The sequence below is a fragment of the Lottia gigantea genome (assembly GCF_000327385.1).
Source record: "Lottia gigantea unplaced genomic scaffold LOTGIsca_69, whole genome shotgun sequence".
NCBI lineage: Eukaryota > Metazoa > Mollusca > Gastropoda > Lottiidae > Lottia > Lottia gigantea.
In genome coordinates, this window is record NW_008710347.1 from 611,579 (window position 1) to 675,049 (window position 63,471).

Sequence of the window (63,471 nt, forward strand, 5' to 3'; positions counted from 1 at the left end):
AATCAAAATTTTTGAAGATTTATTTTAAATAGGTCTACCATATTCTATTCAAATCATAATTTAAGGAAAATATAGAGGCAGTATGCAAAATCTTCATTATCAAAAACGTAATACCCGATAATAGTTTTAAAATATATGTTATTTACATCCACTTAGTAGGCAACATGATCAAACTGAATTTGTTTAAAAAGGGATAACTGCGCTAATTGTTAAGTAATTTTAAGCAGCTTATACCAGTTTGGATGTTGGGCCCTGATCCCACGCCCCTAATTCAATTTTTTATCATTTAACATAGTACAAGAATATACTTATTATTATCACGATTATAAGGTTAAAATATGGCGATATCGAAAAAAAAAACATTTGTAATGTATTAGTAAATATGACAAACATTGAAACATTATTCTGATTGTGTTTCGGACTATAGATATACAAGGGAGAGCACTCGATGTAAAAGCAGTAACAAAGAAAGCAACATGGCCGCGATTGAAATGGAACCGACAGTTTTACCAATTAAAAGGTAATTTTCTTACAAATAATGATTTTGAATAAATTGAATGTTATCTTAGCATTACAGTTTAGGCACTTTTAAAACAAAAGGCGAATGATATGCTGACTAGGATGCTGGGATGACATCTATTTAAAATTTTCTGATGCCGGTCATTTTGTTTTTGTGTCATATCGTAATCCGAAATACTCTGTTGGTGGGTATTAGGCTCAACTACCATGTTAAAAATATCAAATGTTGAGATATTCCTATTTTTTTCTTAAGAGCTAATCAAGTAATTTGATAAACTGCTACTCTGCCAGGTCATCATATTCCATATGATATATCCTTTTGTCCAAACTCAGACATGGCATCACTTTATATTATTAGTTATAGCTAGTCGAAATTAATTTTTTTTACCTGAATTGTTTTATTTTCAGCATTGGTAGTGAACAGTTGTATAAAGAGGCAATTGAACAAACAGCCAGCTGTAACACGAGACTGTCAATGGAAAGAAAAATGAGAATGCCCTTTTTAGATTCACAAACTGGAGTTGCTCAAAACCATACAAGTTTATGGCATCCATATATTCACAGAATGCCTGGTATGTATCTTTTTTAATCCATGATTATTTAGGTACTAGTAATTCTTGTATTTACAATATCAAATTGATTATTAAATTGATATTAAATTGTGTGTTATTGCAAAGTAATTTTGTTTGATGTTAAATTTATAGGTCAAAAACATGGTCAGTTATACTCTTATCCTTCTAAAAGATGGAAGAAGAAAAAACATTCCTTCTTTTCTCAGCTTACTTCAGGAAAGGTTGGAAATGTAGATGTAGCAGAATCAGGTTAGTGTTAATTTCTTTAATCAGGTGAGTGTTCATTTGTGATCAGGTTGGTGAAAATTCTGTAATCAGGTTAGTGTTAATGCTGTAATCAGGTAAAAGTAAATACTGTTATCACTTTAATGTCAAATCTGTAAAAATGTATCAAATTAGAACCAAAATTGACTATTGTTTATTTTCTCTTGCAGATGTCCAAAATACTGTAGAAGAAGAGAGCTTACATTCCCATACTGATATAATAAGAAATGAATCACAAGATAGATGGTATTATGAAGATTATGATGTTATAAGTGATCCACCAGATGCTGGTGAAATGGTAGATGATAATTCAGATATTAGTGATTATGAGGATACTATAAAGAAGAAGAAGAAAAAGGTATATTGTCGAATCTTAATTTTATATTAGCAGAAACTTTCTGAAACCACACGTTATTACTAGAGCAATACACAGAGCCCATTGTGCTTAGTATAGTTTAAACTACATAAGATGATCTGTCTAATACATAGCAGAATAAATGTATTAAATTGAACATTTCATTGATTTAGAAACTATCAATTCAGTTGAATTTATGAAATGAAATGATGGTTATTGTTTTACTTTTTATCCACAGGGTCCTGGCAGAGGGAGAGGAAGAAGAAATGTTCACCAGGATTCTTTAACTGATGATAAAGATAAACCGTATTCTTGTGAAGGTAACAAAAATTGCTGTCAATTTCCCCCCCCCCCATTACAGACAGAATGATGTTGCTATCTCCTTATCCTGATATCCAACACCAATACATTTCAGATATTCTACTTATATGATAATAATAAGACAGACATAATTTTATGTATTTTACTCTTTCTGCTGAAAATCATTAACAGATAATCTCATAATGTGAAAACAAAAGAAGTTGTATAACATTTGTGTTAATATTTTACAGCTTGTGGTGCCCGATATAAAACGCGACCTGGATTAGCATACCATTATACACATTTCCATAATAGTATGGCTGATGATGATGTTACTCCTTCACCTAAAGCAACTAGACAATCAAAAGGTTTGTATCTATTTACTTTTTTTAGCCACTTTTAAAGTCGTCTTTATTGGGCAATAATATTTTGTTGTCTGCACTCAGCATAACACAAATACATTTATAGTAGCAATATCAAATTAAAATTCAATTGTTAAGTAAACTATGTTATTTTATTTAATGTGTGTTTTAGCTCGTGCTCCAGTTGTTGTGGTCCCTCCACCACCAGAACCTGTCATAGAACCATCAAAGCCCTCACCTAATAATTATTGTGACTTCTGTCTGGGTGATCAAGGTGAAAATAAAAAGACAAATCAAGCTGAAGATTTAGTTTCATGTAGTGATTGTGGTAGATCTGGTAAGCTTATTAACTGAACTATGAGAATTGATCCCTTCAAATCAAGCCAGCTCAATTTACACAATATACAGAAATATATTAGAATCTCTGAGGATATGAGCAAATCAAATTTGGTGTTGAAAGGTTTTAAAAAGGCCTCAGGAATACCGAAATACCAGACTGCTAATACATTAAAAGTGAAACAGGTTTCCTTCAAGTCTTTGTTAGAATTTTTCTAATCTTACAGATTTGTTGTTATTTAATCAATTGTACTCTATACTGTTTTTGATTTAATTTTCAGGTCATCCATCTTGTTTACAGTTTACTGATAATATGATAGTATCAGTAAAGAAATATCCATGGCAGTGTATAGAATGTAAATCATGCGGATTGTGTGGTACTTCAGATAATGATGTAAGTGGTAAAAATATATTGATAATAATATAACCTTCTTATTTCTTTGTACTCTTATTTCAGCATGTTTCAATATATAGATAGCAGCTAACGAACTCTTTATATGAGGAAGTATATCTATCATAAATGAAGGAGAATTTCTATCATAAATGAGGAAGTATATCTATTATAAATGAGGAAGAATTTCATAATAAAAAGTGGTATCAACTATAATATAAGATTTTAGAAACCTTTGGTGGCGACTGAACTTATTATTGTGATATCAACATTTGTAGTTAAATGTTCACAATCTTATGTGTTATCTCATCATTGGTTGGTGCTCTGCAAATAACCATTACTTTTTTCTCTCTTAGAATATGTCTTGTTATTGTTTAGTTTATATATTGATTATCTGAAATGAATTATTATACAGGATCAGTTATTATTTTGTGATGATTGTGATAGAGGCTATCATATGTATTGTTTAAATCCACCATTACAAGAACCGCCTGAAGGTTAGTTTATTAGCAATCTTATATATCAACCACATACTGTAATAGTACATATATGTACCGAAAAATAATAGGTTACATACTTAAGTTTTAAGAAAAAACAAAGAAAAAAGAACAGATTTTCTAACAGTGATAACAACCAGGAGAACACTGCTCTTTTCATTCCCCATTTAGCCTGGAGCACATGAACATGGATCACTAGATATGTAGTGATTGGAAATAAAACAAACTATCAAACTGGAGTAAAAACTTTGTTTTGATTGTGATCTCAAGTGGTTCGTTATGAGTGAATGTCAAAAGACCATGAAAATGAATTTTACTTTACAATTGTGAAGTAAACTTTATCTTTGTGAATTTGAAAAGCAATTGCCTTTGTCCCTTGGTGAATGTTCCTTTAAATTTTCTGTCTGTGAAAATGTTTGATTAATTTAAGATAAATAATTGGAAATTCAACAATTTTTGTGTTTAACTGTGGATATGTTCTATTCTAGGGAATTGGAGCTGTCATTTATGTATTGAAGAATTTCATGGTGGAAAGAAGCCACACGGAATGCAGTAAATGTCACAGATTGTACATAATCAAAGAAATTGTCTACATGTTGTTAAAGAAGGAATTTTCAGTGCTCACTACGTTTCCCCTCATCAGTTCTTGATTATTATCACGAACCTTTCAAGCTGATTGGTCTTGATTCCAACATTCTAGAATTGATATTCTGATGGAAATCTGGTTTTTTGTGCATGCTAAATTGTTGACTGAACACAAAAGATAACGAACCTCAATATAGATTTATAATATCACATGTCATAACTCTAGTTTATAGAAGTGTATAGGACTACCTTATAAGTTCTAACCAACCATCTGAACTACATAGCATTTAATTGATTTCGTTAACCTTGATCAACTTGAAATGAAAATTATAAATTTGTAATATATGTGTTTATGTAATTTTCATGTAATATGTAAGCTATTATGTAATCATTGTTTCATTTAAAATATATCATTTACACTACTGATTTCTGTATTTTCCTTTTTGTAAAGGGCATGTTGGGTCTCCTTCCTCATCTGTAGGTATTCTTTCTACCTCTTAAACTGAAAATTAAGTTTCCCAAACTTGGCCAATAAGAGCATATATTAAGTATTTTGGAAATTATGCACAGATTTTGTTGTATAGTTATGGCACTAGAATGTCCACTTGTGAATCTTAGTTCATTCTAAGAGGTAGAATACCTTTGACTTTATCTACCTATGAATAGAAGAAAAGCCTTATTTGTCTTACAACCGTTTGATGTTACATTGACATGGTAACAACATTGGCCCCTTCCCTTTCATCTGGGTGGCAGTTAAAACTAGTTTCTGGTGGCACAGATCTCATACCATGGTCTGTATTTCAAGTTTTAAAATGTTTGAATGAGAAGCCATTATGGATTGTTCTATGGGGGGTTAACTAATGATTAGGAATACCCATAAGCTCTATTTATAAGTCAATGGGAACACTTTATCAAGTCTTGAAAAATTGTTTTGGTCTGCATAAAGTAGATCTTAATAGAGCCTTGAGGCACAATCCTTATTTGGAAATGAAATTGGACTATTATTTTTTTTAAATGTTTGAAGGTAAAAAAAAATGCTAAAATAGGACAAATTCTTTTTGTAGTCTCCATCACATGATTTTTCGTACTTCATACGTCTTCGTGCTATAAAAAATTTATATTCGCCCCAAGGCAAATGCTACTGTCAGTGTTACGTAAAAAAGCATTCTATCGCATCAGGGACGTCGCTTCAATGGTGTTCCAAGCCTTGTACTTCTTGTCGCAATTCCTAAATATAAAAGTAATATAGTTGATAATCGAGTCTACAAGTTTCATAATTTTATCCAATGAAGAGTTGTAAAAATCGTTCACCGTCACAGTGACTATAAACAAGTCATATGTCCCGTGACTATTTATTCATCAGGAAATAAAAAGATCTTTAGCAGTAATTTTACACCCAGTTTGACTGGCAAGAAGAAATCATGAAGTTGTTAATTCTACTGGCTATTTTGGGAATTGGTAAGTCGCTTACTGTCAGATATAAGTGTTGTAATGGCACTAATAATGGATTGTTTCTTCTACTTCCAGGCCTACTACTGTCTGACCAAATTTAATCACAATGTTTACAAAATCGCAATTTCGTCTATTAACTTAATTTAGATATCATAAATTATTATCAACTCCAAAGAGTTCTGGGGCCGAGGGGTTTAGTTGGGTACCACGTGATTGATGAAAATATTACTGTATTATTTGAAAAAATATAACTCTGAGTTATTATATTAGTTGGGCTGATGGACTGATGCAGTGTAAAAATCACCTGACTTAAGCTAGTCATGGACTGAAAACTCATCTCGGAAGTAAGACACAAAAGGTCATATTTTATGGGAGTTGCTCCAATCCAATTTCAGATAGCTTGTTTTTGCAAATTTTCACCATGACTAAAGCAAAATTTGGCATAATTTTTGGAATCTAAAGAAAGCCGAACCATATAAGTCCATCAGGACACTACCGGTACCAGATATTCTAAAATGTCCCTGTTTCAAATACAGTGTGAAGGGGTAGGCTAGTATTTTCTCTTCCTAGTAAGTTAAGCCTACCGTGGACTGTATTGTTAGGACATTTAAGAATATCAATATATAATAACGTTACAAAATGAAAAAAAAACACTTTCCAAATTTTTAATTCCATGGGATTATTTGTGTCATTGAAGTGTTAAAATACGAATATAATTCATCTGTTGTCATACGAGACAAGCTATTAATCTATTGTGTCTTTATTTTTAATGAAAATGATCCAATTGGTTGTTTTTTTTCTACAATAGGCCTTCATTTGTGCTTTACTTGAGTCATATTCTAATTTTATTATTCACGGATATGGTTAAGTACACTTTTGTTTACTTTAGTTAAACTTGAGCACATAATTTTTTTTTCTCATTTTACAAATATTTAAATTTTTGAAATATTTCTATGTATAGAAATATATACCTTGTGAAAGTAACACATTTCCTTCACTAAAATTTCACTTTGAAATGACTCGGCTTTTCTGATTTCTCCGCAGTCAAATTATTTTTTCCAAATTACAATTTTTTATGATTACCATTTTCATTAACCCAGAGAGAATCAAAGACTCTAAAAACCATTTTAAAGTTGATAGTTCAATTCGAGGGGAAAGGATTGGCATAATACGATTTCTGAAAACATAGTGCTTGGACAGTAAAAGCTTTTCTTCTCCTTCATTTCATTGTAGAGGATCTTGATTTTAGATGTTTCCTATCTAATGAAATTTGTTTACAGTGTGTGCAGATGAATATCTGGATGATAATCATTGTGAAAAAGGACCAACATTTTGGTGTACCAATCTCCATTATGCCAAGAAATGTGGAGCTGTTAAACACTGTATGGATACTGTATGGACCAAACAAATGGCTGTCGGAGTAAATGCTGTAAGCGATCTTTTGTATTTACTTGAACAAAATTCTTTTCGAATTTGGCACTTACACAGTCTGTCTTGGATTGAGACCTTAGGCTTAACGTATTCATTATCAGGCTGGGTCAATTGGAATAATAAGGAAAGAAAACATCTTCACCAGAATCGGTGACCCTACTAACTGAATTCACAAGCATCCGAAGCAAACAGTTAATTTGACTGTAATGAATTGAATGAAATTATATAAACTTATCTATAAAACCATTAGGCTATTTTTCCATGTATTGAAAATCTTCCTAAAAATTTAATCTAAGAATATATTTTCAGGAAGCATCATGTACTGTTTGTCAGTTAATGGTCGACAATGTTAGACAATTAGTCAAGAATAAAGCTACTGATGTAAGTTATTTTACTTTTTTCTGTAGTACTGTAATATGTTAAAATCCTAATTAAAAACTGTCTCAATCTTTAGACTGAAATAGAGTTAATCACACTGATTTTTCCTCTAGTTTTCGACTATGTTCAAGTTAATTTTGACTTTAAGTGATATGCAGATGTCTTGTGCAAAGCAGACCATGCTTACTCTTTTCGAAACACCTGATGGTATTTCTCTTTGGAGGAGTCAACTACTATGCTTCACTCCTGATTTTGCCATTCTTTGGAAGAGGTGTTTGATTGAATTGTCTTGCCTGTACGGATTTAGTATTTTTTATTACAGAATGAAATGTCTAATTTGATTGCCAAAGCCTGTCATATCATGCCATCTCATGTAAAAGGGGCTCAAGTGAGTAATTTTGTAACATTGATATTGATAATCTTATCAGAATAAAATTACTTAATAAATTAGTTAGAAGCAGGCCACTTATTAGGTTACATATAAACATGAAATTGGGTTATCTATCATAAACATCTGAAGATGTCATGTCAAATTTACATTTACGGTTACTTATGACTCTTTCCTAAGAATTTATCTGTTACTTCTGTTATTTACAGAAATAGCAATTTGCGAGATATGTTACCAAAAAATTTAGATATAAAACAAACAGGCTTTATTTACACTTCTTAAAAGCTTATTTATTAACTCTTGTTACAGTGTAAAGATGCAGTCAAGAATAATATAGATGATATTTTAACCTTAATCAAAAATGAAAAAATGGTAAGTTTTTAAGATTTTTTTTGTGGACATTTGCCTTTTGATTAAACTATATATTTTTATAAATATGAAAATCTTGCCACCATTGATTTAAAATTCTGTTGTATTATTGTAGACCAGTCAGATGGTATGTCAATTGATTGGATTATGTATTGGTACTGAACACCCACAACAAATATCTGTAAGTATGACCTAGTTCTACTTACAGCTTTTGTATTTGATTAAAGCAAACAGCACAGTTCTAGTCTCTGATACACATGGTTAATTTAAAATTGTTAAAATTGCAATAACTTTTTACGATTTTGTGTATGAAAAGGTCAATGGATAGCTGGAATTGATCTGCACCAGTCACTACAGCAAATATTTAGATAATTATATCTCCTAAACTTACATTTTATATGATGAACTCTTGTACAAACATTGATTAACTATTGTATACACATTGTATATGCTAAGCTGTATTTTTGTAGAAGGAATTTGCTGTAGATGTAGTTAAACAGACACCAGCTGATGATAAACTTTGTGATGATTGTAAAACTTTCTTTAATGATTTACGTGATAAGATACTCTCAAACAAAACAGAGGTAAGTCACAATCAAATCAGCTTCATGTTTTCAAGTTACTTTGTGAAGACTCAAAATCTCCGGGAATCTATGAAGTCAAAGCTAGTAATCTAGCAAGTAGCACTGTTTTCTGATAAAATTCTGCTATTTTGGATAAAAATGTTTAAAATGAAATCAAAATATTCCACATTGAAATGCTTGAAATGGAAGTAAAAATTGTCTGTAACTTAACAGTCTGTTAATTCCGAACTGCATGCAATCATTATTTCAGGAGGAATTTGTTGAAACATTTTATGAGGTTTGTGCTAAATTAGGTGGATTTGAAGGAGTGGTAAGTTCATGTTATTAGTTCTAGAACAACAATTCAAGGGTTTTTTATTTCAAATGTAACATCCAAGTGGTGTTTTTCCTTTCACAGATTTAAGAATTTGAAAATTGTGTTAGATAGCCCATAAAAGTGAAAAAAAAAAGGACATTAAAGTCATCCAAGGCAGATTTGTGTGGTGTAGTTATATCACATGAAAACCAGAATACTAAATACTGCTGAAAAAATAGGAAGGCCAGCAATGTTTCACTAATAATTCTATACCTTAATCTTTGATGATACCTTACATAAAGAATGAACAATTTTTGGTGCACTTCTTCTGTTGTGTATTTGTGCTATTTCAATTTGATAATGTAATTGTTATAATTTTCCAGTGCAAGGTTCTGGTTGATCAATTTGCACCAATTGCATTCAAGTACTTAGCTAATGAATTTGTAAGTGTTTGTTTTAGTATTATTGAAACCTTGAAATCTAACAGTTTTATTCCTGCAATCTAACAGTTCAGTTATACTTCATACTAAAAATAGAAATCGTGAAATTTGTAAAACCTTGATTACTTAACATTATCCATAAAATGTTGACCTTAATCACACTTATCACTTGAGAGGCTCAACGGCTTGGTAATTTGACCTTTCAACACAAAATTATAGAAACGAGAACAACTTTCTCCTCTTTTCCAAACTTAGATTTTTGTTCCAATGTTTGATTGAATTTTGTAACAATTAAAATGTAATTTATAGGGAGATGTTTGTCAAGCCTTGTATTTATGTTCAAATCAAGCTCATGAAAATATCTTGGTCCATCTTCAACAATATGTAAATCAGGTAATTTTTCTACATAATTTTAGAATATGAACATCAGTTTGATCAGAATAATGATCATCTGAACATAAGTGTGATCATCTGAACATAAATAAAATACTCTGCCATTAACAATAGTGTTTCTCTCGAAGAGTTTGCAAACTCGCATAACTAAGTTAGAAATTCGGGCAACCTCAGATATCTCGCCCCCGCTGGGACGTAAACCTGGCTCTGCCACTGTACAGTTGTCTTTATTTGGAAATTTTAGATAGCTTTACATTATCATTTAATCATTAACCAGGCAGTGTCCAAATTTGTTGTGAAATGGGTATACTACATGTAATTGAAATTTGTATGTTAATCAAATGATAGCCATTGCAGTACTTTCAGCATTTGTCCTGCTATTTGTAACTGCTGTGAAATTCATTATGTTTTGGAAGGAAGGAAGCTTAATCAAACCTGTATACAAAATGTATTAAAAACTCCATTTTTTTTTTAAGGCCTCAGTTTCAGGTGAATATTGTGATGTATGTAAAACTGCTGTAACTGAAGTCCGAGATTTAGACAGGAACCCTCAAGTCCAGGTAATTGTTCATATGAAAACTTTTTAAAGGGACAATTTCATGTACCTGATTGTAGATATATAATTTACAGTCATTTCATTCAACTTTTTAAAATGTTTTGGGTCAGAAAAAGTTAATGGGTTTTCATATGAGAAAATAAAAACTTTGAATACATATATTTGTATTTATACTTTATTTCAGAGTGTAGTTGTGAACTTTTTAAATGATGATGTATGTTCATTCCTTGGTCAGTCAGCAGATCTGGTACGTCTAATTTTAGATCTTTGTTTATTAAACAGAAATGTCATACATTTAACAACAGTATTTAGATGTAATCAATGTGTTGCAGAAGAAAAAATAATTAAGAGTACACTTCAAGATGCTTTCTAAAGTCTCAAAAGTGAAGCCTTTAATGAGTACAGTCTCTGCTGGTATAAGTGTCTGTTTTGAATAACCACAATTTTAACCACAAACATTAAGTATAGGTCAGCCCAAGTTTTGCATTGCTTTAACATTTCATTTAATTGTCTTTCAAAAATCTGTATATCAACATTATTGTCTGTTTTAGTGTAAACAATATGTAAAAGCCTATGCTCCAATTTTATTTCAACTGATATCTTCTGAATTGGTAAGTGTTGTACAATGTTATTCACATTTTGATATTTGAATACTACATGTGTTATATTGAAAGCTATTGAAAATTACATTGCAAATCCATCACAATAGTATATAATACAGACAGGAGATTAAGCTGTAAACATGTAGATGGTCAACTTGTGTGATGAAAATGATTGATTTTACTTGCAGACAGTTTTAAATCCATAGAAAAACTTATATTGTTATAAAGAGTAATTACAATTGGCCCATCCTTATCTAAAGTATTAATCTACCTGTGTAAGTTCATACAGACGGGGTGACGTTTTTAAATCTAGGTAGATGAGAATGACTTTTACCTCAGTATGAAGAACCTGCCTTGTTTTTAAAGGAAATTTCAAACATCAAAGAGGTTTGCCACCGGTTTATAATATTGTATACTGCTTAAATGTAAATTTCTATTTGACTACACCGTCTTCATTAGCTCACAAGGTGCAGAAGAGTTGGACGTAAAACTCCATTCATTTCATTTCTATTTGTCTACAGGATCCAGTAAAAGTATGTACTGAGATAGGATTATGTCCAGGCAAACAGGCTGTAGAATTAAAGACACCAGTCAAACAGGCCGTAGTGTTAAAGACACCAGTTGATGTACAACCTCAATCACCAATGTATCGTATATTTGAATCTAAACCCATCCAAGAAGTAAAAGATGTCAGTGCCTCTGTAGAATGTGTTGTATGTGAATTTGTTATGCGTGAACTGGTGAAAGAATTGGGAAATAATGCATCTGCGGTAAGATCAGGATCAGAATGATTTTTAACACCTTTTAACCTTAATGTATATGTTAATTTTGATGTGTTTCATCAACTTTAAAGGGCAATTTGCATATATCTAATGAAATTTTTCCTTCTGCAATCTGTAAGGTAATTAGAGCCCCCATCAAACCCAGAGCAAAACGTGTAATTTAAATGTGTTTTTTTTTATTTATAGACTGAAATCAAGGCATTTTTAGATAAAATCTGTGGTGTTTTACCATCAACTATCAGTACTGAATGTGTTCAGTTTGTTGATCAGTATGCTCAAGTTATCATCTCATTATTGGAACAAGAAATTGATCCTAAAGTAATCTGTACCAAAATTGGATTATGTACCCAAACTAAGCATAAAGAAACACCAAAGAAAGGTAACTATTTTCTTAATCTATGGAAGGAAATTATTTGTTGGTTGTAGAAAATAATAATCCAGTTCCTTGTATATAATTGTTTGTATTCTTGTTTGTTTTTAACTTTATTTGTGTAATTGGAAAGCATCAACCTAACTGAGCCATCTTGCTCCCTTCTGTAATTGGAAGTAGAATTAGTGTGCTCAAAATGACTTCCAATTTAAGTACTTCACTTCAGCTCAATATTAACATTTTTAATGACCTATTGACATCTGTATAAATAATATTATTATATTTGTATTGATAGTTGTTGATGATAGACAAGTTATCATACATAAAGTCAGTGATGCACCATTATGTGATGTTTGTCAAGAAGTAGTCACCTATATTGACGAAGCCTTGAAATCTAATGCCTCAGAACAAGATATTGAAATGATCTTAGAAAGAGTGTGCAATGTTTTACCACAAACTTACAGAAAACAGGTAAAATAGATTTTTTTAAAAATATATTAATGATTAATAATCTACTATGGCATTCTACTCCCCATATGTTAAATAACAGACTATTTAAATTTGCATAGAGATTACCCATACGTTATTCTTGACTATGGTGCATTGAAGCTTATATTATGAAATCCAGTCAAGTGTGATTAGATTTGGTTAAATTTTTGTTTGTTATATTTTTTTGTGTAATTGCTCACAAAATCTATTTATTCATGATTTCTTTCAGTGTGACACCATTGTTGAATCTTATTCACCCTACATTCTACAGTTATTATCTGAATTGGTTGATCCTAAACAAATCTGTGAGGTATGTCGTCTGCTAATCATTAGATTGTTGACCTGTTATAGCTTTTCATTTTACCTCTGCCAGATGAGATATGTGATAAATGAAAATGTTCCATCAGGTTTACGTCCGAGGAGGAGCGAAATATCTGAGATTGCCTGAATTTCTAACCTAGTTATGATATTTTTACCTTCGGGGCTGCGAGAGGGGGCTCAGCTCCGCCACTGTTTTCCATGAAAGTTCAAACTATTTTCACTTTAAGAACATTATTGAAGAATAAGTTGATCGTAGAGGTGTAACTCAAAATACTCTTTTAGTTGTTGATAAAATTAATGCAATTAATAATATGACTATGATTAATTTTTCAGAGATTGAGTTTATGTCCAAAACCAAGCCGAAAGAATAGCCCACTAAGGTTCAAGCCTCATTTAGTAGGAGAAAGGAAGTGTACATTTGGTCCAGCATATTGGTGTGCTTCAAAAGATAATGCTAAGGAATGTGGAGTAAGTAATCCTTAGAATTTGTTTTTACGACTTTTTTCCCTTGATTGCAAAATCATAAGGACATAAATAAACCATGAATAAGGCCATACAGTTTTAAGATGGACTATCAGATGCTGCAATAGTCCTAATAGTAGTCCGAAACATCTGCCTCTATTCCAGCCTTTGATGGATATTTTGACAGTTGTAGGCTAGAGTGTAGTCAGAAGAAAAAGAGATTCTCCACACCTAACATAATATTAAATTACCTTTACAATGACTCCAAATAAGTGATGGGCATTACAGTAACTTTTGTTTTGTTAGTATCACCTGACTCTTTGACCTTTGACATTTTGGCTGTGCACGCAATTTTGATGAGAGATAAGTTTTATTAAAAAAACTTTGGAAGTGGAGACGTGACATAAATGTTGGAGGGAGAAAATGATGGTATGACTGAACTACAAATATATGAGTCTTTCCAAAAATGTCTTGGTTTTGCAGATTTGAGGTAACTAAATAGGTTGAAAACCACAGCACCTGCAGAGATGCGGAATGTCCCCAATTAACAGGGCTTATTTTTTCTTGTCTCTACACCAGCCGACATCTGTCCAAATAGCTATCAGAGACTGGAATAGAGACAGATGTTTCGATCTATCCAATAAGCTGAAGGGGATCTTTTTGAAGAAATCTACATAGCTAACCCTATGTACAAAACTTTTTATCAAAATTGTCTGACAAATTGAGGAGAGTTTTATTTGTACTAATTTTGTGGGTTTTATTTTAGACTACTGCACATTGTGAGAAGCATGTCTGGAATAATTAAAAGAGTTGTAAGAAGCAAATCAAGAACAGTGTCCATATTATTCTTTATAAACTCAACTAACTTTACTTTTATAATACTAACAAACTCTGGTGGTGCAGAATGACAACTTTTTGTATTTTTGTCAAAGTGGTACACTTCTGGCTTAAAAGAAATAAAATGTATATAAGTTTTGAATTCAATGATTTTCTTATTTTTTGTGCCTGGTAGACTCATCTTTGAAAATTTAGCTCAGAATTTTGTGTTATCTCAATATATTTATTATTTAGAAGTTTGTAAATAGTGTTAGATTAGCGTTTATATATTTTCTTTCCCTCCACATTTCAAATTCTTCTTAACTGGCCTCAGTATAAATTGTATTTTCTATTTTGGAAAGAATGGCTTTTAGTATAATCAAATTTATCATATTGTAAATTACTGATTTTTTTTGTCACAACTTCTGATAATAAACATTCCACTTTTATGATGTATTGCTTTTTTCAATTCACGAATTAATGTGGTGCTATTTGTAGTTCTAGTCTGTCATGATCTGTAAATTGAAATATTGTTGAATAAATTGAAAGTTTGGGTTCACCTTTCTATGTCTTTGACAATCTCAAAAGATGTAAATGTATATTAAAAAGTTCGGTTTTTATATGCCCACTTGAAAATTTTGACATACATTATTGTCATCCCTCAAACTGACCCTCCATCACTGTGTCAAGTCTCGAGTTTTCTTCCCATAGTGATGATGTCTCAAACAAGTTCTAAATTGATATAGGACTCACTCCACTAAAACATTTTATGCAAATGATTGCAAAGGAATGTAGTCCAGGCTATTTTTAGAAATCTTCTTTCTCTCTCCCTTTTGGGGTTTTTGCCTGCCTATTTTTGGGTAAAATTTGGTCTAAATTTGGAATTTGATGTCTGAAATTGCATTATCTTTCAGACTTGGTGAGATGATGAGAGACTTAAAGGCGGAAGGCTAATTCTAAAAATATTCGTTTTATGAAGTGCCAAACTCTAGTGGATGAGTATAACCGGTAGTAGTCTACTTTCAATTTTAGTAGCTCAAAATTTTCATGGTCATCATATAATGAATTTTTTAGGAGACATTGAGAATTGGTCAGGCTTTCATTCGACATGTTGGAAAGCTTTCAACGAGATTTCTGGAAAAGTTATATAAGGTTGAATTTCGTGTTTTAACATGGGAAGAGATGGCAAATGAATTAGTGGAGTGAGTCCATATTTTGATTTTTAGTTACCGGTACTCCCCCTTTACTTAGTTGGCGGGGGCGTCGGTGGCTCCTATCAGTGACGCAGTTAAAAGGGGCGGACATGGAATGGGACAATAAACCGAGGCCCCGTGTTCTACAGCCTGTGCTGTGTTGCGACAGTTGGACATTGAAAAAGATGCCGCTGTTCTGGCATTACCCGTCTTATTTAGCCCACATTGTGCAGAAAAGTACCTAGTGGTCGTATGTTATCCTTTACGACATAGATTTCCTGTTGTACAATTGTAACATTCAAATCAGTACTACCAGTATATCGTTATAGTTTGGCTACTATAGGTCTAGTATATGTATCGGGGACACTGATAGCATCAATTTTAAATCAGACGTCTGTGGTTTGTGCATTTCCATTTGGATTAAATATTTTATGCCGTCACTAATCAGGAAATCCTTATGTGATACAGCATATTTTGCGATTAGTGTCATCAGATGCTAAACTTAAGTGGAATTGCAAGAACCCTAGATGACTGAATGAAAATTGCAAATTGGTGCTATAAGTGACCAGTATATACTTAAAGTTCTCCCCCAAAACCCCGTGGTAATAAAATTAAGTTAAAATGAGTTAAATTTGCAGGGAAATAAAATGATGAAATCGGATGCGGACAATAATAAGTAAAACCCGTACTCATACCAGAAGGAAATTATTAAATGAAATTTAGATTAACGTCATGCTTTTCTGCACTTAGGCCTACCTTGTAGTGTGCAAGATGACCTTTGTCAGGGTATCCACACAGGGAAGTAAATTATAAGGTTTTCCCTATAATATAAATGAAATGAAGGCCTTTTCTTTGAACTGGAGTCATGTCAGTAGCCAGCCAAGTATTTGTTAATTTAGGTACCCCCCTCCCCTCATAGAGGACGCCCATTGGGAGCCTGGAGACACGATTTTCTGTAGTCTGAGGACACTCTTCAAGAAAATTTTAGAGAATTTGACTACCTGAAACGCGATTTCCTGACATTTTCTGGCGAATTTAAGGTTTATTTGTATAGGGTCTGAGTTGTGTCGCTTAGAAAATTTTGAGAATTAGACGCTAGGAAACGCGATTTTCTGACATTTCCCGACGAAATTAAGGTTCAAGATTATTTGTATAGGGTCTGAAGTGTTTCGCTTAGAAAATGTTGAGAATCAGACGCCCGGAAACGCCATTTCCTGACATTTCCTGTAAAATTTAAGGCTCTGAATTTTTTTTTTGTCTCATAACAAAGAAGCCCCCTGACTCAGTAAAATGAATTAATATATTTAATAATAACAATTGACATTTTTTAGGGGGGCAAAGTTGCCATTTACCTGACCGTGTAGAATCTGTGACCAGCGGCGGAGCCAGGTTTACGAGATTGCCCGAATTTTTAACCTAGATTTTTGCCCGAAATACATGCTTTTGTGGACATATTTTCTTGTAGTATTTCAGTTAAGTTGGGAACAGTGTCAGTGTTCCTAAAGAAAATAGACGAGCCTACCGGAGAGCCCACTTGACAATTCGGGAACCCATACCTGGTCACCACAACCTCAAATGAATGAATGAGTGAATCATGGAAAAAACAATTCTTGGAAAGGTTTTTTTTTCTTTTAAGTAAATCCTTCCGACACTCTTTGTAACAAACATATACTTTAAAAATCGTGATAAGGAAATTAAAACTAAAACTACGTTCAAGCTATATTTAAGGCCGCGCACCTCATTTCATTATTAGTTGGTGATGAGAACTCTTTCCTAGTTTGTCAATGTAAAGTTCTGTCATATCTCATGATGAAGGTGTTCGTGCTACTTGCTGCTGTTGCCTGTGGTGAGTTATCCCTTTTTTATGAGATTTAATTTGAAAATGTATTGGAGCGATGCTGCCGAAAATCCCAGCGATTAACTCTCGCGACAATTTGCTTGCGATATTTTCATGGTTGCGGACGAAATTCGCTGCAAAACGGACTTATCCATTCAGAGAGGGATTGATCAATACGTTTTCTAACAGATAATGATGTCTCCGCCCCCGAAATTGATCATATGTGACCCGAATTAGAAGACAACGTGTATGCTTTTCGCTATATCCACGCTCTTTGTGCGTGTTTTGTGGCAGTGCGATATATCGCGTTAGCCGTAAACAAATTCAGAATGATTCAAAAGATACATTAGCATGTTTTTTTAGAAATATATTCATGTATTATTTACCCCGTTTTTTGATAATAAACAATTAACATACTGCCCCTTGAAACTCCGCGAATCCTGACCACACGTAATGCTTTCCCTATGTAACACGATAACAAATTTGAGATTGGAAAGGGGAGGGGGGCCAAAGCTTGGCCAGCTTCGCTGCTGCGTTTTCCCTAAGAACGCCACTGATCCATTTACCGATCATAGCTAGGCCCAATTATACTGAGCGCGAACGTGACCGCGACCATTACGACTTTTCGCGCAACTTTCCGCACAGATCATCTTTCGTATTGAAAGCGGCGTTTTGCGCGTAAATTCGCTGATGAAACGAGCGCAGAGTGAACTGGCAGACAGGTATGAACTTTGACCTGATTGGCTCATGTAAATAGTTCGCGCGGCCTTTTCCCAAAAATTCGCTCTGGAGGCAATCTCCGTGGAACGCACCGGCAGCGTACCTTGTCTATTCGCGGGTTAATTCCTGTAATTATAATACGAGAAAAAGTTTTCCAAAACTTGCAACATTATTCATGGATCACTTTTCAGGCCCACTCATCGCGTATAGAGTCTATACTATAAACAAGGAAGTTAAATCCATTACCTACAATCTTTACAGAAAAATACTTCCTGATAGAAATATTTCCTTGGCGAATGTTCAAAACAGAAATTTTCCTTGTTACAACGATTAGAAATACTTTGTTACATAATATATTTATATATTGAATATTCAATCGATTTGATGTAGTTTTGGTGCCTCACGCTTTATACAGGACGTAAAACTCTATTCGTTTCATTTCACCCTTGTCACAGCAGACGACAGTCGTACAAACTCACACTTGTACACATTAATATCTTGTCTTGCTCGTTATGAAAGTTATTTGAAAGGGCTACAACCATTTTCTTTGTAGTTTATGGAATACCGAACGATGATGATAATAGACTAGGCCTAGCTGCTAGTGATACAGTAGATGTAAATTGTAAAGCTTGTCAAGATATTATTAAAGACCTCCGTACTATATTAAATTCTAACAAAACTCAGGTCAGACTATTCTTAGATCTAGAAGATCTCATGATTCTGTATTATTTTTCAATATATAAAACATACATTCCCTTCGTCTGCAATTGTAACCAATTTGTGTTAATCACAGTTAGTGTATAAGACCATATTAATTTTTGTTACAATGTTTTATTAAAACAGTTGCAAACTAAAAGAAATTCTATCTTTGCACACAAGGACGAACAATATGTAGATAGGCAATAAATTATTGAGAGATAAACATAACAATTATTCATGTCTTTATTGTAGACATTGATAGAGAATTTTCTAGAAGACAGAGTATGTTCCATGCTTGGCCAGTCAGCCGCTATGGTATGTTGCATTGTTATATTCATATTATTTACATTATACATGTATATTGCATGATAACTGTATCTAGGTCACAATAGCCCAAAAATTAAATTAAATTAAATATTAAATTAAATTAAATAAAACAAATAAAATAAATAAGTAAGTAAGTAAGTAAGTAAGTAAGTAAGTAAGTAAGTAAGTAAGTAAGTACGTAAGTAAGTAAATTAAATATAGTATTTAAAGATTTCAATTTATTTAGCAATTTATAATAATTTTACTTTTTTTTCAGTGCAAACAGTATGTACAATCCTATGCACCACTTCTATTTCAACTCATGGTGACAGAACTTGTAAGTACTGTAAAAGTCTATAAACTAAAATTTATCACTGTTAGCAAAGACTATATTTCTGATTTCTTACCATGGTGTAGGCCTATAATAAACATTTACAAGCAGAAAGAATTTAATCTTTGCAGAATACAAAGAATGGCAAAGAAGAATACTACCTCTTAGAATGGACATAACATTGAAAGTCTCAAAAATGGTCAACAAGTGTTTATATTCATCAGTTGGATTTACCAGGTGCCATGATTAAAGAATGGAATCTCTATATAACATGATATATCCATTAAACTAAGCATGTTTCAATAGTACTTAGTTTACTTATTACTTAGTTATATAGATTTATTAGATTATAGAGAGATTCTGTTGTATAGTTATGACACCAGGAAAGTCCAATGATCAACAAAGACTCATTTTAATCGAGTTTAAAAATTACAATTTTTAGTGGATAGTAGCAATGAACTCAATTGTGACTTATCACAAATCTGTTTTTTTTTTTGCACAGGATTCATTAAAGTTATGTAGTATAATTGGGCTATGTACAACCCAACAACAAATATTAAAGCAACCAGTTGATGAATCACCCATGTTACGTATTTTCGATTCTAAACCAGTAAATAACGATAAATCATTTGGTACATGTTTTATCTGTAAAATGGTGTTAAAGAAATTATATGAAGAATTAGGACAGCATGCAACTGAGGTAAGGCTTCAGTTGAAATATTTTGAAAAAATTATATATTTATTTGCAGCTTACAGGTGAAAACTTGTTGAAAATCATTTTCAAAACTATACAGAATTGTAGGACTCAAACCACTTAATCTCATGAGCTAGTGTGCTACAGGTTGTAGGCTTTAATGATCCCTTGACATCTGGAAATTGGAAAAGAGAATTCTTGAGGCACTCTCCTTGCCAAAATTCATTCTTTGCACACTGCTTGGCATTTCAAGCCCTAACAGGTACAAGTATCAAGTTGGACTCCATCATTTCATTTCAGTTCTTTACTTTGTTCTATTGTCTTATTTTAGGCAGAAATAGAGGCCTACTTGGATAAAGTGTGTAATTTCTTACCAAGTACCTTCAGATCAGAATGTGTTTCATTGATCAATGAGTTTACACCAACCATTATCAAATTAGTTCTCCAGAAAATGACTCCAGAACAAATCTGTGTACAGATTCATTTGTGTTCTAAGGCACAGTCTAATGATATACTTGGAAAGTGTAAGTATTAAAACATGACATAATTTCAAAAGACCTTGCAGTGCTCAGAGAAAAATTATTTTGTTTTATGTACCCTATTTGACTTTATATTTCATATTATTTCTAGCCTATGTACATATTTTGAACTTTTAAATGTGTGTATTATTTTTAGGAGGATGGAATATCGAATGATGATAAAATTTATATTTCAGTGTTCTACATATCACCAGTTAACTAAGAGATGTAAGAAAGGAAGAGCAAGATTTGTATTAGTTCATTTCCAATTTTTTGCGTCATATATCATATTCAAGGTTTACAATTTATCTCCAATATCAAAATCAAAATAAGATTAAATCATAATTATAAGAAATACTGTTATCTGATAGGTTAGAATTAATTTAACGATTCACTAATCAAATAACTAAAAGTTTTTATTGTAAATCTTCCAATCTTAGATAACATAGACAAATTTTTGTAGTTTAAATTTCTTTTTTTCAGTTTTGAACTGCCAATTTTTTGCATTTACATAACACTTTTATTACTATTAATCTGAATTTGTTATCATGCTTGATATTTAATGACTTATACACAATTATCGTGTTCAATCTGCGCATGACTAATGCACAACAAAATCGTGTTCGAACAAGCCATGTTTAATGTACAATAAAATTGATTTCAATCAAGCCATGTCTTATGTACAATAAAATTGATTTCAATCAAGCCATGTCTTATGTACAATAAAATTGATTTCAATCAAGCTATGACTGATGTACAATAAAATTGTGTTTCATCAAGCCATGAATGATGTACAATAAAATTGTGTTCAATCAAGCCATGACTGATGTACAATAAAATCGAGTTCAATCAAGCCATGACTGACGTTCAATAAAATTGTGTTCCATCAAGCCATGACTGATGTACAATAAAATTGTGTTTCATCAAGCCATGACTGATGTACAATAAAATCGAGTTCAATCAAGCAATGACTGATGTACAATAAAATTGTGTTCCATCAAGCCATGACTGATGTACAATAAAATTGTCTTACATTTACAAATTGCATACAACTGAAGATAATATCACTCTACCGTCATTGCCACTGATGAAGTAGTTAAAGATTTTGATTTAAAATGTTGTAACTGTTGAGAACCTGATTCTACCATTTTGGTTAATTTGGTCAATCTTGGTTCAATATACACACCAATAAATTCTTCTACAGTGCTCTCATAGAATACCTCTTTTAATGCTGTTATTAATTTCTTCTTAAAATCTTTTAAACATTGCGATAGCCTGTAAAGATAAATTTGCACTATTACCAAACATCACAACATTACTAGATTCTTTAAAGAAAAAATATTACTTACAAAGTATATTTTATTTGTTCTGATATTTTTATCTGCATAATAAGGAAATATCTTAATTTAATATTCAAATTTAATTGTTTAATAGAAAAGAGGGGAGAGTAGCTAGTCAACTTAATTTGGTCAGTACCTACAGATTTTTTCATCTGATTTTCCTTCATCAGGGGCAGACAAAGAAAATGATTTGTAGTTTGGGTGGTAATTTAATCTTTATGCTAGAATGGTCAACTTTCAACCAATAAAAGTGAAAAATGGGCATCGATGATACAATGAATAAAATGCAATGGCTAGATAATTGAATGTATAAAATCTTACCTTGTAGCCTCATTAATAATAGGTTGAATATGATTTGGATTAGTGAAATTTCTCTTTATATGATAATCATTCATCCATGTTAACACCCTGTCAATATAATTAATATTGAATATTAAACATTTTGTTGATTGAAGAAAAAAATTGCAGGAAATTACATTTAATTCTTTATAAAGCAGATTTTGTTTAAACAATATTACATTACATATTATGCTACACATAGAGATTAAACCTAAAGGAGTGATAGAAAATTTCATATGATAAATATACATAATATTGATATTGAATAAAGATATTGGGAGTCGCAGTGGTTCAGTGTGTTGGACGCTTGCTTGCTAACCTGAAGGTCGAGGGTTCAATGCTGGTATAGGTCAATACCTTCGAATTTTTCAATTTGGTTTCCCCCTGATGCAGATAAGAGGGATTGCCATGGTGTTTAGTTGTTCGGATGGTCTTGATTAGCCCACATGGTGCAGAAAATTAGGACGTAAAACTCCATTCATTTCATTTCAAAAACAGATATTACTAACTTACCCTGTACTGTTTAATAACATGTCTATCTCAGATGATAAATGATAAATATTAATGATATTCATATAGATATTACTTCCACTAAATTTACAGTCAAAACATTCACTTCCACTTCTATAATAGAAAATATCCAATTAAAAACTGTAAAGCCAGATATTATCATATCATTACATAAGCAAGTCATGTGTATTGTAAAACTTAGGCTTGCGGCAAGTCTCGCAAGCGAATACGCCCACCAGCAGCTTGATAAAGAGCTAAATGTGAACTGTAAAACAAACTCTATATCGTAGCCTGTAGAGTGAGCACGCGATATAAGAGTTTACAAGGATAATAACTATGGTTCTTATCTATCAGCTGATCCTCAACTATGTAGAATCTATACAGATTTGGAGAAAAGCTCCACTATGATAAGTAGATGTTTCCCGGTGCCCAGAACATATTCACCCTTCTGGTACACTTCATGCCACTCTGCCACTGGGATTGTCAACTTAACATTCTCTAGATGACTCAACATAGCTTTTCTGTCTCTAGTAAATAAGTACTTACATATGAAATGGTATTAATGGAAGCAGGGCAGTAAAATTTAACTCTTTGGAAACTTGAGAATGAATTTCTGGAGTAAAGGCACCTGAAAAATAATTATGTCAGGATTACCAAAGCCAGTCAGATGGTGCATTTTATATTCCATTTGTGTCAATAGTATGAGCTCAAGCCTTTTTTCTTATTTTCAAACTGGTTTAAGAAAAGATTTACAATTACAATTACAAATATTTTACCCTTCTGTATGATCTGTAAACACAATGCTAAACATGGCAATGCTTGTGGTAACAACTCACATAATATGGCATAATGATCATATCTGAAAATAAATATCACATATACCCAATAGAAAAACATGATAAAAATGGCTTGCATTCGTACCCAATTAATTTGACAAACATGTTGTGAATATAGATCTCCATTCTGATAAGGAAGATAAATAAATATATTTAACAAAAATTCTAAAATATAACACTAATGATGATCTGCTGTACAAATGCTTTACAGTTTTAACCCTTTCAACCCGGTTTACCGCCCAAACACTAACGCAATATCTACCCGAGTAGCCGCTATACCGGCCGTTGCTAAGTGACGTCATACAACGTTAATGTCATACACTTTTACTTTTATTACTTGGAGTTCAGGGTATATGATGTTATATTTCATTTACAGTCAGGGTTCAAAGGGTTAAAAATACAAGGGTTTCTATATGCAAAAATCTACAATATCACACATTGGCCACTCAATAATCTTTGTTGATCAATCCAATACATAGTTTATAGAAAGAGGCGTAACAAACCTTTGCCAACCTGTTAAAGCTATTCCTTGAATATTTTTAAACTTTGATCTCTCACATTCTATGACTTTAATCCATGCTAGATGGTTATCTATATGGTATGATATATTGGTAACTATCATTGATGATCCTGTAGCACCTTTATAGGCACTAGCAAACCATATATTAGAAAATACACTGGAGAGCTTGTCAAAGAGATCTACAATGTAAATGATTCCATATCAGGTAATCTCATTTTTTTGGCAAGCTAGTCACATCACATAAACACAATAAGCAGATGTTTACTAAAATATCTGGAAATTGTGTGTTATTGGGTCTTGTTCGAGAACTTTGGACCGAATGACTGGAGTGCAGTAGTGAATTTTTTTTTAATAAATTGTGGAAAATATGATAGCCAATTGCTTATTCTATTTATTAAAATGGTAAGTTAAAATAAAAGCCTTACCAGGAGGCAGCATAAATTTGGTTAAATAATGCCAAACCATTGGTTCTACTAAATCTGCCAGACCAGATCCTTTCTTAAACAAAATAAATAAATCACAATTAGTGAATTGTTTATCCATATGTGATCAAACATTCACCTCAGAAGAATTGTAGCCTTATCGAAATCATAGGAATATTATCTTTCTTACTTAATTTGAATCACTTATCTTAAAATTTAGCCACTTAGTATTATTGAAATATGACCTTGAGGCATGTTGAGCTTCCTTAACGATCAATGTAAAAAGGCTGTGACTATGAATACAGCTATAAATTCAGCATGAATGACTGTGCATTTAAAGGGACAGATGCCCCATTTTGGGGGGTTTGAGTCTTTAACATATGCAAATAGTTTTCAGAAGTTTTAGAAATATATGAAAATCACAGAATTATTATTAGATGTCTATTCTATATTTGGCAATGTCTCAAGAAAAGACAACAAATCTTTTTAACTTTGAAATGCGAATAATTCTGGACACACATAAATTTCAAGGCTAAAATTTCAAGGTGAGCTGTGAACATTATTGCATAAAACTTTAACCAGTGATTGTTATTCCATAAAGATGTGTCTATATATTATTGGCGTAGCTAAAATTCCCGTTGCTAAGACAAAGGTATGATTGGTAGAAAAATGGCACATCTGTCCCTTTAAGAAGAAAAATGGTATTACAGAATAAATTGAAATCTTACGTTTTAAAAGATTGACATCTGTGAAGCGAATCATATCATCCCATATAATAGGTGTTATATGATATTTATCTTTTATATATGTAGCTACACTATTTACATGAGAGAAAAATAACTGTTCAACGACTAATTTCTCTTTTTCCATAATCTTTTTACAATCATCACACAGTCCTAAATGATATACCTATAAAGAAAAGAAAAAGAAAATTCTAATAGATTAATACAAGAACACATGCTGAAAATGGATTAGAAATCATTGTGGTAAGGAAGTTAATATCATAGTTGAAGGTTTCAAAATATTGTACTGTCTTATTGATTTTAAGATCACTTTGAATATTGCATATTCATGAGAAGGGAAATTATTAATAATAAAGCAAGCTTTATTATGTTATTGCCTGTGCTTCAAAGTGTTACTAGTAATTACAAAAAATCAAGATAACATTGCCTGGATCTCAAAAATTTTAGATATCATTTCATGATAAAAAAACACTTTAACAAAATGTAACTACTTTCCGAAAAAATGCTTATACTTACTTCATCACATCCCATATGAAAATATTTTACATTTGGGTGTAGTTTCATCACTTGATCAACTAAAACTTGCACTGTAGATAAGGAATCTAAAATGTATATATTAGTTGGTTATAGGTGTTTTGGGAATGTCAATTTTAACTGAAATTGGAATGAAATTGAAATGAAATTGAAATGAAATTGAAATGAAATTGGAATGAAATTGGAATTTTCTGAAATACCTTAAAAGTTTTTAAATTGGTTTAACTTACCATACTTAGAGGGACACAGAGACATAGGATATTCAGATAATTCTCTTAAACTTGAAAACTCATTGTGTTTTAAAACAAACTGAAAATTAAATCACAAAAGCTACATTTTTTTACAAATTTGAAAATAATAAAAAATAAATATTTTCTCTAAAAATAAAGAATTAAATTGGCATTAATTCCGTCACTAGTATAGGTTTAGAACATAATACTGATAATAAATAAAATTGCTAATGAATAAAATTGTTTCTTTCTCTTTATTTAATCTTGAAAAACAATCTTACCTCAAAATGGCCGAAAGTTTGAATTAATGGTATAACTATCAAATTATTTTGTTCTGCTAATTGTAAGATCTTTTTTATTTCTTCAACACTAAAATCATCAAAATACAAAAAGTCCCTGTACAAACACGAAACATATAATTCAGCAAAATTGGGTAGAATTATTTTAACCTGGAACTGACTATTGGGAAATATTGTATTCCATGTATAGTTTACACACTAGCTTCATCTGGTTCATTTAGCTCTATTCAGAATATACTTGCTTTGCCTTAAAATACTTTCCAATGTGTATTATCAAAAATAAAAATGGAGATAACCCACCATAATAGAAGAGAAGGTTGCAGCAATAAATATAAACAAAGATATACCTGTAACAATCAGGAGACCTAAGAACTTGAAACTGATCAGTATAGGGAAACATATCTTCATATTCTATTAACAAACCAGTAGCACCCCAATCTCTCAGTTTTGGAAATATCTGCGAAAAAATCAACACACTCATTAACAGCAACATTGACAGTGACAAAACAATTATTAGTTATGATCCTGCAGAAATACCTACCTTCGATATTCAACCCATTTAGAAATTTTGTATGTATTGCTTCAACAAAAAAATCTTCGAGACTTTTATATTCACACCCTAATTGGAGTAAGATCACCAGTTGGAAAGAAGAATTATATACTATGTCAATGTCTTAAAAAGCCCAATAAAGCATTTAAATGAGCATACAATAGCATTCCTTACTCATCACGAGCAATCTATACTATTCCCTTACTCATCAAGAGCAATCTTTACTATTCCTTTACTCATCACGAGCAATCTATACTATTCTTTTACTCATCAAGAGCAATCTTCACTATTCCTTTACTCAGCAAGAACAATCTATACTCTTCATTTACTCATCAAGAACAATCTATACTCTTCATTTACTCATCAAGAGCAATCTATAATGTAAATATTACCTGTTTGAAGTAACTTATCTTAGGAGGAGCTCCTTTTAAATCCAAATGTACCAACCTGCAAATTCACAAATATTTTAAGATAATATGCATATTTTCTTGCATGATCTTCAAAAGCTACAACTACAGACTGATCATCCAATCTGCTACCCATTCAATTGTAACATCCAAATCAGACAAAAACAACAAAAAAGTCATATTTTACAAGAACAAGAAGTTCTGGGTTGTTTCCACCAGCTGTACCTTGGCCTAACATTATGGCCATAACCCTTTTCATTTACAGATGAGTTGGTTGAGATAATGAGACTTATTATACATGCCAGGTGTATCTTGCTGAACCATTTGTCATTTTCCTATGGAAGTGATGCAGGTTGGAGGGGCTGATGTTGACCGTATTCATTAAAAACGTAGGACATAAAGCTGCATTGATTTCATTTCATTTGTTATATACAGAACCTACCTATGTCCTGTGGAAGAATCCATTATTTTTACTTCACTACACATTATATACAATTATATTCTGAAATTTACAACAATATAAATTAGAATACCTTTATTCGTAGACCTATTTAGAATTGCTCACTTCCCTGAAATTTAAGTGACTATTAGCTATTGCAGGTAGTCATCAACATTAACCACTAAGTTTGGCTAAACTCTAAACTCGTCAATTTCTTTTTCATAATAGCAGTGAACAAGATGTTACATTTTCATTCTGAAAATTGATATGGGTATCTAATATTAAGTATGGGATGGAGCTCTGTCCTCAGTAGAAAGAACAGGCATTTCCACCCTTGTACGACATTTGGCTCACTCATTTTTACCATCTTGATTCTTGACGCAATCATAGAACATTAGTACACAGTAAATGACGCAATGATGAACTTGTGATTTATCTAATATGCCATAATTGGTCAAATTAATTCATTCAAGTTCAGGGCATCTGCCTGCTTTTCCATGTAGCCTAATGTTAGATTTTGTGCAACAATGTATCACTTTGCCATTCAAGTTGACACAACTGGTCAATATACCCTGTTGCAAGATAAATCATATTTTTATCGGAAAATCGCCATCCGCAGTGGTCTGAAAAATTAATTAACCTGGATCAATGAGTAAGTTTGTAGGCCAGTGTTTTCAGTTCTGCTGCAGTTTCACTTACTTTCTGACTGTCCTATTTATAATCCAATGAAAAAACACTTCCGATGGCTAAATTTATTCTTCGTATTTGAAGAGTTCAATGTTTATAAATAGTGGGACCATCTGACAGATGATAAACAAAAACAGATCATTATTTTGAATAATAAAACTAGCACGCAATACTAGAATATTAGGTGAGTTAAGTGTTGATATTCTAGGTTTATAAGGTGTAAATCAACAATAGATTTAATGATTATTGCATAAAAATATGGTTCATTTTTTGGGTGTGTTCTGTCATTTGTCAAATATTGGGATATTCCAGTGCAACATTGAAAAAAATTTATGCTATATTTAGCTGAAATACATGACTTGGCACAAAGATTTTCTTTGTTTCATACTTAAAACATTAATCTAATCTATGAGGCTATCTATAGGCCTATTGCTAAATGATCACCATAATGCAATAATTTTAGTCTTATTTAGGCTATGTTGAGCCTGAATATCTATGTGTAACCTTAACTTATTCATAGGGCCTATGCATATTCACTTTTAAAAACCATAGTGCAACCTTCACAGTGATCATTCGAGCCTATTGACAAGCTGTTACCTTAGTCACATGATTTAGTTTTTAGATATATAAATAGAGGACTATTTTTGAAAAGTTTTATATTGAAAAAAATGCGAAAAAATTACTTACCATCCAATAAATTTTTATTGATTATCTAGTGTTATTATGCCTTATGGAGCCTTGGTAAAGCCTGTAGTACTTCCCAAGTATTTCTCCAGTCATCAAGAGAATGGTATCTTTTTACTCATTTAATGTTGTGCTTTTGGTTACAGTTGCAAAGCTATTTGTGAACTTTGAAAGAGGAATCAAAGGACGAATGTATGAATAGTTAATTGTTATTTATTCAACACTGAAAAATCTTAGTATCTTATTTAAGTTTGATAATCTCCCCTTTGTGTGCAAATTTCTAGAATCAAATCTACGTTTCTTCTATTTGGTTTCAGTTGTGAAGAATTCTTCTCATCTGTAAAATGGGCTATGTGACAATAAAAGAATCCACCAATGACAAATTGATATTAACAAGAGAACCTGGTATTTATGCATGGAGTATTCTTTTAGGTATGATATTATATTTGAATTATATATTAATTACAATCCATCCATGATTTCTTCTTCAACTGAAGAAACATGGTCAATGGCAAATTTGACAAGATTAATTGAACGTTACAACTCTAAAACTCTTACAGCCGGCACAATATATGGGTGAATCAATGTATCGCAATATGACATGCCACTATTATGCTCGTGCATCGATACTTGTCATTACCTCTCATTCCATAAAAAGTGGGGATTTTTTTTAAGTGGGCGAATGGACATTAACCACTGCTATCAACTACATTACCAAATATCACAGCTAAAAAGTTTAAATTGATAAATATTGAAAATTTAGAGATAAAGTGTTCAATTTTATCCCATTACCCTGTATATCGCGATTTATATCGTATCGTGACATGATTGGCAATATCCAGTATTCGTTTTGGCCTAATGAAAACTTGTCTTATGTATGTCACCATTTTTGTTTAGGTGCAGTTACATTCGGGTTGGGTGCTGCATATTATGGTTCAGGTAGAGAGGACATTTTATAATCATCCTTTTCTTTGTTCTGTCCATGAGCTGGAAAATGAATTATCAAGTGATGGAATGAAAATCTAATGTTCAACTCCATAAACAGTCATATTGTAAATATGTTTCAAATGATAGAAATCTTGCAATGGGTAATGAGAAAACAGTATTTACTTTCTTTCAATAACCAATTGTTGAGAGATCCCTCTGTAAATTGTCCCAGCCTCCTACTTTAGTTGAGAAATTTATGTCCCAATGCTTGTATCATAACATCACATGATATACATGTAAATAAATATCTTGCAGAAATACAAAACTATTTCTAATCTTGTGTTTTTTAGATTATATAATATGGAAGATAATGTATGTTAGTGGAGCTGTGTATATTGGTATATCATGTATGGATGAATGGGAGGTGAGTGTTTGGTTTACTGAAATCACAGACATTTCCTACAATATGATACCAATATGACTCATATTCCATTTTGAAATTAGTGACTCTCAAAATTAATTTGTAGTTTGGTAGAAACAAAATCGTTTACAAAATTGTTTTTAATTTCAATAACCATTTTCTTATGAAGTTCAAATTACATTTCTAAGGCTCTCATTAGGTTATGTATTTTATTTTCAGATTTGTGAATTGAATAAAGAAACAAAAGAAATCAGATTAAAAAGAACCAGCATGTTACAAAAACTATTACCTTTTTACTTTGAACAGCACACAGGTAAACACAAACTTAGAAATTTATGCCAAGCACTGACAAAAAAATCTGTCAAATCATGACCGTTACATGGTACAACAAAATGAGGTTGTAACAAATTACCTCTTTGGCTACAGCATTATACAATGCCTAATAATATCAAGATTCACCTAGTAAATTCGAAGAATAATGATTTAGGAACATATGGCTCTACAATTTGGTACAATGAGGCTACTATTTTAACAGTGAGAATATTTTTTTATTTATAATTATGATTTATTTAGTTGTTAGTAATCTGGATGAAATAGTTGATGTAAGAATTGAAGAACAAGATGTAAAATATTTCGGTAAAAGTTATCAAGTTGCATTGGTATTATCATCTGGCATATCATTAGGTGTTACTGATGCATTTACTTTTGGTAATGATAGGTATGTAGGCTTAGTATTTTAAATTTGATTTAAAGATGTCCTGTAATATTCACAAAACCAGCTGATAGAGCTCAGTTTTACTAGTTTCCAGAAAAAAATTCCTAATTATACTGCTTCAATTAAAAAATAATTTAATAAAGTTAATTGAGGTTGAATTGAACAGTTTTTTTCTTAAAATTTTTAGAAATAAAGAAAAGATGTTAACTATATTCAATTAAAACACCTAGCTTTATCATACAATTGCTGAGTATCCAAGCTGGCAACTGGTGGTGGGTAATTTCATTTGACCTTTTGCAAACATGCAGTAAATGTAATATAATATATTACTACATAATTATATTTTTCAGTGATCACAAACAAATTGCAGAGAAAATAAAGAAATTCCTAGATTTAGAAAATAGACCAGTTTATCCTAAAAGTGAAAATGATATAGATATATTAGGACAGGGAGATGATGTTGATGATGATTCCGAAGATAGTTTTGAACAGATAGATCCATCAGAAGTTACTACAGAAGAGGAAAATGATTCACTTCCTTTGTAATTTGTGTCCAAATTTTTGAGCTTTGTGATATTATAATTTTAGACTTTTGAGTATATTATATGGGTTTTGTTTTAGAGGTTAAGGATTCTATATAGCCAAAGTTATGGCTATTTCAAATAATAATCATATGTGATTTGGACATTAGGAAATCCCGACTAAATATTAGAAATTCTAAAACTGGTGTGTTACTTAAAGAAATGTTACCTCTTAGAATGCACTTAAATCTGATAAATCCATAGTTATAAACAACTTATAAGCGTTTTTCTTAAAATACTTAGTTTTATGGATTTATCAGATTATAGAGGTATTCGTAAGTCGTAAGATGAATTTATTCTCTTATTGGACATGTTTGAAAATCTAAATTTTATGTTCATTCTAAGAGGTTAGTATTACTTTTAGATATTCCTTTTAGATAATTTTTACAGTTTTGAATGCAGCTTGGCCTTTCCCTGAGCAGAAATTGTCTTGTAATCTAAGTTAAGGGTATTTTTCGTGTTGGGTATAGTCAACCTTCTTTTTTGTGCCATTCACCTTATAATGTAAATACCCTTCAACAAACCATGGACAACTTGGTAAACAAAACTCTTACTTTCAGCCCAATGCAGTTTTAAGCATCACAAGTTTCATTCTGATACTGCAAACTGCAATCGATTTATTGTTGTTTTTACACATTTTAGTGCATAAATTTATACATTGCTTGATGTATTGTGATTATCAAGTATGAAGACATTTTGGAGATCTTGTCTGACAAGGCAGGCAAATACAGAGACAACCCCTATGGTGTCATTACTAAACAATCCAAATAAAATAGTGTACCTGGTATAATGTTTTGTTTCTCTGTACTATGTTGTCTTCATATATCAATTGCAAATAAAATAAGAAATACAAGAAACCAGTCCTATTTTATTCTATAAAATCATAATTTTTTTTTCATCAAATTAAATTAAATGTTTTGACACATATGAAATTAGAGACTTTTTTTGCCATTGCTATTTTTTAATGTTTGTCTGAAATGAAATGACCATTTATCATAATTAGGATAAGTCTTAATTGAATTTTACTGAGATGTAACATTTGCTACCATTCATCATGATCTTTTGGCATATTTTTAATTAATCCTTGTATTCTTCCTAGAATAATTTCATTAGAACTGACACAATCTTCTGGGGTATAGGGTGGATGGATAGTCAGTGCATCAGAGATACTTAGTTCATCACCAGCCACTACCACTGGTAATCGATTTTTTTCAAACCACGATTTTAATATCAATTGTCTTTTCTTTATTTCTTCAGAGGGGATATCGTGAGTTCTTTGAGGTCTAAATAAGCTATTTAACTTATCTCGATGTAACTCACTATCATTATTTAAAACCGTTAATTTACTAACAGCATGTCCTGGTATAATTTCTAAACCGATTTTCTCATCTGTAAATTGAACTAACACGTAGGACTGTGACACAGGATCGACTGTATACACCCAGCCTGTGTGTTCAACATCATTATCAGTAATTATACTGACTTGTTTATATAACAGTTGCATCCATTCTTCTGGGTCAGTTTTGAAAATAGGATGTTGGTCTGATTCTTCCATTTGTAAACAGACAAATTTCAAGTATCAATATTAAAATGAGATAAATTACGATACTTTTGAATAAGTTCCTGCTTTAGAATTAATTGTTGTCTAAGAATATCGATTTGTCGAATTTGTTCTTCTTTACTATACTGAACTCCTGGCAACTTTTCTACACATTCTCTTGCTTTCTGGAACTGATTCCTTAAATCTGTCAACTTCTGGTTAATATCATGGGAATCTTTCTCTATGCTGAAAATATAAAGTAACATTTTATCATGACAGTAACCAAAAGAAAGATAGAATTTTCGGACTACAACTTAGTACAAACAACACAGTCAACAGTGAAAAATTACGGTAGGCTGCGAGCTAGCTGCGAATCTTATACGGTTAATCAATCATAGCATGTAAAAAGTATAGTAAAAGATGAATAAATTAAGAATACAACATGCACCATTTAATTCCATCGTAAATTGACGGCAAAAAATTCAATTCATTATCAGCAATACTTCCAGCCATGACGCCCATGAGGACTTGTGTATATGAACCGGCGTACTTTTGTCATGTGACCAGAGCCCTGCATCTTTGTTCGATTCTAAGTGCTATATTGTTGTCGGACCACTTGACTTAGGCCTTACAATTTATAAGCTTCAAACCGTTCAAAGTTACCAAGACGCTTGTTGGTATCATCCGTGTCGGTTTTTCATTCCTTCAAGGATGTGAAATTTTTAATTCCACTCACTGACACTACTCAAGTTTCAAATGGTGGAATCGAACGCGTCAATAGCATGTGACCGGCTTTTACCCTCAACAGTTTTGGGAAATGGTTGAAATAAAACTCACACATTAACAAACAAAATATATCAAATGACAACATCACGAGCTTCATCATAAACTTATAACAAATTTATATCATAAGTTCGGTTTGTTCCGACTCGTCTTAATCACGTGATTTACAAAATGGCGACCTACGAATGGTAATTTAATTTACTCATATAGAATTTAGTGAAATTACATCTTTCTATTTTTACATTCTGCCTCTTTATATTCTTGCAAAGAAACTTGCGAAACATGGCCGTGTTGGTTTACTGTTCTACAAGACCAAAATACCTCATAGGGCCCATAAATGCTTGTCTTCCACCTAACTGAAGTGAAAGCCAGATGGGGGTGGGGCAGTTGCTCTTGTCTACACATTAGTTCTATGTCTACACTGAGCTTAGAATCGATTTTTTCTCTCATTTCACAAATATTCAAAATCAGTTTTTGAACTGTGAGTCTATAGAAATATGAGGTTTGTTGAAAATAAACACATTTGCCAAAATTGCTAAATGACCTGTGCTTAACTGACTGAGTGCTTGAAAGAGTGTGCCTCAAGTTCTGTGTCTATCTATCTTCTGTTTAAAATAATAGTGCCGAAATGACAGTGAATCATAACATAACATTTCTTAAATTTGCATATTTTTTTTTATGATATTAAGAGCAGGGACACTAATGTACCGTATCTTATTATTTAGGTATTTTAAAAAGAGAGATTATGATTCTGAAGCTAAATCAGAATCCTTCACTCCACAACCTACAGATTCACACCCATTAAAGTCTATAACTGTAAGTATTCTACTGAGTTTTTATGTCCATAGGTACTTTTAATTAACTTGACACCATTCTACTAGCTTAATGCTGTACATTCAGTTATCTATCAAGTCATTGAGTATTTCCTAATGTGGTTGGTTGAGTGCATCTCAATTAGATGCTCGTATGATTACTACTGTAGTTAAAAAGACTCAGCACACACACTGACAAATATATACTGTATATAACATTGGTATCATTTCAGTTGGTTGAAAGAAAGGTTATTGTTATATTGTACGATAAACACTCTCATGATATCTATATTAACTTTTGTTATTTACTATTTTAGGTGACTGAAGTTAAAAAGAGTGTTCATGTAAAAAAGAATTCACAGCCATTAGCTAATCAAATAGCTGATCCTTTAGGTTCTATAGACCCTTTAGGAGCCAGCAATCCATTGAGTCAAGCTTTTGAGGGGGTAGATCCTTTATCAAAGTTTGCAGCTGAAGTAGATATCCCTGTAACTAAGAAGAAGTCTAATAGTTTTGGAAAGGTTAGTCAAGCGATATCATGTTCCACCAGGAACTCTAGTGGCTTAATTTTTGTGTAGTAGTAAAGTATTTGAAATCGTTTGATTTGGAAATTTGACTATACTGTGGGGAGGTAGATGATGAAGTTGAAAGTCTATTTGCTAAATATTCTGGATTTATGGTGGATAATAGGATTTCTTATTATTAGCTTTGTTTATCAGAAAGAAATGATGAGCCGACAAACCTGTTAAGAGTTAGACGCCATGACACTTGAGTGACAAATGTAACTATGAATCTGAAATGAAAATCAAATTTTGGGGTTTTGTCCAAGTTGGAATCTGATTAATCAGATTATGAGAAAAAAAATAAAACTATAATATTTCATGTTTTAGACTGCAGCAAGTGATATAGTGGAAGATGACTTAGATGAAAATTTTGAACCATGGTCAACCAAGAAAGCAAATATCTTGGCCAGATATACAACATCAGAAAAACTGTCTATTACAACTAGTTTCTTATCAGCTTCAGATAAAGAGAAAGGTAAGTTAACAGGATTTTTTATAGGTTTTCTTAACTTTTTATCTTAATAAAATCTATTTTGTGACATCATAAAATGTAACCTTTATTTTTAAGTGGGTTTGCAAGCACCACAGGTGTCTGACTGAAAATTGTAATGTTGCAAATGAATGTTATCAGTCTCCCTATAATCATAAAGAGTTTAGAAAAATTCTTTACAATCCCCTTAATAGCTTAAATGGGTGGCAAGATCTGATTGACACTCATTTGATTAAAGCAGACTTTAGAGTTACATGAATAACAGGATTCACAAGTCAATGTTGTTAGCCATATTGATTTTTGTGCTTTTGTTTTTGTTTTCATCCAATGTAGCATTAGATCATGAGTATATACATGTATATCATGATTTTTTTCTGTCTTAGTTGTGATAAAAGCACAGACCACTTCAGTCAGTGATAAAGTTAAAAACAGATTGGAACAACTAGATGATTTTGATGAGGTAAAGATTTGTAGCTATGCTCCTCGGTGCTAGTCTTTCTTTTATTCAACTTGTCCAAAACTATTTAGATATACACCTTGTTTCCCAGTTATTAGTTGGTTGTATTAAAACTAAAAATAACAACATCATATATGATTAAGCATTTCTATAATAATTGAAACTACAGACATTTGACAGAAAATTAGAAGCTATAGGGGGCCCTGATATGACCCAAATATACATAGTAAATTTAGAAAACCTTTTTACAATGAATTTAATTATCCACATGAAAGAAATAAAATAACTTATCATTTCATAATATATTTTTTATCATACTTTTTCAAGCAATACTTTGTTTACTTTGTAGGGCTCAGTACAGCAAATGTTAAATTTGAGTCAACAAGATTATGTTAAGAGAATAGATGAATTAAATCTAGCATTAGTTACTGCCTGGGAAAAAGATCATAGAGTAACAGCATTAAAAATAGCTATTCAGGTATTTTCAGTTTTTTGAACATATCTAATGTTTTCACCTCTTTTTAAATGTGTACACTTTGAATCATTATTCCACATTGGTTGTAATGAAAACTGTGCTTATTTTTCATGTTCAAGTGTAGAAAATTCCAATTTTCAAACTAGCCATCCTTATGAGATATTTTTGATCTTTTCTTTCAGTGTTCTAAGTTATTAGCAGATACATCAGTAATACCATTTTACCCCAGTAAATTTGTACTCATAACAGATATATTAGATACTTTTGGTAATTTCTTTTATACTTTCATCAAATATTCTAAAAGATATATCAATATCTTATTATCTTATATTTGCATGGATAATTATAATTGACAATACATTAGTATAAACTTGTGGTATATGATTGTGTAGGGTTCACCTAATGTAACATTTAGACAAATTCAAACAGCTTAACAAATCAGCAATCAGCAACAGAATAGTGGACTTGTTTCATGTTAAATATATGTCATTAATGAAGTGGACAGTATGATGTTGTAGGTAAATTGGTTTATGATAGATTGAGAGAGAAAGCTCAGTATATACCAGCTGGTAGTGGTGTACCAGTTAGATTACCAGGTAATACTTTTAAACATTAAATCACAACATATAACAATGTAAGATTAGGATTATTGAAAGTAACAATTTAATATCCCAAAGAGAGCACTGACACAGATACATGACCAACAGATATTTTATAGTTCTTGAAATTTGATTCCTTGCTTACAGAGAAATTCACCTCAGATCAAGTACCAGAATCTGCCAAAGAAACTTGTAGAAATTGGTTCTTTAAAATAGCTTCCATCAGGGAATTGATTCCAAGATTTTATGTTGAAGCAGCACTTATTAAAAGTTATAATTTCCTGAAATCTAAGTAAGTAATGATGAAAGTGAAATGAAATAAACTTTTATACCTAATGTTTCTCTGCCAATTTCGGTTAATGAGGTCAGAAACATGAGAAAAGAGAAAATTATGAATGCTATTGGCTACTCGAGAGATCCCATGAACAAAAAAATAATTAAATATTGTTCTGTGTTAAGTGCAGGGTTTATAACACTTTCGTGACCCTGATGTGGTAGAGGAAGTAAAACTACCAATGATCATATCATTCCTTTGGTGACTTTAATTTCACTGAAACTTTATGAATTTGCATGAAGTTTGTGCTAGGTTTATTCAATATATTTTTATCAGAAGATATTATTAAAGGTCATGTTATTTGCAGTGATTATTCTGAAGCATTAAGTAGGTTAGCTTACATGTGTCGTGGTATTGGTGATCCTTTAGTAGCAGCTTATGCTAGATGCTATCTTTGTCGAGTAAGTATGATGTCATTTTCTGCTGCTGAAACTAAAATTATCCAGATATGCTAGAATGATATCAAAATCAAGCAAATATTAGAAGTGTTTTTCAAAAATATCTATTTTTATTGCCTGATAACTTGATATCAATGTCATGTGGGGAACAGACTATAGAAACTTGTGGTTCAAATATGACTTTTTTGCTACAAAGAATTATGTGTATTATAGGTTGGTTTTAAAGTAGCACCAAGTATAACTATACATCTAATGCCATGTTTAGATGATTTTTTAAAGACATTCCCACAGGTAATAATCATTTACTAAACACAATTTCCTTTTTATACCTGATTACAAATTACTTCATTGTATAGTCTGACATGGAAAAGGATACTTTTCTAAGTAAATATATTATTTAGTTTTTGATAGTTTACTTTATACTATTAATTTTATGTACACCAAAAAATCTTGTGGCCTTATTGTAGTCAAATGTTTTCATTATATTTTGGTAATATATTGAAATTATGTTTCAACATTAGAAGTTTGTAACTATTAACATTTATGATGATAATGACTATAAAGAACTCAATGTATATATTATGGTATTACTCACTTCTTTAATAACTCACTTCTTTAAAACTGCTATACTACTTTCTCAGATTCAAGGTGATAGCGTACAGAATATATTAGCCATGCAGAAACTAGAAATGCCCCGATATTTGACGTTATTTTCCCCAGCAGTAGATTGGTTATTACAATGCTGTGCTCACAGAGCTTCAGATAAAGTACTGACACAGATATTAGAGAAATGTAAAGAACAATGTAATAGGTATGTACGTGTCCTATTTATAGCCTATTACAAAGGTATGATTCAAAAGATATGCATAATTATATCTTTACTCAACTCAAATTTTATTTGCGCAAGTGTTGATTTATTTATCCCCGTTTATAACTGTGATGTTATCAAGTATTTGTATGTAATATAATTTGAATGAATTGAAATTAACGTTAGGATTAATGAATAATTATGAATATCTTTCAGTGCCTTATTGGTGAACTCTATAATGTCAGCATTCAATCCACAGTTTATAGCAGCTAGATCTAACCTATTTACTGATATGATCAAAGAATGTGAAGATACAGGATTACCAAAGGTTGGAATCAAACAATTTTACAGTTCATACGAATAGTGCTGTCTGTATTCCTTACCTCTTGGAAATTAGAAGTATATTAGAATATATGCTTTATTTCACTAATGATTATATCACGTCTGTGTCATATAATTCAGATTATCTGCCAAGCTTTGCAAACTAATGATTGGGTTGCTTAATAGCTATGCTAGATCTCCAATAGAAAACATGACTTCCGAGACAAGTTTTGAAGTTACGAATGGTATTAACACTTTGGAAGTCATATTTTTCATATTTCCCAGATGTAATACAGAATTACTTTTCTCAACCTGTATGTTAAAGAAGAACATTCATGAAGAGATTTATAAACAGTAAAAAAAAGAAAAAGTAGAAGGATGTGATAAAGAATTTAATGATGTGTATTATTATATTTTTGTATTCCAGCATCTATTATATAGAACTCATGGTTTATGTTTAGTAATGGCCGACCCACCAGCAGATCAAAAATTAACTGTTTTAAATGATGTGTGGAAAGTTGTTACCAAACTTAAAAATCCTTCTGTAAGTTTCGTTTTTGTGTGAATCAGAACAAGTGCTTGTGTTATGCCTTTAAGTTGGAAAAATATGCAAATGAATTGCTGTATATGTGGCGCATACTGTCTTGAAACAGTTAATACACTCTAGATAAAGACCAATTTTGCTGGTATGGTATACAAAAAAGGGGGAAAAAAGTATTGTATTTCTCAATGCAAAATTCTACGATTAGGATTAAGTTTTGATGTAAAATGTTACATTGAGAATGGCAGTTTCAGACAAAAAAAGTTAATCTGAAGATTGTTTGAGAAACAGAGGCCAGACGGTTTTTACTCTAAATTCAGAATAATCTAAATTTTCCTCTGTTGATGAAATGGGAATAAGGGATTAACAGTTTCTGAATTGAATGTAACTTTGAGTTATTCAAAACTATTTTGACCATTTTTTATTTTTGTAGGAATATATTGGATGTGCTGAAACCTGGATTGAATTCGTTGCTAAAAACTTTGGTGTAAGTTGATATCTTTGTATAATAATGTAGTATTATCACAGCTTAAAAGATTCATCTAGATTTGTCAGATATATACAGAATAACCTTTTCTATGTAATATTCAGTATACACCCTCTGTCTTATTTGGATTGGAATTCAGAATGAAGTATCTGGACTAACAGTATTTAGAAACAACCTTTCTTAGAAGTTTTTGCCCACATTATCCATATCTGTAGGATTTAATATTGGTTTTGATTTTTTTTGTAGAAGCGTGAGATTAATACTATAATTGGTGATATAATAAAACATATGACACCAGATAGAGCTTATGAAGATTATTATCCCCAGTTATTATCAGTAGTATCTAAAATACTTGTACATCAACATGATTTCTCCTTGTTATTTTCTCTTGTAAGTTTTATTTCATTTCTGTTTTTTATTTTTTAGGAATACTTTGTGATATTATAGGGACTTTCTAGTAGTTTTTTAACTTCATGTGCATCGGGGACACTATAGCTTGTTTTTCGATTGCCTGTCAGTTGATAACTGTAATTCTACAACCATCTTTGATGGTTATGTACATAAAAAGAATAAATCAACCCAAGTTCTAAATTAAAATAATAACACAAAATATTTCATCTTCCTTTAATTACCACAAAATGCTTCAAAGCGTTCTGCTTTTTTGTTGCAGGGCTAAATTGAATCTTTATATTTTTTTGTAGGAAAAGTTTATGCCATTTATTGATATGTTTCAAAGAGAAACAGTAAAGGTTGAAGCATGTAAAACAGTAGCTGAATCATTTGATAAGTAAGTTGTACTCTAAATTTCTAAAGTTTTCTAATCTTTTCATGTGTTTAAGGGACACTGATAGCATAGATTTACAATATTCTAGTCAACATTTTTAATCAAACATTTGAAATTCCACTGTAACTACCTTAGATATTATTAGCAGCTTTTGCAATAGTGATGTCATAAATAGCGCTAATAAACATAAAAGAGTTAGAAAACCCCTTTACAATGCTTTTAACAATGTATTAACATGTGTCAGATATAGTGACATTGTCTATATTATTACAGATATCAAGTAGAAAGTACCAATGATCCAGTTGTTATTAATGCTATGATGTTTATATGTAAAACTATGCATGATTCTGTGAAGTAAGTTTTGAATATACTTTCAGTTGTATTTTGTCTTATGTTGCAAATAAAGAATATATTTTACAAAATACGTTAGAGATCTAAATTTGTATATTTATGCACATGAGTGTCACCTGTGCAACATACAATGTAATGTGTTGCCAGAGTACAAAATATTATATAGATATGATTATTTTTCAGTGCTCTAACATTAGAAGATGAGAAAAGAGTAATATCAAATATGATCTGTGGTTTTATAAGACAGATATTATTTGGTAGAGATTTTGAACAACAACTCAGTTTCTATGTTGAAGCTAGATCTAATTTTAGTAATTTAGATACTGTTTTGATTCAACTTATTCAAGTATAGTAAAGCTTATTATAATTTATATACCTTTCAACCTTCACAGGGGTCCCAAAATCAACTCAGGATTAGATCAAGTTGGTAAATTAAGAAAGTGAATTTGGACTACCTTAGTCTACTAACATTCCTTTTGTGAGTGATACTTCTCATATGGGAGTCAATTTAAATTTTAATCCTTCAATGGTATATCAGAAGCACAAGTTATAGATAAATAAGACAATTATTATGGATAGATACTTCTAGAATATTTCTTACTTTCAATGTTTCAATGTGGTTATCACACCATCATCATGAATATAGTATTTTTTGTTATTTTCTATTATAGAGTGTTAATAAGTTATCAATGGATACAAGACAAGTTGTAAAAGGCAATCATTCCAGAAAAACAGCAGCTTTTGTTAGGGTAATTATTATATTATTTCTATACAAAAGTTTCACTATTCCAGTCTTTTAGCTGCAATGGCTTGATGAGGTTTTTTTCATCAAAGAATAAGTGAAGTTTTCATGCATGAAGAGTTTTATGTTCATTAGTCCATCTGTATTCTGGGATCGCAGCAAAGGTCGTCACTCTCATCATCTGTTATGTCCCAATGATGCAGATCTTATTATATTGTGTACTTATTCCCTGTTAGCCGATACAGCATTTGAGTATTCTTTAATTGACATTTAAAAACTGAATGATTTTTCGTGCATCTCACTTTCAAAGAAGAAATAAAATAATGAGTTGTATTAGATAAATACTGAGTAGATTTTGATTACTGAGTTGAATTCTTTAATCAGCAATGAAACAGTGGTATTTGATACATCTTACTTTTTTCTAGTCAACTGCCTTAAGAAAATTTCATCCAATCTAATTTAGAATCTAACCCACTTTTTCATCCAATCAACATTGCCTAAATTTTCTATAAAGTGGATCATATTTAATTGTTAATCATGTCACAATCACATAATATTTTGAATAGTGGTCAATACTAGCATTCTGCGATTACTGTAACAGAAAGGATCTAACCAAAAGTCACTATTAATTTTTTACTGTTTCGTTGGTCAAGATTTCTGAACTCTATTCTTTAGTCAGTTTTCATGTGATTGGAATGAATCTGAATATATGTATGCTCATGTTATTATTCAAGGCTTTACACCAGTAAAATTGTATCAAAATTTCAGATTTTGAGGTGAAAAGTTGTGTATTTAGATGTTTATGTCTCTCATGCTGAGAAAGCTATCTCTGATTATTTATTGTTCATTTATCTTTGTAGGCTTGTGCTGCATATTGCTTTATAACAATACCATCTTTACAGTCTGTATATTCTCAGTTACAATTGTATTTGATATCAGGTCAAGTAGCATTGTTAAACCAGTGTTATTCACAAGGTAGGCAACTCTTGTCACTCAAAGGGAGCTCTTGATTGGTGAGTTCTGCTCAATTGGGATTCTTTAGACTACCTGAACCTTCTGAAGTTGGCTCATTGTCAAATTGTATATTTGAAGAAGTTTTGTTTATTAGACTATGTCTCACACATTGTTAGTATCTTTAATTATATGTGTATAATTATTTATCTACAGGTGATGCATTCTTTAAGGCAGCCATTTCTCTGATTCCTGATTTACCTAAACAGATGGAAATAGATGGTAAAACACGAGCTACAGAACCCATTTTAATTGATTATATACTCAATTTTATATCTACTATACTAACCATCCCAGTAAGTTATCTTTTATACTGAATTATTTTCAATTTCAGTTTATTATTAGTACCGGTATGTAAAATTCTTGTGTCAGTCTTTTACATGCTTCGTCTCACATGCAGCAATTGATTGGCTTGTAAGACAGTCAGAGAGAGAAAGACTTAAACATTATAGCTTATTGTCTATAGATTTTTCCTTGGAGAAATCTGATTGGCTGAAATTGGGAGTGTACAATCCAATCAAATTGCTTATTTAGTGACCATTGCAATCAAGGTATAAGATAAAGTTTGTAATAACTTGACATTGTGAAGATGGTATATATATATACATCAAGGCTGATCCCTGAATTTTGCAACCTTGGACCTGACAGTGTCATACATTAAAACACCTTATTGTCTAGCAACAATCAGTCACTACTGCCTGTGTCACCAAACAACCATTTTTTACTGTGAATAATTTTATTGATTTAGATGTTGATTTAGGCTTGTTATATTTCCTTTGCATCAAATGGGTTTCTTACTTCAAGAGATTCGATTTAATGACATCCACATGACATAGACATGACATTCAATGACAGTGATCCATTGACATAGCTATTACCTGAGCCATGACATCCAATGACACAACTATTGACTGATTCATGTCATCAAATGACATATCTATTAACTGTGCCATGACATGAAATGACATAGCTATTAACTGAGTCAGGACATGAAATGACATAGCTATTAAGTAAGTCATGACATCCAATGACACAACTATTAACTGAGTCATGTCATCAAGTGACATATCTATTAACTGTGCCATGACATCCAATGAAATGGCTATTAATTAAGTCATGACATGAAATGAAATGGCTATTAACTGTGTGATGACATGAAATGAAAAGCTATTAACTGAGTCATAACATGAAATGACATAGCTATTAACTAAATCATGACATGAAATGACATAGCTATTAACTAAGTCATGACATGAAATGACATAGCTGTTAACTAAGTCATTATATCCAATGACAACTATTATTCAGTCATGAAATCCAATGATTTAGCTGTCAAGTAAGTCATGACATCCTATGATATAGTTATTAACTGTAATGAAAACCTTTCCTTGACTAGTGATAGATACAAAGTTATTGCCTCCTTTGCTGCAGATTCAACTAACCACTTACCTATACTGATACAATACAATGCAATATGATATTATTGTATTCGTTACGACTGGCAAGTGAAAAGTTTTTACCGGAAAGTATTAATTTTCACTTGGTTTATAACTTCATATTCACTCTGTAGATAAATCTACCATATTGCTGTATTAATAATATCACATATGAACTGTTTATTATGTTATTGAGATTGGTTGAATAATTCTGTTGAATTACGAATACAAAAAATTTGATTAATCCAGATATACCCAGATATTGTATACTGGGAAATGCAAATTCCCACATGATTTTAGTGGTTCTAAATCTTATTTCGTACTATGAAACTTCTTATCTTTCCAAGAGCTTAAAGGGACAGGTGCGCCATTTTGGAGGATTGATTTTAGTTTTGAATATATGTAAATAAAATAGTCTTCAGAAGTACTAGAAATGTATGAAATTTGCATAATTCCATTGAAATATCTTAAACTAGGAATTTTACTCACTATTTCTTGACATGTCTTTTCTATATATCACAGAGTGAGTCATCATTTTGACTTTCAGACTAATGATAGTTCTGGACACACATGGATCAAGGCTCAAATTGATTGACTTAGCTAAAAAAAAATTTTGAGACTTGGGTACAATTGGTCAAAAAAATGGAGCACCTTTTCCCTTGAAGAATGCATAAGACTTATTGTTTATTGTAGGATAACCCTGAAGCTGGGGTTATGTACATGTTAAAAGGATTATTAAATGTATTACAAGATTATACATGGGATAATAGTAGTGATGCTAAAGCTGTTGTTTATATTCGAGTATTAGCTCTATTGTCTGCAGCCAGCCAGGAATCTTATATATACCACATAGATAAAGGTAAAGTTCCTTGTTATTTTGTTATGGCAAAGCCATGCCAGGTTTTCAGAGTGAACTAAAAACAGTTATTGTTTCAGTTGAATAGTTTATACCTTACTGAAGGTTGGAGGTGAGGTTTCATAAATAGCTCCATTTTGACCCAATTTTCGTCTGCAAATTTAAGAGGCTGTCTTGGAAGAATTTTTCTTCTTAATCTATGCAGTATTCTTAACAATTTGCCTTCTTTCTATTATAGTTGATTCCAATGATAAGATGTATGGTAGTGATCCTAAATATATCAACGAATTAAAAGGAATGGCTGACACTTTAATTAATGAGATATTGTCTCATTTAAAAACCCTTGCAACACCAGAGGTAAAAACTTTAATTAAGCTGAAATTTAAGGTCATTAGACAGCTTCAACCAAACTAATGGTGGCTATGACTTGTGGCCTTGGATTGCAGGTAAAAAATTCTGGTGTCCATGAATAAGTCATCTTTCCCTATTGTCCCATGAAGCAGAAAAGGAATTATAAATAATGGATTAATGCCAAATATACCAAACCAAATACTTGTATTACATTATACTAGTCATGATAGTGTATATTTTGTTATATACTTTTTTTCTATTATTCTATTTAGCTTGGTAAAAGACAGAGTTCTATAGCGTTAGAATTAGTCAATACTATAATAGCACATGGAGATATTACTAATAAAAGTATGAATACATTATTTGTTAATTTATGGTCATTAACTCAGAAATATTCTTCTGCTTCATCAAAACAATTAGTAAGTACTTTCTCTTTTCTTGAATTTAGAGTTACCAATTTGTAGAAAGAATAATATTATCATTCTTGCTTTGCACTACTGCCATTTAAAAATACAAAGACAGTTTGAATGGGAAGAGTGTAATAAAATGCTTTTATTTGTTATATTTATACTAAAATTTTGAAAGGTAAAGCCTCTATGGTAGTGCTCTATTGGTGAGTTCACCAGTGTTCAATAAAACAAGCTGGAACAGGGTTCAGAAAGTGTTCCATGTGTGCCATAGGTGCAGACAGAATTCAAATTTAAATGTGACATCTGCTTCCATACCATATGATTGAGACCAGAATTGGAAATAACAGAACCTGTTCTGAACTCTCCAATTGAGTGCCACCTATGTTTTAATCTAGATCTCAATTTTTCCTTATTTTAAGAGACCCAAAATGTCCATAAACATGTAAGCTGATATGATGGAGGATTGTCCCTCTTTAGGTGAATTCTTACAAAGTTTGTGATATTTATTTGTGGTTTGTTTCCATTTGTAGACTAGATTGTTAAATTATATCAAGAAAAAAGGGGAGAAAGAAGACAACAGAGATTATAAAGATTTGGGTAATAAGTTAAAAGTTGAAAGTTAAAATTTGATTCAAATTAAATGGATGAATATCAAACCATGTGTCATAGCTTAAAATTTTCTATTTTTGTATTGTTATTGATTAGCGGAAACCAAAGTGCAATAGTTATTGTTATTATTGATATGATTATTATTATGTAGAAACAACCATGTATAACGAGCCTCTAAAATAAAGCTGAAATTGTTAAATATGTTGGTTTGGGATTAGTAGAAGATCATTTTTCTACAAGAGACTTTAATGCCTTATCTCATTGTTCAGACTGAACTCAGATTGAAGCCTAATCAATGCAATATTTTGCACCTAACCAGTATCTGTTCTTCATATTTTCTCACAGTTAATATCTTCAACCAATAATTTCAATCTGATCACAGAGACGCCCATTGTACCCAGCACAATTCATTTGCTTGTTTGATATGTTATTGTTATTGTGTATCCAATAGTTTTAACTTTATCTCAATGTCAATCAAGTATGATGAAGCCTAGCTCAATTCTCTATGATTATGTAAGGATTGCATATAGGCATATAGCTCCTTGAGATGATATCCAACTTATTAACTTTGAAATTACACTTTCATTGCTGTAATTATACCGATGGGGAGATATCTATTGATAAATAAGTAAAGCTTTTAATGAAAATATAGTTTATAAGTCTATTGCAAATATTACACAGATATTAAAGTTAATATTCTGAATGTTCAACGTCATCATCATCTTCATAATCTAATGATTCAGCTGCTACCTCATCATAATCTTTCTCAAGAGCAGCTAAATCTTCTCTAGCTTCAGCAAATTCACCTTCTTCCATACCTTCACCAACATACCAATGGACAAAGGCTCTCTTAGCATACATTAGATCGAATTTATGATCTAATCTATTCCATGCCTCTGAAATAGCTGTTGTGTTGCTCAGCATACAAACAGCTCTGGGGACCTTGGCTAAATCACCACCAACAACAACAGATGGCGGTTGGTAATTGATACCAACTTTAAATCCTGTTGGACACCAGTCTACAAACTGTATTGAACGCTTAGTTTTAATATTAGCTATAGCCGCACTAACATCTTTTGGTACGACGTCACCCCTGAACAACATACAGCAAGACATGTATTTGCCATTCCTTGGATCACATTTTACCATTTGGTTTGCTGGTTCAAAACAAGCATTACTCAATTCACTCACTGTCAGTTGCTCTTTGTAGGCTTTCTCGGAAGATATGATAGGAGCATACGTGGCGACTGGAAAATGAATTCTCGGATACGGCACCAAGTTGGTTTGAAATTCCGTTAGATCTACGTTCAGACATCCATCAAAACGTAACGAGGCAGTGATTGAACTCACAATTTGGCTGATCAATCGATTGAGATTTGTGTAAGATGGCCGTTCAACGTTTAAGTTCCTTCTACATAAATCGTAAATAGCTTCATTATCGACGAGAAAAGAACAATCGGAGTGCTCAAGGGTTGTATGTGTGGTCAACACAGCATTGTATGGTTCCACTACAGCAGTACAGATTTGTGGTGCAGGATATATAGAGAACTCCAACTTAGATTTCTTGCCATAATCAACAGAAAGTCTTTCCATCAACAATGAACTGAAACCAGATCCAGTGCCTCCACCAAAACTATGAAATATCAGGAATCCTTGAAGTCCACGGCAATTTTCAGAAAGCTTTCTGATCCTGTCCAGGACTTCGTCTATCAACTCTCTACCTATGGTGTAGTGACCACGCGCATAGTTATTAGCAGCATCTTCATTACCAGTGATCAGTTGATCTGGATGAAATAGTTGTCGGTATTCACCTGTACGAATTTCGTCTGAAAATAGAAGATAGATTTAGGTTTAAAATTTGAATTCATTCCTAGATCTTAACATATAGCCTTCAGTTTTGTAAATAGATGTTTCACGATACGCATAACGTTGACGATGATGAAGATGATCATTACAGATTTAAGGGAAATGAGAGCCAGATAATGAACTAATTGTCATTTTCAAATGGACTAAATTTCTTTTTCTGTATAGGACATCGTGCGTAGTACCTACCAATAACAGTAGGTTCTAAATCAACAAATACTGCTCTTGGAACACGTCTGCCAGCAGCACCTTCACTATAAAAAGTATCGTAGGCCTCCTGAAATCCTCCAGTTTTCAGCTGATCATCTGGAATTTCACCATTTGGTTTGATGCCGTGTTCTAAACAATACAGTTCCCAGCATGAATTGCCGATTTGGACACCAGCTTGACCTACGTGGATACTTATTACTTCACGCTGAAAAAAAGATCATGATATCATTGAAGGTGGCAAAAAAATGGTACTGCGAGCAAAAATGGTATGAACTCGACTATTCTTGCACTCTTCAGGACATCTGGTATCACCACATTGGTGCCTAAAACCGGATGGTTGGAAAGATTCAAATCAGAGGATGGTAGCATTATTGTTGTACGGATTTTGCTGCAGTTTCAGCGAGACATGTTGCCGTACTCCTGGAGCACAGTTTGCACCAAATATGCTGGTGACAACGTACAAATTTTGCGGCTTTAGTATATCAATGGCACTTTTAACAGGTGTCAGAGTTTTTTGTGCCATGTTAAGGAACATCTTGATGAAACGACATCTTCCCAATTTCCGTTGCCTAGGGACCCATAAAAAAATTAGTCTTTAGAAAAACATATTTACCATGATTGTGTTTAATCAGAAAAGTTGTTAGATATTTGAAATAATGAAATTCTCACACTGACAATAATGTGTCTGTTGTGAGTTAGAAATTATATCTATATGACCTATTGTACCTGGCGTTTCCTTTAATATTTCTAATCAATGTTCAAATTTACTGATAACATCCCCGTGACTTGTATTAATACGTGGACATTTTCAGAAGTACAAGGTCGTAGTGTAATGGCGGCAAACGCATTAGCACTTTTAAATCCACAACCAAACTATAGAAGTGTCTCTTAATTCAAATCCATTCAGACCCCCCATAGCCTCACTTTAACATTGATTGCGTTCCGGACTTGTAATGATTCGTTACAAAATACTATACGAGGATTCCGTTTGTTTGTGCATTATCCAAAAACATAATATGACCTCATCAAACAATCGTGTGTAACCAGGTTGTGATTCCTTAAAGGGATACATTCCAATAATATTTATTGATCAGCTGACGGAGCCCAATTTCATGTATCGTACCACTTTTCAAAATTAAAATCGGTTCTCTTACAATTCTTCATAAACGAACCTTGATAGTTAAATATTTATCTCTGTTATCTCTGTTATGTCTGTATCCCTTTGAGGCAATTATACCATTAAATGTTCGCTTCAAATGTCCAATACCGTACCACCTTTCGATCCTTTCTCAAATCTCTCAACTAGGCAAAGCCCTTTAAACTTTTTAAATTTTGGGATTCAATTATCTATTAAAATATTAATGTCAAGCCGCCCATTTGATACATTGTGTTTTTGTAATACAAGATCAAAACAGGAAGTTGAATTGTGGCATTTTTATGTATACAGAAAAGCTGTAAACTAAGATTCGTTTACCATACCAGATATATCTGATGTCAGTAATATTAAAATTTTTTAAAGTTTTTTTTTTAAAAGGTTTTAACCTATGTGTAAAATACACTGTATAAAATTTTTTTTCTAATGATTAAGGCAATCAAATTAGAACAAATTAAAGTCAGCAGTGTGGCATTATTCAAGTCATTTCCCCATCACGATAATACAATTTCTGTTTTCTCCATCTCCATCTCCGCGCGGCTGTTATATCAAAGTATGAATGAATCTCCCTTTATGAATCAAATCGTTAACGAGTTTTGACCTCATGTGAAACAGTGATTTTACGTCAAATATGTCTGTTATTTGAAATGCACATTGAAATACATTATTGAAAAAATGACTTGAAAAAATTGCATGTTTTTGATTGTTAATTCCATGATTCATTGATCGTTTTTTACGTGGCCCACGGCTTACTCGCATCCCCCAAATGCGGCCCGCCGTTGCGGAAAGTTGCACAGGCCTGTGTTTGACTATCGTCCTTTAAAGTATGCAAGAAATGTTCAAATCCCATGCAACGTCTTTTGAAAGCAATATGATAATGAGGGTTTATTACAAAAACTATGAATAATAGTTATATATGATAGTAATAGCAGTAATTTGAGCCTTCAAATCCACGTGCGTGTCTAGAATTATCTGCGTTTGAATGTTAATATGGCGAATCATCAATTTAAGATATACTCTGTGATATATAGAAAAGACATATAGATATAGTGAGTAAAATTCCTAGTTTGAGATATTTCAATGGAATTATGCAAATTTCTAGTACTTCTGAAGACTATTTACATATATTCAAGACTTAAATCAACCCCCCATGTGTGACGAAGTATATATTTTTAGAATATGATACATATCTAACTATTTTAATTGTGGCAATTATATTATATAACCCTATAATTCATATATGTGTTGTTTCCCATCCCCTTCGACATATCTTGACACGCGAGAATATCGTTCTTGATAAACATTTCTTTAACAAGTTCTTGTCATACTCGAATAAGGAGGTATATTGATAACAATATTATCATTTAAGTTCTTATTTTTTGAATATGCAACTATCATTTTCTGCTTATAGACATGGGGGAATTTCTCTTGAAGGCTCTTATAGTGGGCTTGCTCGATTGCTGGTTGTATTGAACGGGACAACAAAGGGTACATTATGGTGTATACTTAGTCCTATAGGTCTTGCTGTATTCAATGTCTCAATCCAATGGGCTTCCCTAGATTGACGGAATTTGGTAGTTTCATCTTCAGGCAAGTCAATTTCTGTACGCTCAGTTGGGATTAGGGTGAAGTCTATTGAATGGTCGTCGAGGTTGAAAAAAACTTAACGTTCCCATATCGCTCCTCGTGGATTTAATATAGGGCCTAAAGGCTATATACTCTGTAGAAACTAAATTTCGGAATGTTAATATTAAAATCCCACCCCATCCCAGATATTAGGCTGAGATCGCCACCAGGTTTCAATTTGAGTTCTTGCATGTATAAGGTCCTACCCCCGCTCCTTGACAATTGCGTGGCCCTCCCCTCACTGGGCTTCTCAGCCTTATGATTCATAGAAACACCACTGTTCTCTACACTTTTTTGAAAGTAGGCCTATGTTCGTTATAATGACTCACTAGGGTATTAGGGTACACAATTGTCACTATATGAATAAAGACTTTATTGTGATACCATTTCAACTGATTCTTTCAAATATATGGATCATTATATTAAGATCAATAGGATATTTCCTAGACACCCGAATTGTTACCCTGAACATAAATTTTAACACCAGGAAAATAACTCATTGAAAATGTATATTTCGAATTTAAAAATGACTTTGAAGACGTTGCTGTGTAGGCCCTTAATCTGAAATCATTATAGACACAGATTTTTCATATTTGTCAATGATCTCGTGATGTCGACCATAGAACATTTAAAGGGAGACTTTTGATTTTCTAGGTAATATGTTTGATTGGTCAAAATAACCTTAATTTAAAAGATTGAAGGGGTACATACATCATCGTGAAAGATTCCACGGTAAACAAGAAAACATGTTGATTTGTTTGGAAGTACTTTACTCAATAATGTTGAAATATAAAAACAAACTTATTTGATAAAAATCAAATCAAAAACCAAAAAAAAATTCTTTCAAGCATGAATAACTTTTACTTTCTTGTCTTCATCGCATTTATTGGATATCTCATATCTCAACTTTGACCAACATAGGAAGTCGTCACGCTTTATCAATTGTTCGTGTTTAATATAAGTTTTTAGAGATTCTTGTTGAATATCGTCCAAATTAATATTATTAGAACACAAGAAAACAATGATTTTTCTCTTGTTCTCTTCACACATATTTTGGTGCGCTTGATCAAATTCTTCTATACACCATCCACCATGTAAATAACTTTCATCTAAAATAATCAGAATTTTACGACTTGTGGCTATATTTTCTACCATAACATCAATTCTGCAGTCATTAGCGGGATTATTTCGAGGCGGATAATACACTTTTAGTCCATATTTGTCTAATTTTTTCAATAAATTGTCTCTTATCCATAACCTTGTATCCGTACTTTCCACATTAGAAGATATGTACACATCATACTTATATAAGGCCTTTTCAGACTTGTCCAAATTCGTATGACTTTTACTGGCGATTTCAAGAATGTGAGATAGGATGACTTTTGTTTCGTATATCCACTTATGATACACGAGGACCGCGAATACTACTATTGCAAAAATTGGAATTAATATTGAGCACAATAATATAGCTAAATCTGTATAACAATGGAGACTATTGTATGTTACATCTTTTATATAATGTTTATCATTTTTAATAGTACATGTATAATTGTTATGTTTAGCGTGGAGTCGTATCCAGTCGTTGAACCACAGAAAGTCACAATTACACTCTAATGGATTATTATCAAAATAAAGGTTATTGTAGTGGATATTTTGTATGGCATTCGGTAAAGACTTGAACATATTATTTCCTATATCCAGACTTAAATTAGAGTGTGCATGTTTGAGGAACTTTGATTCAATTTTATCGATGACATTATTTGATATGTTCAGATATATGATATTCTGAGTATAGTTAGTCCATATAATGTTGTTTATTTTATTATGTGATAGGTCCATCATAAGATTTACTCTTGAATTTGGTGAACATTTTGATACTCTGGGTAGATTTAAAGGCATGGTCAATTGATTTGTATGACTACAATCTATCAAAATAAGCCTATCATCTGGTCTATCTTCACAAAAACATCTATCTGGACAATTATATGTAATGTTACACACTAAAACTTGCGGATTATCAACTAAATACGTAAATGATTTACCAGCAAGTAAAGGAGGAGATGCACAATTAATTCCAGCCAGTAGTGGGTGTGTACGTAAAAAACTGTCGACGAAACTCCTTACAAATGGATACATTTCACAATCACATATCCATGGATTGTATCGTATATCAATATTTAAATGAGCCAAATTATATTCAGTGAAGTCATTACTAGGTTTAAATAGAACTTTGAAACTATCCATTCTAAGTCGACTCAAATTATTGAAATTCAAGTCAACGCTGAAAGGCTGTTCATGTCCGACATAGTATTTCATTTTGTTTGAAAAGTCACGAATATTATTATGAGAGAAATTAAACACATATCCATCGATTGGTTTAGAGATTGTTTGATTTGTACTGTAAGGCCATGGTTCAAAATATTCCAATTTATTATAGGAGATATTCACATGTCTTAAACTATTTAAACCTTCGTAAAACAGTTCATATCCCATAGTTTTGATTTTATTATGAGATACGTCAAAAAACGTTAACCCTAATAGGCTGATATCTTTAGAGCCCAATAGTCCAGATGGCAAATTTTCCAAATTATTATAACTTATATCTAAGGTCCGTAAACAATAATTGTGTATAAAAGTGTCAGGGTGTAATGAAGTTAAGTTATTGTTTGAAATATTCAAACTTCGCACTTGAGGTAGATGTTGAAAAATATCTGACGGTAGATTCTCTATGTTATTATAGCTTATATCCAGTTTGATAATCGTGTGTCCAACACCGGATTCCTTTATCATCCTACTGATATCTTTTATATCCGTCAAATTTCTATTTGATAGATCCAAATAGATCCGATTTGATTCCACAATAGATTTGAGTTTTGTCACATCATTCACAAGAATATCTGTATAATCATCATATACACACGATGTATCAATTTGATAAAAACAACAGAAGAAAACAGTTAAACTGAGAGTACACAGTGATGTCATGATTCACGATCTATGTCATTAAACTAAACGACTTGAATTTCACAATCCGGGGTGTATAGTCTACACATACTTTGAACTATCTAATCTTGTTATTCACACAGCAACACATTTTGATATTATAAGTATTGTTGATAGTTTTTAACAATGATATATCCACTTTCAAATTCTAATCTTGTAAGCCATTCAATTTTTATAAAAGCCCTATCAATAAGTGATGTTTAACAAAACCAACTGCTATTTGTTCGAAATAAAACTAAATGTATATTTATTTTACTTCCTTGATTCTCTAAACCAATTCTCATAACGAAAATTAAACAAATATGGGATCCCAAATTTCTCCCTATCAATGAATTGATTTAGAATCAAGTTCAACCGAATCTTATTAGTTTCTCTGGAAATGGTTTTAAATTAGATATAGCCTATCTCTGCACACGCTACAATTATGTTTCATTTTATTGCATGGAATTAAATATTTCTGCTATTACTTGCTCTGATAGAGCTTATTTTCACCAAGCCGAAGCCAATTTCAGAAATAAACACCTGCAAACCAATCAATCCATCTGAAATCCATCAAAATACAAATAGGCTAAGCATCAGATTAGACTTGGTCGTTATCAATTATCGTGAAAATTTTATCAATGTATTGAACACCAAATTTCATGAGATACAATAAAAAACACAAGTCAATATTGGACACATTGTTAACCGGATTGATGTTTCCATGGTACCCGGGTAGGTAGGTTAAAGTGTAGGCCTAGGCATACTCATGCAAATCCCTATATTTATGTATAGGGCCTACTTAAGCCGTAAAATTGCGTCATGAATTTTTTCAGGTATGCCCACTTTGTGAGACTAAGATACATGGAACCTACAGCGACCGTTCCTTATTCGTCTAATCAATTGCAGATGTAAAATCTGCAGATAGCTTAAAAAAGTTATCGTTTCATCATAATGTTCATAAGTAAAAATTGATTAAAGGGAGAATACTCTTATTTGAAATCAACATATCAGTGGCTTGGTTACAGAAACTAGAGTAACCCACGAGTCACAAACTCGGCGATATTTCTATTGTGGCTTCCAGATTTCTTAAGAATGCTGTTTGGATTTCATTAAGAATGAACATTTTTTGGGAAACATAAAAATCCTGCGAAACTGTGTCTGAGAGTTGTTTGCTGAATCCAACATGGCTACCCACATGTCAAATTAAATTACTGCGCTCTTTTTTGTAAGCATTCTACCGTTATATCTATTTTTCCTATAATTATGCCAGGTGTCAAATCCTTACATCTCAGATGGAGGCTTTAGTGATTTACACCTTATACTTTTACCTATTGAATCTCATTCAAAATGCTTATTTATGTCTATGAATACCATGACCTTTTATCTTCCTGAGATGAGGACATTCTATTGTCATTGATGAAATGAATTCCGAGATTTGTTCTTGTGTTACATGCCCTTCTCAAACTTCAAAATTAAAGTCTATGCAATCTTTCCTTCATGGTATTTCCCAAAGCCTTGGGCTTGAACCCAATTAATTCTACCTCGTGTCTTCTTAATTCTATAGATGTAATAAAGGACGGTATGTCTGCAGTTCAATGAAAATCCATCTTGGTATTTGCTAATAAAATTTTCAGTTGAAATGGGCCCAAAAATCAACCCTTTCCAAATGTATCAATATTCAAACCTGTTCAGACTCAGCACTATTGCAGTAAATAGGAAATAAGTTTCAGTTTTAACTTTCATGTGGACACTTGTTTATTTTATGTACAAATAAAAGCAAATGGCTCTGTCCAGACTAATAATTAACAATATTATTCATCAATTCTACAGTCTGATCTACTTCTTTTTATACCATCCCTTATTTTTACTGAATGTGTGAATTCCAGATATGAAAATGTTGGGTAGTGCAGTTAAAGTGGCAGTACTGTTGGCTTCAACTACAGTAGCAGTACCATATACAGTAGCTGTCCTGTGTAACTTGATGTATGGTTGGCCACAAACCAAAAATAAATACAGAAGAGCTCTCAATCCTAAAAAAGTTTTCAAACTAAACTACGCTGTCCTGCAAAAATTTCTTTTGTTACGCTATGCACCTCTATACTTCCGATGGAAACAATATTATCGAAAAACTCATGGTCCTGAATTGATCAAGGTAATTGCTAATTACAGTTTTTCTTTTCAGATCATATATTTTCAGCATTTTTTTACACTATCTGCTTATTGAAAGATATAGAGTTGTTTTGCTCTACCAGAGATCATTTTCAGCTATTTGTAACACTTTTCACATTGAGACATCTGGTTAATCTGCAATTACAAAATCATTCTGAATAGAGGTGGTAACTGTTTAAGTATCAAAGTTGTTATTAACATCTTATTTATCTGCTATATTTTTCAGAACTTGGTATTTGGAAGAAATGATAATACTATGGATTTATATCAACCTAAATCTTCAAGAAAAGAGGAAAAGTCAGTGGTAATATTTATTTACGGAGGTGCTTGGGGTTCAGGAGATAAACATATGTATAGTTTATTATGTAATCAACTAGCTAATAAACTAGAAAGTGTTGTTTGCTGTCCAAATTATTCTACTTATCCTAGAGTAAGTACTAGTGCATCCTACATCCACATATCATTTATGATTTGTGATTCATTTAGTCAGGCAATCTGAGGAAGTGAATTTTAATCAATGAACACAGTTTTTTCATAAAAGAAGTGTCAGCTGTACTTGTGTATTATTTCTCATTTAAAAGAAAGGCGAATCTTTAAAGTGATGGGCCTGTGCCTAAAGAAGATTTTGCCATGTTTTAAAGGGACAGGTTGGTCATTCTATTTGACCAATCATACTTTAGTCTCAGAAATAGGAATTTTTTAGTTAAGCCAATAGTGTTCACAGCTCACTGTCAAAATTTGAGCCTTTTAATCCATGTGTGTCCAGAATTTTCTGCGTTTGAATGTTAAAATGACGACTCGTCAATTTAAGATACTCTGATACATAGAAAAGACATATATAGAAATAGTGAGTTATTCCTAGTATTTGATTTTTGTACATATCTAGTAACTTCTTACATATATTCAAGACTTGAATCAACCACCCAAAATGGGGTACCTGTCCGTTTAAGCTAAGCTACAGGCTTTCAAAAGGATGCCTGCTAGATTTTTGTCATAAACCAAATATTGACATGTTATTCAAATTTTGTTAAAAGCTTCATGTTTTGATTCTGTAGGGTTACGTTGATGATATGATACAAGATGTAGTAGACTGTATATCATGGGTATATGAAAATATTCATGATTATGGTGGTGATAAGGTAAGTGTTGTCTAATACTTGTTTATGTGACTGTTATGTTCATTCTTTGTCACAGTATAGATTTCTAATATGGTCACACAGTTTACAATTGAAAGCTAAAGCATTTTTTTTTCAAAGAGTACATTATGATTGTAATGCTGATCTCCTCAGCAAAGGTTGGGTCATAAATAATTGAAAGAATATTCTAAAAATGTTTGAAGATATCACCCTGGTATTTTGTATAATAATTTAATTTTGGGATGAAAGTAATTGACTAGATACTTTTACTTTCAGGATAAGATTTTACTAATAGGACACTCATCTGGAGCTCATCTTGGTGCAATGGCTATTTTAGAATTATTACACGACGAAAGAGTATCAGCTTATCCTTATACCAACCAGGCTATAACATTCGATGACACACATTACAATGGTGGTAATAATGATGGTAGCTCTGGATCTTCAGAGTCATTTGCTGTTGTCAGTGATAATGGTGAACCAAACCAGGCCTTAGAAAGTAGCACAGCATCGGGAACATTTGAAGTGTTAAAGTCTGAAGTGAATGATAGTGGGGATGCTGGACCTAGTAGCGATGTAAAAGATGATGAATCTGGTACCAGCTCAGAAATTCAAGATAATGTTAATGATAATGCAGTAGTAGATAATGATGATAATGGCGTTATTGAAGTAGGTGATGAAGATGATGATGAAAGTGGTGATAATGATTCAGTTGTTACTGTTAAACCTAAAGATATTGAACGACAACCAACACATATTGATTTATGCAAATCTATTAAAGGCTTTATAGGTAAACTTGCACAATTTAGAATAAAAAAAAAATCTTAGTGATTGCAGAATATCTGCATCATTCCATCAAAAGATCAGTCAGTGTGCACCTTGATTTAGGCTCTTTACTTCATTAATCTGTATTGTATTAACTTCAATTTACATGTTTCAATAAATATGTTAAAATGAAATGTTTTACAACTTCAGGGTTAGCTGGTGTATATCATATTAAAGATCATTTTCTACATGAATCAAGTAGAGGTATTGAAGATATATCTAGTATGGGACAAGCTATGTATGGTGAAGGCCATTTTGATAGATTCTCTCCTACAGTTATTTTAGCTAATCTTCAACATAGTATTAGGTAAGTCTTCAAGTAATGTTTACAATTTCTTTTTTTGATTGAAATTTTGTTGACAACTGGCTGGTTTGTACAGTTTTAGAAATGTTTGGAAATGAACTTCTCTGGCACTGTTGGAACTCTTAAGAAGACATAGTAATATCTAACATTAGATGGTTATTGAATTAAGAAAGGATTTTATATCAGACATCATTTTCTCATTTATATCAAACAAATGGTAGTCGTTGGTTCTAATCTTGGTGGACGTGTGAAAGATTGGTGACCTTGAACAAGTCATCCTTCTACATTACTCCAGTCGACCAAGGTATGAATGAGCACAGATACTCAGGGAGAAATCAATCACCAAAGGTTTGACCAGCTGGTGGAAAAATTCCTCGAAAACTTAAGTTATTATCTTTGTCAAAAATTTGGGATTCAATCCCCTTTTTTTAAATGATACATATGATTTTGTTACTTTGTTTTTTTTAGTTTACCTAAATTAGTTTTAGTTCACGGAAGTGATGATTTTGTTGTGCCGTTAACGTCAACAAGTAAATTTGGTGAAGTATTAAGTGAGGTATATGCCGATGTGACAGTATGTGTTGTACCAGATTGTGATCATTATTCTGTGTGTTTAGACTTAATGCTTCCCACAAGGAGGTACTATGATCAAGTTATGGGAATTATAATGGAAACACACAATAAACTATTTCCACAAACTTAATACATAACTTGTATAGATGCTGTATATTTTCAGAGATGTTATTTTTAAGTGTGAATAGATTGCATTCATGTTCAACATGTAGGAAATATTTTAAGCTCACTTTATTTTTATTGATTATTGAAATGCTTTATAGTATATTGTTGTACCAAGTGACCTTGCCTCATTATTCTAGTGCTACATGAAAACAATTCACAAACTTGTTCTAATTTCTAATTATGATGATTTGTGTATATAAATAAACATCTGTTTTGATTTCACAAACTTTGATTTTCACTTAAAGGTATTGAGAAGTTTTCTAAAAAGATTATGTGTATCTGGCACATTGATAGCATCAGTTTACACCATTCCAATTTTAAATCAGACAACTGTGGTTCCTGCAATTTAACTGAAAATGAGTGTTTGATGACACCACTAATTCCAAAATATGCTTTATCACATAACACCTTTTGCAATTAGTGATGTCATCAAACACTTAGTTTTAGTGGAATTGCAGGAACCACAGTCGTCTGATTCAAAATTGGAATGGTGCAAATTGACGCTATCAGTGTCCCCCCGATACACATAAAAAATTTAAAAACCACTTCACAATCCCTTTATAGTTTAAGTGTTTAGAATTAGAAGCTTTTGTGTTCACACTGATATGCCTCTCTTAACTCTTTGAACAGAAGCAAAGTTATAATGTGGCATGTAAATAATTTGTTAAATGAATTTCATATGTCTACAATTTGTGTAGAAACTGTTCTGATTTTTGAATGAAAAGTACCAAACATTTAAAGCAAGGCTGAATATAATTTGTAAAATGAAAATGTATGTATACTTGCTGATTATGAAGTTGATAGAAGTATGTCTTGTGCAAGAGATGTAAAAATGAGAGATGAACAAATAAATAATGATAGAAAAGTTCAATTATCGTTTTTAATTCCATGAAAACTGTTGATTGATTTAGCTCGATACAGGTATGGTTAGGGCCAGACTTAAAATGTCAATTACTATTGCTAACCAACTTCAGAGTTGCAAGTTTGAGCAATAATGATTACCCCAAACAGAGTGGGTGTTGATCTCCCTTATATTCCATTTCTTTATATAAAAAGACCATTTCATCCATATTTTTTTTATTTTAGCATTGCTAGAGATATATACAGCTTTTGGCCTCCTAGCCTAATTTAATTCAAATTAAAATTCCTAAAACCCTTTATCTCTGAATGTCTTAAACCAGAAAGTGGGCGGAGCAATATGATGATGATGAGGCTAAATTTATGTCAATTTGAAGACTACATTTTGTATAATGTTTTTAAGAATCAAAGACTCGTAAATTCTGCTCAAGTAAAACTAATTTGTTGTCAGATGTGAAAAGCATACCAAAGTAATACCTGGGAATCATGTTGTGAATAATTCAAACAAATTAAAAACCACCTTCTCCCCTTTCAATGAAGCTCAAATTACTGTACACAACTAAGAGCACAAGCATTCAACATACAAGCAGAACATACACATACCAGTAGAAATGGAAATATAACTTTAACCAAACATATCTTGGAATATAATGTACACAACATTATGGCAATATAACAACAGTTTTATATGGTAGGTTATAAACAAAGGTTTTGTTATAAAATTGTAGACATTGAATCTAACTATAAAGTTCTAAATCTGTCAAAGATTTTCTAAGCAATCGAGGACATTGACATCTACTGTCTACAAAATTCAGAATAACGGAACATTTTGCTGATCATTCGTGTATAAATTGAAACATTAACTAAAATACACAACCAAGAGTCCTACATTGTCTTTTGGTTCAGTTAAAAGAATGAAAAAATAATAAAAAGTCTGAAATGTGAATATTTTCATGCAAAAATTTTAAGGAGCAAGACTGTATTTTTCCAATGTGAATTTATTAAACAACAAATTTCATCAATAGAAAATTTCAATTCTTACTGAGAATTTCCCAGAACATTCAAATTGGAGAGCAATGCAATCTCTTCTATCTATAAGGTTTCGGTTTCCAAATGGTTCACAGTAATATTTTTGACTAACTAATAGTGTGTTCAGAACTACTGTAATAATGAACATAATGAATATTTACTAATTAATGATGCCAATATACCAAGCCTGATACTGATCAAAGAATTAAGAATGGTGTAAAAATATTCAATAAACATTGTGTAGGAATATCATGTTTTATGAAGTTTTGAGTGCTTTTTGTACTCTTTTTTTTTTTTTGTTGGATATAAATTTTTCAACTAAATTACCAAAATTCTTACTTTAATGAACAAAATGCACCATAGAATTATAGTCATTGTTTCTTTCACTAAAATTACAAAGATTCGATAATGATTTTTTAAAATAAATTCACATCTACAAAGCTAAAGAAATAAGAAAATACCGGTATAATATAGTTTACCTACATAAAATTTCATCTACAACAAAAGGATTGAATATTGCATAGTTAAAAATTAAATTAGAAAATAATAAAGGAAAGATAAATTATTAACTAGTACAGTACATACAATCCATATATCTCTTTATAATACAATTCATTAGTTCATTAGAAAATATTTAAATATTAACAACAGCAATCATATTTATACAAAATATCAGTAAGATTAATTCTTGTTCTGCATTACTTAATCCAAATTTTGGAGATATTGTAGGGACACAGTCACTGAAATATTCCTAATCAGTTTGATCCATTCTTATCAATTCTCAGAACGAAATCCGAGCAGTTTTTGTTGATATCATTATGGCATTGAAAAATTTAACTTCCAATGTTGCTGAATTGCTAAAGAATCCAAAGTAAGATTCTAACTCTGAAAAGTGATACAGACAGCTGAATAAGATCTATCTATCCATTGACTATATCCCTTTCACCTCCCATGTGTCTAAAATTCAAATCTTATTCTATATTCCCAACTTGATGAATCTTGTAATGCTTAACAATGTATAGGACTATAGTTACAGTATAAGAATAATTTGTCTACTCATAAAAACTAAGACCAATTATCTTGCCCTGTATAATTGTGAGGTAAAATTGTTTTGGCCATGATGTTAAGGGCAACAAAACATCAGACACAGTTTTAGTTCAAAAATTTCAGTGTGACACTGAATATTGTGTTGCCTATTGGAGGATTAGAAATACACCATACAAGGAAACTACAAATTTTGGGTATTAAATAACATTTTTTTTATTGACTTTCAACCAAACATCCAAAACTACTTTTGCAGAATTTACAGTCTGCTGAATAAGTAACTTCAGAATTAACCCAAAAATATTCATAGAAATTTATATACAATTATCAATTTCATTTCTTCTTTCAAATATAGGTTCATTTGACTAGAAAACATAACATGCTTACAACAAAACTTTCTCATACTTCTGCTAACTTAAAAAAAAACCAAACATAAATGTGGTTCACAACCCTTTACACTACATAATAATAATAATATTAATTTTCACATGGAATGCATCACAATGTACCATAACTATACAGTAAAACAAAAAACAAAGCAAATTTTTACAAGCCACCCCTACATTATCTTATCACCCTTTA

General features: G+C 31.8%; 10 protein-coding genes across 10 annotated transcripts; 6 read left to right on the forward strand and 4 right to left on the reverse strand.

Annotated features, from left to right (window-relative positions):
* Positions 1–937: 937 nt before the first annotated feature.
* Positions 938–4,152, forward strand: LOTGIDRAFT_130246 (hypothetical protein; the record flags this gene model as incomplete). Its single annotated transcript, XM_009065276.1, has 9 exons — positions 938–1,091; positions 1,224–1,340; positions 1,526–1,713; positions 1,949–2,030; positions 2,262–2,378; positions 2,581–2,709; positions 2,990–3,102; positions 3,515–3,596; positions 4,085–4,152. Coding segments are annotated over 9 exons (1,050 nt in total), but the record flags the coding sequence as incomplete, so codon positions are not given.
* A 1,322-nt stretch (positions 4,153–5,474) lies between these two features.
* LOTGIDRAFT_221240 (hypothetical protein) lies at positions 5,475–14,873 on the forward strand. The gene is made up of 19 exons (XM_009065277.1): positions 5,475–5,639; positions 6,914–7,062; positions 7,374–7,445; positions 7,765–7,830; positions 8,140–8,202; positions 8,315–8,380; positions 8,670–8,783; positions 9,034–9,093; positions 9,462–9,521; positions 9,828–9,911; positions 10,388–10,471; positions 10,652–10,714; positions 11,019–11,078; positions 11,591–11,839; positions 12,038–12,230; positions 12,517–12,692; positions 12,940–13,020; positions 13,365–13,499; positions 14,260–14,873. Exons 1-19 carry the CDS (start codon positions 5,603–5,605, stop codon positions 14,296–14,298), a joined length of 1,851 nt encoding a protein of 616 aa, XP_009063525.1. The 5' UTR covers positions 5,475–5,602; the 3' UTR covers positions 14,299–14,873.
* A 2,373-nt stretch (positions 14,874–17,246) lies between these two features.
* LOTGIDRAFT_235754 (hypothetical protein) lies at positions 17,247–21,506 on the forward strand. The gene is made up of 7 exons (XM_009065278.1): positions 17,247–17,348; positions 18,613–18,743; positions 19,011–19,073; positions 19,342–19,401; positions 19,898–20,095; positions 20,421–20,613; positions 20,805–21,506. Exons 1-7 carry the CDS (start codon positions 17,309–17,311, stop codon positions 20,828–20,830), a joined length of 711 nt encoding a protein of 236 aa, XP_009063526.1. The 5' UTR covers positions 17,247–17,308; the 3' UTR covers positions 20,831–21,506.
* Positions 21,507–21,671: 165 nt separating this feature from the next.
* LOTGIDRAFT_235755 (hypothetical protein) lies at positions 21,672–28,463 on the reverse strand (the record flags this gene model as incomplete). The annotated part of the gene is made up of 15 exons (XM_009065279.1): positions 28,417–28,463; positions 27,780–27,839; positions 27,323–27,377; positions 26,728–26,837; positions 26,363–26,450; positions 26,082–26,160; positions 25,834–25,919; positions 25,303–25,483; positions 24,578–24,646; positions 24,136–24,331; positions 23,573–23,655; positions 23,343–23,424; positions 22,800–22,910; positions 22,269–22,355; positions 21,672–21,882 (listed from the first exon to the last, which is right to left on the reverse strand). Exons 2-15 carry the CDS (start codon positions 27,821–27,823, stop codon positions 21,672–21,674), a joined length of 1,482 nt encoding a protein of 493 aa, XP_009063527.1. The 5' UTR covers positions 27,824–27,839; positions 28,417–28,463.
* Positions 28,464–28,505: 42 nt separating this feature from the next.
* On the forward strand, positions 28,506–32,577 carry LOTGIDRAFT_204604 (hypothetical protein). The gene is made up of 7 exons (XM_009065280.1): positions 28,506–28,647; positions 29,465–29,579; positions 30,045–30,086; positions 30,425–30,498; positions 30,715–30,808; positions 31,069–31,213; positions 31,561–32,577. Exons 2-7 carry the CDS (start codon positions 29,492–29,494, stop codon positions 31,754–31,756), a joined length of 639 nt encoding a protein of 212 aa, XP_009063528.1. The 5' UTR covers positions 28,506–28,647; positions 29,465–29,491; the 3' UTR covers positions 31,757–32,577.
* Positions 32,578–32,643: 66 nt separating this feature from the next.
* Positions 32,644–34,063, reverse strand: LOTGIDRAFT_221243 (hypothetical protein). Its single transcript, XM_009065281.1, has 2 exons — positions 33,964–34,063; positions 32,644–33,577 (listed from the first exon to the last, which is right to left on the reverse strand). Exon 2 carries the CDS (start codon positions 33,344–33,346, stop codon positions 32,834–32,836), a length of 513 nt encoding a protein of 170 aa, XP_009063529.1. The 5' UTR covers positions 33,347–33,577; positions 33,964–34,063; the 3' UTR covers positions 32,644–32,833.
* An 87-nt stretch (positions 34,064–34,150) lies between these two features.
* On the forward strand, positions 34,151–47,145 carry LOTGIDRAFT_195736 (hypothetical protein). Its single transcript, XM_009065282.1, has 26 exons — positions 34,151–34,302; positions 34,840–34,930; positions 35,244–35,447; positions 35,817–35,964; positions 36,363–36,439; positions 36,786–36,914; positions 37,094–37,178; positions 37,430–37,480; positions 37,658–37,802; positions 38,152–38,245; positions 38,456–38,533; positions 38,884–39,053; positions 39,267–39,378; positions 39,799–39,915; positions 40,346–40,399; positions 40,646–40,789; positions 41,101–41,186; positions 41,457–41,537; positions 41,718–41,880; positions 42,206–42,283; positions 43,137–43,251; positions 43,444–43,583; positions 45,417–45,582; positions 45,818–45,936; positions 46,203–46,349; positions 46,871–47,145. Exons 1-26 carry the CDS (start codon positions 34,286–34,288, stop codon positions 46,961–46,963), a joined length of 2,904 nt encoding a protein of 967 aa, XP_009063530.1. The 5' UTR covers positions 34,151–34,285; the 3' UTR covers positions 46,964–47,145.
* A 494-nt stretch (positions 47,146–47,639) lies between these two features.
* LOTGIDRAFT_179477 (hypothetical protein) lies at positions 47,640–49,638 on the reverse strand (the record flags this gene model as incomplete). The annotated part of the gene is made up of 3 exons (XM_009065283.1): positions 47,640–48,775; positions 49,002–49,227; positions 49,636–49,638. The coding sequence occupies 3 exons, from the start codon at positions 49,636–49,638 to the stop codon at positions 47,640–47,642; spliced, it is 1,365 nt and encodes a 454-aa protein (XP_009063531.1).
* Positions 49,639–52,644: 3,006 nt separating this feature from the next.
* On the reverse strand, positions 52,645–54,786 carry LOTGIDRAFT_167776 (hypothetical protein; the record flags this gene model as incomplete). Its single annotated transcript, XM_009065284.1, has 1 exon — positions 52,645–54,786. One exon carries the CDS (start codon positions 54,784–54,786, stop codon positions 52,645–52,647), a length of 2,142 nt encoding a protein of 713 aa, XP_009063532.1.
* Positions 54,787–56,680: 1,894 nt separating this feature from the next.
* LOTGIDRAFT_130315 (hypothetical protein) lies at positions 56,681–59,923 on the forward strand (the record flags this gene model as incomplete). The annotated part of the gene is made up of 6 exons (XM_009065285.1): positions 56,681–56,938; positions 57,182–57,385; positions 58,011–58,094; positions 58,368–58,509; positions 59,067–59,223; positions 59,689–59,923. The coding sequence occupies 6 exons, from the start codon at positions 56,681–56,683 to the stop codon at positions 59,921–59,923; spliced, it is 1,080 nt and encodes a 359-aa protein (XP_009063533.1).
* Positions 59,924–63,471: the final 3,548 nt, after the last annotated feature.

Bases quoted from the DNA above. Each gene is read 5' to 3' on its own strand.
- LOTGIDRAFT_204604 (XM_009065280.1), top strand. From the start codon at position 29,492: ATGGGCTATGTGACAATAAAAGAATCCACCAATGACAAATTGATATTA. The intron at 30,087-30,424 runs GTAGAGAGGACA...TGTGTTTTTTAG, and splicing joins TGCTGCATATTATGGTTCAG to ATTATATAATATGGAAGATA. The intron at 30,809-31,068 runs GTAAACACAAAC...TGATTTATTTAG, and splicing joins TTACTTTGAACAGCACACAG to TTGTTAGTAATCTGGATGAA.
- LOTGIDRAFT_221243 (XM_009065281.1), bottom strand. From the start codon at position 33,346: ATGGAAGAATCAGACCAACATCCTATTTTCAAAACTGACCCAGAAGAA.
- LOTGIDRAFT_195736 (XM_009065282.1), top strand. The intron at 34,931-35,243 runs GTAAGTATTCTA...TTACTATTTTAG, and splicing joins ACCCATTAAAGTCTATAACT to GTGACTGAAGTTAAAAAGAG. The intron at 41,187-41,456 runs GTAAGTTGTACT...ATATTATTACAG, and splicing joins GTAGCTGAATCATTTGATAA to ATATCAAGTAGAAAGTACCA.
- LOTGIDRAFT_221240 (XM_009065277.1), top strand. From the start codon at position 5,603: ATGAAGTTGTTAATTCTACTGGCTATTTTGGGAATTG. The intron at 8,784-9,033 runs GTAAGTCACAAT...TCATTATTTCAG, and splicing joins TACTCTCAAACAAAACAGAG to GAGGAATTTGTTGAAACATT. The intron at 13,500-14,259 runs GTAAGTAATCCT...GTTTTATTTTAG, and splicing joins ATAATGCTAAGGAATGTGGA to ACTACTGCACATTGTGAGAA.
- LOTGIDRAFT_235754 (XM_009065278.1), top strand. From the start codon at position 17,309: ATGATGAAGGTGTTCGTGCTACTTGCTGCTGTTGCCTGTG. The intron at 17,349-18,612 runs GTGAGTTATCCC...TTTTCTTTGTAG, and splicing joins ACTTGCTGCTGTTGCCTGTG to TTTATGGAATACCGAACGAT. The intron at 20,096-20,420 runs GTAAGGCTTCAG...GTCTTATTTTAG, and splicing joins TAGGACAGCATGCAACTGAG to GCAGAAATAGAGGCCTACTT.